A 72,089-nucleotide genomic window follows, 5' to 3' on the forward strand; every position below is an offset into this window, starting at 1 on the left:
ATGACAACACTAGATATTATTAAGGTACTGAAGCAAGAAATGTGTGTTGAAATAAATAGATTAATTCGTTTGTTAAAATGAACAATATTGAATTATATTAAATTTGTGAAGCTCAATACCACTTCGTAATGCAAAAATACAATGAAAACAACAGGAATAAGACCGGGCCAGTAGTAAACAATTCAAATATGAGCCCTGTTTATCGAAACAAGTTAAATACCCACACAAAATAAGTACGAAATACTTGAATAGGAATTTATGGCTTTTAGTACTTTTCATGTCTAGCTCTTTACAGGATTGGATATGATAGGGTGTTTAATTTGCGGAACCAGGACATATGACGTTGCTATGAAAAATATCCTGCTATGTCTTATTCATAATTTTTATTACATACCGTCGGATATTCATATTTAACATTTAAGACTCACTTTGAAATTTATACTAATGATTTATATGTTAAACTGTTCAAGGGATAGTCTTAGTTCTCATGTCGGTTTGGATACCACTGCGGCAACAGGACATGTCATTTAATTTACTTTTTCTAAATACATGGTTGTTATGAAACGACATGCACCTAACTACGTACGTAGTTCTCAAATCAATCAAAAACCATTTGGTATGGATACCACGGGGGTGATTAATTTTCCTGCTGCAACAGGACATGTCACTTAATATACTTTTTCTAAATACATGAAACGATATGTTCTCCACTTTGTGTCTCAAGTAACCATAGATTACGATGCAATCAAATACTGATATATATTTAAGTAAGAAGACATTATTTAGGTATGATGTTCGTGTATTTTGTTTGCGAAAAGTTTTTAGAAGTTTGTCACATTGACCCGCGAATTTCTTACCCCAGCTGTGTTATGCAGAAAAAAACTGTGATTTTCACTCTCCAGTATTTCAATAATTCAAGATAATACAAGATATAAGTTATGTTGGAACAAAACATCAGTTAATATCAAAAAGAGCATTATGCTTCGATAACGGAAGTGAAATAACGCCAAACCAAAGAACCCAGCATTTCAGTGCTGGGTGTTTCTCCTGCTGGATAAAATTAGTTTATTGTCTATATGATAGCTTTCATAAATGGTTTTAACAGTCCATTTCGGAAATACGGAGTGTTACAGACTTTCGTTTAATTGATGGATACCCCCCCCCCCACACACACACACACACACACTCCCCCGCAATTGTCTAGGTTAAAACTTCTGTTAATGACTACAGTACTTCATTTTGGTATAACAAAGTGTTACATAAATCTAATTTAGTGATGGAGGATGAAGTACTACCCCCCCCCCCTCACCTCTCATTTTATACTGATGTAATAGTTATGTAAACTGAACCCTGCCTACCGAATGATGATGTTTATAAGTTGGTACAACCTTACGGATAAGGGCACCAGATATGGGGATCAAACTCATGATAGCCAATACACTAACATTGCCCGCTACTTAGCAAATGCGGCTGATTTTTAACCACACGCGCTTTAAAGGGACTAGACACCAGATGGTCCAATATCGATATCAATATTTTGATTTGGAAAAATGTGAAACAATCGCGTCGTAGACGATATGATACATCAGTACGAAAGATTCAATGCGCTGTACACAACCATATAAATTTTATGTTAGTTTTTGACAATTTTCTCTTTTTCTTGCAATGGTATCATCTGGTGTCTATACCCTTTAATATCAGACCCTGTGAAAAAATTGTTTTCAAACAATTTGAAGAGCTGCATGGTGTATTGAATACTCTAGTTTAATGAATTCCATCCTCTTACTAAATAGTGAATAAAATATGAAATCAAATTACAAAACCAAGCACCAGAATAGTGCATTAAGTTAATTTAAAAGCAAAACGGAGTTTGAAAATACACAAGATATATTTTACATGTTCTTTAAATGATACATGGCGATCAACTTCTTCTTATATAAAACAGATTTAATAACAAAACATTTAACCATTTGTTAACTGTCCATCTTAGATTTGCCAGTAAAAAATAGTTTGATATTAGTATACTACTGTTTCATATGTATTAATCAAATATATAGCAATATTCCCAGCGCTACATTGATAATAACTCAAAAAATGAAGAAACAAATGAAGAAACATAATAAATATAGTCCAGTTCCACTAGGAAATTAATTCATACACGAGTTTTTTTAACTTTTCTGAGAGTGATAAACTATTAAAAACAGATATGCATAAATACTTTTTGATATATGTGGAAATGACAAACATCTAGATGCAATGATAAAAGAAATATGCATCCTTAAACATATTTCGCATATATACATTTAACCTTTTTTTATAACCATCTTTTATGAAGTATTTATAACTGAGTTGTCCCGTCATAATGTTTTAATCTGGAATCTAAAAGTGTTGCCATTTATATTTAAGAGTTGTATATGTTTATCAAACAAACCAGCAAAGTGTCATCAAACATTGTTTCCCTTTTTTGAGACAAACACAGACTAAGAAGCACAAGGCTGACAGAAGATCTAGTTATCTAAGTTACACAGTTAGAAATACAAACAAAATTCCTTAGATGATCTAATATCCCTAAAACACTGTAACTCTCCATCATGAAATAAAATCTGATATAGTTCTCCTGGCCTCAGAATGTTTACCCTTAACATATCCCTCTTCCTCCTCTCTTTTAAATGATCCAAACCATATTTTTGCAATAACTCCTCTGTCCCCCTCTATTGAAGTTAGCCTGCAGTTTTTATAAAAGAAACTTTCAATTCCACACAAAAACTGGTACTTTTTTCATTTCAGCACCTTTAACAAAAGAATGTTACAGTGTTTATTATGTTTATGGCTATATTGTACATACATTTAGTAGACATATTGCTTGAAGAAAATCTTTTTTCTTATTCAAAAGCAGTTGTTGAATACTTCAATAATGTTTCAAACTTAATGGAGTTCACCAAAAGGTACGTTTTTTTTTCAAACAAAAACAAAACAAAAAGTCAAAGAATTAAACAGTTATATATATGACTTGAAAAAACATGATAACAAAATGATTGTTTAGTTCTGTTTATTTAAATAATTTTATCAATGACATTTTAATGAGAATGGTCATATTTATGGAATAAGACAAATATATCATATATATGTCACAACTTTATATTCATATATACTTACCGTTAGTCTTTGATGATGCTGCTGGTGTTCTTAAAGAGTGTGTTGCTGGTGTTCTTGTAGTCGGAGTTGTTTCTTTTGTAGACAGTATTGTTACTCGTGTAGCTGGTGTTGCCATTGTTTTTGTTGTTCTGACGCCGGTGTTGTAGATGTTCCTGTAAAACGTGTTGATATTTTAGAAGATGAGGTTGGTGTTGTTGTTCTTGTAGACAGAGTTGTTCTTGTAGGAAGTGTTGTTGTTCTTATGTATGGGGTTGGTGTTGCTGTTCTAGTATGCAGAGTTGTTCGTGAAGCTTGTGTTGCTGTTGCTGTTCTTGTCGGAAGTGTTGTTTTGCTTGAAGACATAGTTGTACTCGTAGATCAAATTGTTTGGTCAGGGGTTACTTCAGGATCCCACTTATGTATGAAGAAAATAAGACAATTTGAAAATGTGACTCTTGTTTTCTCTATTGGAATCATTTCTCTCATTCTGAAATAAAAAGATGTGGCTGTTTTTATTTTTAATATTAATTCTTTTATATTAAATAGATGTTTTGAAGGCAAAAATTGCTATGCCCTCCACTAAACATGCATATTGGAGGCCCTAAACATGTCTAATCAATCCATTTTTACAAACATTTTGCCTAAGACCCTGTTAATAGCAAGAGACAGGAGAAATTGATAGCCCATACATTCTTGGCATGTTAAAAAACTGCCAAAATATAGCAAGACCTCTCAAAAAAGTAGTAGCTTTCTTTCGGACCAGAAGTGATTTTTTCAACCCTCTGACTTATGTCTTGTACATATTAAACTGACATTGTCAAGAGTTCTTATATTAAGTTATTCGGTTGGTTTTGAAAAGGAGGCCAAATGCATAAATGCAACATGCAAAAATAGTATTAACCATGCAACTGAGACAGATTTGAAGACAAAATCTTATCCACCACCCACATCAGGACACGGCCCACAACGAAATTCCCCTTTTTGTTCTATGTGAAATCACTCCAGTTCACCACTTCATTATGAATTTACAGATTAGATTTCAGCTATTTTTCTACAAATTATGAACACTTTGTCTGTTAATTTAACAGAAAACCATATCAAGATAGTTTCGTTTTTTTCTGATATCATCATTTCTTTACAGTCACTATCTATAACGTCCTTGTGCTACAGTCATGGCCGCATTTCTGAATTCATCCACCCAAGAAAGAAGTCCTGCAAAATATCATTCAAAACCACATCATTATTTACAAATATGATATAAATCATGTGTAAACTTGAAAACACATACAAGAATACAATGTACACATCATCGAATGCTACTTGAATGGGGAGAAACTTTTTTTAAACTAATTGAAGGGGTACTACGACCCGGAAGCATTTCGTTGTGGGTCGTCACCATCATGGTTCCCTCTGGGTTCTGAAAAGTTACCGGTCAAGGGCAGTTCCCTTGTGGGGGTTCAGAGGAATCGAAGCCCCCCTGATGGCCCTGCGGTTTAGGCATTTTAAGAACTTAGGTTGCATTTAAACCTTCCTATATATGTTGATAAAGGACGGACAGAAAGTATGAGTATCATTTAAATTTTAATATAAGAATAACTCATTAAATTAGCAAATGTAGTTAGCACATTGTCATGCAATAAAATTTGAAATATATGAATGTTAAGAAGTGAAGAAATATGCCTTATCTGTTTGAAATAAATCCTTACATAAATGTTATGTGTGCATTTCTTATTGTCTTATTTCAAGTACCTTATTTATTGGGCAGTCTGGGTCATCTACACTACCATCAGAGGAATAATCTTTCATGAACTGCATTTGAAATGAGGATCTCCTCCTGCGGTATTTTGGCCATTGGACTTGTTCGGGTGTCTGTCCACTGCTATTTAATAACTTTATTGATGTTACAGATTATCATTTAGTCATTATTCTATATTGTTTTTTTGAAATTGTTTGCATTGACTACTAAATAACACATTTTTAAAACGCTAGTAACTTAATCTGTTAGCATGTCATATTGAAAATTCCATTCATGTTTACCCATTTAGTGATACATGCTTTACAAACTGCATTAACATAAGGCTAATTAATTAAAGTATGTTATTTATTAGATGTTGTGTCATACAAATACAGTTATAAATTCAATCAATTTGAAACATGATTTACCTCATCATTGACAGTCTGTCCTGCAGAGGCTTTCTTCTTCATAGCCTGAAACATCATGAAGTATTAGGCTTAACTTAACAGTATTTACATTTCATAAAATAAAACATTCTCATTTGCATCTCAGAACGTCAAATTGATTATTTTGAAACGAGACCAAGATCAGCTTTTTCTATAACTAATTTACTTCATTTATATCTGTACTAAACATTCATGAAGATATATATTATATACACGCACGCTCCCACGTGCACACACACGCACGCACGCACGCACGCACGCACACACACACACACACACACACACACACACACACTCAATTGAACTGACCTGCAAGGTGTCATTTGATTTGTTTGCCTCTCATGACAACTTCAAGAGACTGACGGAACTCTACGGATGATTTTGCTTCGCTAAGGAACAGGAAAATTGTCCCATTACAACAGAATAAATTCTGTTTATTCCATAGTTCAACCATAGTAGAGCCTTCCAACTAAAAATATAATATGAGTATCTGCAATTCCACAGTACAATCCACTCATGGCATAATTATTCAGTAAGTTATGTCTCAATTGTGCCATTCTACTTTAACTATAATTATTATATACTTTATTAATGCTTATGAGGACATGTACACACACCATGAAGGCATTTATTCAGGGACGAACATAACATTGACATACTAGTTTACCCTAGTCATAGTTATTCTGACATGTACTTTACATTGACACACACCATGGGGACAGTTATTCAGGGACGAACATACCATTGACATACTAGTTTACCCTAGTCATAGTTATTCTGACATGTACTTTACATTGACACACACCATGGGGACAGTTATTCAGGGACGAACATACCATTGACATACTAGTTTACCCTAGTCATAGTTATTCTGACATGTATTTTACATTGACACACACCATGGGGACTGTTATTCAGGGACGAACATACCATTGACATACTAGTTTACCCTAGTCATAGTTATTCTGATATGTACTTTACAATGACACACACCATGGGGACTGTTATTCAGGGACGAACATACCATTGACATACTAGTCTACCCTAGTCATAGTTATTCTGACATGTTCTTTACAATGACACACACCATGGGGACAGTTATTCAGGGACGAACATACCATTGACATACTAGTTTACCCTAGTCATAGTTATTCTGACATGTACTTTACAATGACACACACCATGGGGACAGTTATTCAGGGACGGACATTATATTGACATATATTATAGTAAAAGTTATAAGGACATGTACAGTGCAAAGACACACACCATGGTGGACAGTTATTCAGGGACGGACAATACATTGACATGTATACAGTATAAATTAAAAGTTATGAGGACATGTACATTGAAATGACACACACCGTGGGAACAGTTTTTCAGAGACCGACATAACATTTACATATACTATAGTAATAGTTATGAGGACATGTAAAGTGAAAAGAAACACACCATGGTGGACAGTTATTCATGGACGGACATTACATTGAGATTTACACGGTGTAAATTAATAGTTATTCTGACATGTACATTGAAATGACACACACCGTAGGAACATTTTTTCAGTAACCTACATTACATTCACATATAATATAGTAGTAGTTATGAGGACATTTACATTGATAAGACACACACCATGGTGGACAGTTTTTCAGGGACCGACATTATATTTAACAAGCACAACAATGTTACCAGAAAGTCAAAAACAGTAACAGAAATCTGTCAAAACATGCACATACAGTCAGATAAATACGCCATTACAATCATACTAATTTTTGACAACTTCATGTGATTGTTTTAAAAGAGAACAAATACTGAAATTGTTGAGAAGTTGCGATGATGCTGTTAAAGTCTTTGTTTAGCTTGCCGAAGAAGGCAGAATATTATCTCGAAAAATTCTTTATTGTTTTTTCTTTTTTTTAATTAGACACCCTCGGCTTTATCACAAAACACAGTATTCAAAATGTGCTGACAATGGCTGAATATTATCTACACAATTTCCATACTGCCTTCGTTCTTTTTTTAACATAAATGTAGTTGTAAAAAAGTAACAAGGGTTCATAGATCCATGTCGATATCAATAATGAATGTTCTCTTAAATTAAATAACCCGTCAGTTGACGAGTGGTCTAGTCCAAATAATTTGATTTTTTCAATATTTTTATATGGCAAATCCTTCACGTACAAATTGTTTTGTCACCATTTTGGGCCATTTCATTTCAATTGTGATTCCTTAAAGAATATTGTGTCTATAACCCTATCCCTTACCCTAAAATAGTATATCATCAAACTAAGTAATCCTTACCAGGGTACATGTTATTTAGTATTATTTGCTAGCACATACAGTCAATATCTTACGAATTAATTATGAGTTTAGGATTGTTTCTTTTATTCCTTACTGTCAAAACATAACGATGTGTACGAAGAGCACCTGCAGATCCCATATCCTTTCCGCTACCATAGCCGCCTAATGCAGACCCTAAATTCGGGTGTCTCCATTACCTCTATCATACACCGGCGAATTACCGCAGCAGTGTAAACCGTACTTAAAATTGGGCCTCCTGATTACCGCTATCGTACGCCGCTTATATTTGTAATCTTGTACATGTTTTGCTAAATGCAGAGTCTAAAATCTCACAATCAAGATGCGTTATCAATAAAGTTTAACGTTTATCAATTTCAAAACAGTACAGTTGTCCTGTAGAATTAAATAAATTAATAACGCACATAATACAGTATATAAAATAACATATTGAAACACCCGGATTAAATCGATCTTGCATTTCATGAATTTGTGACGTAAACATTATTCTTAATAAGGCAATGTTCTAGTACAAATATACATTTTGCTTTTACTCAAATTTTTGCAGCATGCAATATAATGTACTTTATCGGTTTTAATTTTTAACGGCTTTAAAAATGTTAACTTAAAACATATGACATATTAGCATAATTACTCTTAGGTAGTCTTCGCAAAAAAGCATAATTCTCATTAATACACTACGGATATGTTGAGTATTGAAAAAGTGTTGCAATAACCGTAGAGGTATGTTGTAGTAATTAAATTGTTTAACATCCTCAGAAGGTAAACGCACATGCAATACAGCGCAATGGTAGTCCTGTGAAATGTAGATTGTGGTTTTTATCGTCTTCGACAATACTCGCACTATTAGTTTCTTATTAATTTTTATAAAAGTACTATAGGCGAGTTTTGTAGATATTTCAAGCGGTTATAAAAATAGTGATATTATTAAATACAATAATTCACTATGGTAAACCCAGAACATTCATTTCATTTTTAAATATTTCAAAAGTGCCGGAGCTGTGTGTTGTCATTATCAATCTTGAAATTAAACCAAGTGTTAGCGCATAAATACACTATGGCAGATCTGCCTTTTGTTGTAACTCAATGTCAGTGTTTGTTTTGTTCTTCATAAATACGTTAAGGTTAATATTGAATATTTCAAAGGTACAATGCTTTAGAAGTTGTGAAAATCAACGTTGCAGGACGTTTATTATTTTCATCAATTAATGCATTAGTATACTATAGTATCCGAACATAATTGAAGTAATCCACATAAACACTCTCTGGAATGCTATGTATGACAGAACTATGTGTGCACAAATACGCTGTGGTAGCCTTGCATTATTCTAATGCAGTCATCACAAAATCACTCTAGTTTTTAGGCACATCCCATGTAATGTACAAATCGAAAAAAATACAATTAAACAAATCAAACTAATGATTGCAGAAGTTTTATTGTTTTATATTTTATTATTTATGAATAGAACGGTGTCTATTCTAATACTATGAAACATCAAGGACCTAAGATAAAGATCCATTATCAAGGTATTTACATCATAAGGTCATAGCGAAACAGGTGGATAGTATAAAAAATGATGATCATCTATAATATGATTGATTGTTAAGTAGTAAAGATCCTCTGTATTAACAAAGAATACATGTACGTAATAGCAAAAACAGGCAAAGCAAATACCAATACACAAAACAAAGTATCTGACTATAACTATTCTCTTGTAAAAATGTCACAAGATAAGGCACGGTAAACAACACCAGTCGGCAACACAGTCTAGTGGAGATTCTGATGCGATGCAGTAACTTCGGTCTGTAGAACAAAAACACATATGAATGAATATAGAATATTAGGACACATTGTAAGCGACAATTGCAGTATTTATGTGTGTGTTTTTAAGATGTTTTCAGTTAAAGCGTAAAATGTTTAATACCATTACAGTGTTTAAAAATATTATGTGTCCGTTTATTTTTTTTTATTGTAGTTACCTTCTTTGTAAGAAGATTACTTTCTCCTCTTGGTGGCGGCTAATTTTCGTGGAGACCTCCGCAATGGTGTATCAGTAACTAAAATATAAATAAAATAATATATGATTAATAAAATATATATTTCGGCAAGGTTAGTTGACACTTGATCAATATCTTCTTACTATTATTCCATCAATACATTATTGCAAATTTATTTTAATACCTGAGTGATCTAAACGGCGCTTTCTTGAACCAGGGTCTGAAATGAAAATGTGTGTCATTTAAATAAAATAATTAAATGTATGCATTTTGATTAACTTTAGATACAGTCATACTTTTCATTTTTTAATTTAAAATCAGCATTTTAGTGTTAAACTATAAAACTCCATTATACAAATAAAAACATTATTTTCAATGTTTAACATACATACCCCTTGATCATGGAGTGTTTTTTCTTTCTTCGGTGTTTCTGGAGCCGAAGTCTGGTTGGACTTGTCCTCCATTCGGACTTTTCTAGAGTCAATATCATGATACGGAAGAAAACATTCCCTAAAAGGAAAATAATAATGATACGAGTTTTATAATAAGGCATCAAACAATTTCATTTAAGTTTTATTATATTTTATGCAACTTAAATTATTATCAATGTTACCTGTGCAAGCTGACTCTGCACTGCACATAGCCAAATGATGAAGTTCTAGTCCGTTGCCCTCCTGTAGTTTTTTGTTTCGTTATACTGCAGTAACGACATGCTCTGGTTCGACCTGGGATAGTGGTTAGCTCGTGTGAGACAGCAAACTCCCTGTCAAGTTCAACAATGGCGCTTGTTTGTTTGGATTTTCTTACGCGTGAGCTATACCCGCCGATTAATTGTTCCGCAACCTAAAATAGATACAAAATATAAACATCTAACAGCTTTTTCATTTTAAATATGGTATTGATGCTTCATTACATGGAAAAAAAATATTTTATATAATACGATTATGGTTATGTTTTTCATTCTGAAGCAGGTTTGTGTCTACTGTAAAAGAAGGTATAACCATTCTCTGAAACCGTTTATGGGTAGCCCGTGGATTGACTGCCTTGTACATGATGAAACTATTGACCAGCGAGATGTCCACCGCAAACCATAAGAAATAGGTCCACCAATGAACGCTTGAACTTTGCACACTGTAATTGCTTCTGAGGTGGTCATGTCTGTCCACGCCACCCATGTATTTATTAAACTCAACAATAGCTGGCGGACATGAGTACTCTGATTTTTCGCACTTTCCTTCTGTATTAGGAAGCCTAGTGTGCAGAGAATAGTTTGGTTTTACAAGAGATGGCAGCCGCTGTATTCAATCATCCAAAGGACTGTGCTACAGAGAGTGGAATTTGTTCAAGGAATCCCAGCGGACCTGGAATCAACAATTTACTCATTTTGACCTGTTTTCTGAAGCTGGCAAAGATAACCGTATAACCGATCTATTTACGGAGGGGTCCCATCATAGATCGTTATCTGTGATTTCCATCAATCAGAATTTGTTTGGTAACAAGGACCCGACACAGAGAAGATATTGTCATTATTTGGTACTATTTAATAATCTTGTAGACCGCCAATCGGTGATGACTTTGGCTCGTCAAATGTACCCCGGGCAAACGGACAAGTTCATGAAAGCGTTTGCAAAAGCCATAAAATTCCCGTACGGATATCTCTTGGTGGTTTTGAAGCCATTTACGTACGAGGACCATATATTAAAATGTGACATTTTCTTGGCTGAACAGGACAGAACAGTTCAAAACGTGAGTCACGTGACCCTAAAAGAGGGTATAAATGTGGTCAAAAGTGGTTGGTGTCCAGAAAGCAGGGAACTGCCGCAAAAAGACCCAGGACTGAAGAAGATAGCGAAACCGAACAGAAAGAGAATATATAAGAAAACGATGGTTTTATACATATATGGGAAATTGCTCAAAAACAAAATAAAGATAAATTTAAGGTATACGATCAGTATATCGATGACGGACATAATGAAGAAGATTCGTATGGAATGGCTTCGGAACGTACACAGTCGTTTAAAGAAAAACTTTTCTTTGAAATTTATCAGCGTGTTTTAAAAATGTACTGGCTGCCGTTGCTGACAAACGCGTCACATAGAATTATAGTGGAGCAGATCGATAAACTATGACATAGCGGCGTTAGTTTGCCTTCTGCAGTAAAAAGAGTCCTTCGGAAATATAAGCACGAGTTTCAAGACTTATTCGAGCAATCGGATGACAGCGGAGACGAGAGTGACGACGAAAGTAGTGATAGCGATGAACAATAAATATATGAACTGGAAACATATAACTTCATTTGTACATATGCTTTAGACGGATGCAGTCATGGCTCCTTGGGAGGAGGAGTTTAAGACTATCTACTACGATCCGTCACACGCTGCCAATTTTGCCGGACCTCAAAAACTGTTCAAAGTGGTGCAACGAGATGGCAAATACAAACTTGGAATGCACAGAATTCGGAAATTTTTGCATGACCAAGTATCGAACAGTCTTCATAAACCCGTGCGACGGCGCTTTTAGCGAAATCATGTTATTAGCGCGGGAAAAGACGATACATGGATGGCCGACCTCATCGATATGGTCAAGTTTGAAAAATGGAACGAAGCTTACAAGTACATTTTGCTGGTGATAGACACATTCTCCAAGTACGTGTGGTTACGCCCTTTACGACGGAAAACCGTTCGGGAAGTCGCGGATGCGTTTGCAGACATATTTCAACAGTCTGGCCGAGATCCAGCAAAACTAATTACGGATAAAGGTACATTTTAAATCAAATATCTATGTGCATTTAAGTTAATATAACAGTTGTGTACGTTTAAATTTTGTGTAAATAGTTCATTTTTAAATGTGTTTATTCAAATACTCATAATTTGCTTTATCCATTTTCAGGACAAGAGTTTAAAGCAAAACTTGTTCAGTCAGGACCTCATGCGCAAGTTTGACGTGCATTACTTTCCAACACAGAACGAAACAAAGGCCTCTACGTCAGAGCGAGCTGTTTTGACCATCAAACAGAAACTGTACCGCTACTTTATTCAGAAAGACAATAACAGTTATATACCCGAATTGCAAGACATCGCTGATAGTTACAACAATACCTATCATGGAACCATTGCTATGCGACCCGCCGACGTCAAAAACAATAACCAGGAAGAAGTGAGACTAGCTACATACTTTGCACAAAACCCCAAAGGGAAGCAATCATCGCCGAAACTGAAACCGTTTGAATTTAAATTCGGTAACTACGTACGCATCAGTCATCTGAAAACCGCCTTTACTCGACTTACAATCAGACGTATTAAGGAGAGCTATTTCGCGTACATACACGGTACCACAGAGGCGTACTACCAATCTACAGACTACAAGATCTGCAGGGTGATGACATTAAAGGAACGTTTTATGAAAGTGAGTTGCAGAAATAACACGTTGATACTGATCAGACGTGGAAGGTGGAAAAAGTGTTAGAACGCCGGGAAAAAGGACGTTATAAACAATACTTTGTGAAGTGGACGTATTACTCTAAAAAGTTTAATAGCTTGGTAAATGCTAGTGACATTGAATAATATCCGGTTCAGATACTGCAACTGTGTTGTGTCGTTAGCATTTAATATAAACATGTATCATTTTAACAATTATGTTCGTATAACTCCATTTGGGTTGTACTGTACAATTATGAAAGAACTGTAAATGTCATACAAGTGAAAGAAGTGTGTGTACTAACTTTTGTAAATAAGCTGTATGATATCGAAGTTTTTATGTATGTAAAATATCAATATTGTCAAAACGTTACTTAGGATTATTGTGTATACTGCATTAAAAGTTTGTAAATAAAAATATGTAAATCTCATATTTAGTATATTTTTTATTTGTTAACTTTTGAAAACTCAATAAATAAACTTTTGCTCAGACGACTTGCATTTACCAGTATATATTTATTTTATTATCTGAATAGTACCGACTAATACAAATATTCACTGTATTTGAAAGAAACTCTTTTTTCGCTGTTTTTAACGTGCATTTAGCTCTCTTAAAAGAGCCTTTTATAATGCGGAACAGAACAAATAGGTTCAAGTTCAAACCAATGCGCTTTTGAACTAGATAAATATACTTTTTACTGCACGATAGGTGGACAATGACCTTAGTATATAATGACTGAAATACACTTAAACTACACATTTACCAAATTAACGTTTGGATATTTCAAATGAAGTATTCATTAATCAAGGTAGATCACATTTCATTAAATGGTTGGATGGACACATAATTGCACGCTTACAAGATTAATATGCATAATCACATTTTGCTTTTATTTACAAGTTTCAATATCACAAATCCATTCAAATATTGCGCCATTTTTAAAGCCGTAAGGTTACTGGTTAAAGTATAGCATTGACCTAGTTTTATTCAACCAAGCACGTTCAATATATATGACTCAGTTGCACAACTATGCGATTATCATATCGGCTAACAATAACATGGTTTACCTGTATTTTGTAACATGTTAGCAATTGAGGAATATTAGAATAAATCATGGGATATTCTGTGTTAATAATGATAAACTGAATAACAAGTGTAATATACTACAATTATCTATTGATTTGCTTGAAAGATTGAAGTGATTTTTTGGCATTAATAAGACATAAAATGTCGTCCTCTTACAAAACGGATATGTAGGAATAATTGGGAGCGTGTGTTACCAGTAATTAATGTGATTTTTTGCATTAATTGCTTGGTATAAATACAATTTCAGACGAACTAAGAACTGACGTGGTATGTTTAATTCTTATTTACTGACATGTTCCATATACATGTAAACACAGAATAAGTTGAACCTTGTTTTTATCAAGTTAACAAGGCTTTGAAATACTTATTAATGAACTGGTTTTACCTGGTACTGGTAACGATTGCTAAAATACTATAAACGTTAAAAACTGGTGTAACAAAGTATGTTCACATTGCTAATTATTACAAAGGATTTTTACAACCTGTGTTGACAAATGTAGGCCATGGATTATTACATAGTTTCTAAATTTGTCTTAATTCGTGTCATGTTTCAATGATTTTTCGCTATAAAAACCACTGTAGAGTTGGCAAACAACCGAATCAAACATGGTCGTAAATCGTATTAAGCTATCCATTGGAATAATGTTGCTTCTAATACTATAATACTATACACATAACATTAAATCAAAGAAGCGGTTATCCATAGGCGTAAGTTACATTATGTACGACGAATGGCGTACTTTTCTTCAAACGAGAGGGATTTTCAAATGTCATTTCAGTCATTCCATTCAACTAGCGATTGCTTAGACCTCAATATATCTTTGTCTACTAATATGTAATCAATTTATAGTAGAAATGACAGTCAATTAAAAAATAAAAGAGCTTACCTTTGTTCTATCCCAATAGCGGCAATAAAAACACGACCCGATGATTGTCAGAACTCGAAATAAACAATTTGGCGCACATATTACGTCATCGTTATTGATAACCGATTCAGGTTCCCGCATATTGCACCGTGTAAAAGCGGGTTAATACAGGTGTACTATGATACTGTACATTGTATAAGAGTGCTGTTGGAAGTTTGTTGACATTAATGCGGAATCACAAAATTGTTCATATTAGAATGTACATTATTGAAGAAAGAGTACTGAAAAACAACGGGTTAACATACATATCGATCGCTTACATGTAGAAAAAACAGTTAATACGAATTATAAACAATGGTCCCACATCCACAACCATTTCATGTGTCATAAGCGGAGTGATCACGTCGCGCTTGACTGAGCTTGAAAATTGACTTCAAACCGGATTGCATCATTTATATAGAATAAGAAGGGTCACTGCGTGCGTTGTGGCCTGGATAGGCATTATTGACTACTTGAAATAAAAATGTGAAATTATTGAGCTATTACAAAGATAAAGTAGAGGTCCAAATGGGACAACTAATATATGCGGTAATGGAAAGTGATCCATCGATAGTGTTACCGATAGTTGAAGAAGATTGTGAATTAATTCAACAAACTGAGGAAATCTTGATTGATTAAGAGCAGTCCTTGAAATGTTATAAAACAAAACTCCATCGAAAAGTGGAACAGTGGGTGAAATAAGTTTTGAAGAAAAATATGATGAAAGTGAAATATTATTTGAATTGCAACAGCAAACGCAGAGATAATTATTACTCAAATGCAACTACAACGGGAGTTTATTGAGCACCAAGAAAAACGGGAAGGCTATCAAAAGAGCTCAATGAAACTACCAAAACGTTTTACATGCTCATTCAGTGGTGACAAGTTAAAGTGGACTCAATTCTGGGACACGTTTGAGTGTACAGTTTACTTAAACAGAGCCTTATCTACAATTGAAAAAAATTAATTATCTGCAAACAAAGGTAGTTGGCGAGACTAAACACGCTCTTGAAGGCTTAGCTATGTCCAATGAAAATTATGATATAGCATTGACCATTTTGAAAGAGAGATTTGGTAACCAACAGTAAGCGGTTGATTTACATTACAAAGATTTGATAAGCATGCAATCGCCGAATTCAAAAGTGGACAGATTGAAATCGGTCTTAAATACCGTCGAAAAACACCTTCGTAGCTTAGAGGTTTTGAAGGAAAACGTCAATCAACATGTGTTAATTTCGATGATAAGATCATAACTGCCGGGAAAAGTTTTGAAACAATTGGATGTTAGGAATGGATCGAAAACACAAGGGACATTGTATAAGCTTATAGATCAAATTCGCACATATATAGTGGCATGTGATCGTGCAGAGAAAAGAGAATGGATTGAAAGCTTCAGACGGGTTAAATGACAAAATCCACCCCAATTTCAATACTTCAAGGAAATGACACACAACAAACGAATACAACAAAAAGGACTACTTTTCAAAACCCTGGATTTAAACCACACGTTTCAGCCGAAGCTTTAACAGCAAGTCCGAAAACATCACAGCTAAAATATAAAGTGTTCATTTATCAGAAGAAGTAAGTGATACATGCGCTAAGCAAAACGACCTTTTGTAGGTCATGTGTTAATTTCCTCTGACGAAATGGTGTTAATTCAGACAGCTACAACTGAAATACGAAATGAAGCCAGTTTAGAGTGTGAGAAAGCAAAATTGTTGCTAGACTCGAGATCTCAGAGGACTTATATAACAGAAATTTTAGCTAACAAATTAATATTGAAAACAGAATCTGAACAAAGGCTCAAACTGGTTACTTTCGGAAGTTCAAATGCGAAGGTAGTCAAAACAAAGTCAACTCGAATTGGAATTTAATTGAACAATGGAACGTATATGAACATTACGGCAAACATCGTACCTACGATAAGTTGGTCGATTCAAAACAATCCCATTTCACAGTTATTAAGAAAACAATCGGAACATCTAGTGAAACGTGTTGAATTAGCAGATTCAATGCCTTCAGTGAGAGAAAATTCGAGAATTGAAATTATTATACGCAATGACTATTACCTAGATCAAGTGTTACCACAACCGTTAGAAATTGGGCCAGATAAATACCGACTAGGTTCAAAACTAGGTTGGATTTTAACAGGTCAAACTAGTGGCGTGCAAACAGAAATGGAAACAGTAAATATGCTAATTATGACGTATGGAAAGGACATCACAAATCATAGCGTGTTTTCAAACATAGATGCATCTCTTACAACAAAACCAGATTTAGACTTTTTATGCGGAAATGATGAAATTGCCATGCAGCAATTTAAAGACACTGTAAAAATTGAAGACGGTCGGTATCAAGTGACTGATGAAGCACCTAATCTACCGAACAATAAACAAATGCCTTTGGGTCGTTTAAAGTCGACTGTGTCAAGAATGAAAAAAATGTTAAAAAGAAACAATGAAGTGATTGAAGAGCAATTAAAAAAATGGTGTTATCGAAAGAGCAGATTGTAATGTGAAAGACAAAAGGGTACATTATATACCTCGCCACGCTGTCATTACACCACAAAGAACAACAACCAAACTGCGTATAGTCTATGACGCTTCAGCCAAGACTTGAAAGGAGAACAGAAGTCTTAATGAATGCCTTTATAGAAGTTATATTATTCAACAACATTTGTGTTGAGTGTGTTAACGGTTTCGTTTGAATAACATTGCGTTGGTTGCTGATATTAAAAAGGCCTTTTTGCAAATTGGACTGCAGTTGGATCAACGAGATGTTACAATATTCCTATGGATAAAGGATTGTAGATTCATCTAATAGGAATACAGTTATTGTAGAGTTCCATTTGGAGTGAGTTCAAATCAATTTTTGCAAGGGACTACAGTACAATATCATTTGAAAAAGTACGAAACAGAGTCAACTGAAAAAGTGAATGATAACATTTATGTTGACAACCTGATTACTGTAACAAATAACGAGGACGAAGCTATTCAATTCTACGAGGAAACCAAAGCAATATTCAAAACTGCTTGAATAAATTTGAGAGAGTGGATGTTTAATAGTGATCTAGTGAATCAGTGTATTCCTAGTGAGGATAGAGTTAGTTGAGTGCTTTGTTTGTGCTTGGGTTGTGTTGGGATCCAAAGAGCGATTTTGCCAGTAAAACTATCGATTTATTGTGGACCAGAGTCAGGTTGTTCAAAACTACATATCCGAAAAGGGCATAAAGTGGCATTTCATTGTTTAAAGAACTCCATGGTTCGGTGGATTTTATGGAAGGTTTGTTGGGCTAGTTAAGAGATCACTTTGGAAAAGCCTTGGTCGAAAATATATACTCTTATACATATGCTCACACTCTTGAAAGAAGTTGAAACAGTAATAAATAACAGGCCGTTAGTTTACGTAGGTGACGACATCAATTCAAACATTTAATTGTCACCAAATCATTTGTTGTGCTTTAATCCTGTGGTAAGTGTGCCTGACATAATCGACGATAACAACGATCGATCCTACACACATCGGAAAAGTTCCGCAGTTATTAGCTATTTGTGAAAAAGGCCAAAAGCTTTTGGACAAGTACTGGAAACTGTGGAGCGATAACTATTTGCTGAATTTAAGGGAACTAACTCAAACAAAACTAAAATGTGACCGTGTTTTTGCTGCTACACAGCCGTATATAGGAAACGTTATTATTGTTAAAGACGAATTTCCTCGGAGTTGTTTGAAATTGGGTAAAATTAAAGAACTCGCTGTCAGCAAAGATGGAAATATACGATCAGCGGAAGTGAAATTACCATCAGGTTGACCATTGAATATGCTTTTCCCATTTGAAATGTACAATAGATAAAACAGACCCACCGAAATCACCGAAATTGTGTCCCAAACAAAACGCCGCTAAACTAGCGTTACAGGGAATAAAAGGAATGTAAGATGAATGAAATTTTATTTGTAAACTTTAACAACAACCAAATGAAAGGAGCTTTGAACTAAAATAGCCATTTTGGCGGGATTTCGTGGGTGTTTTAACCGTCTTAAAAGTCAAATAGACAAAATCATTCCAATTGAAAAGCCGCCAGATTAACAAGTATTATTTAGCACCTTTATCAACATGCCAGCTAACAATTGTAGACTGTGTGGGAAAATGTACAAACATTAAAGAAGTCAAGAAGTCTAAGTAGACATATGGAGGAACAATATATATTTATTTATATATATATATATGTGTGTGTGTGTGTGTGTGTGTGTGTGTGTGTGTGTGTGTGTGTGTGTGTGTGAACAAAGATTACTATGTGTGCAGTGAAAAGGAATGTAAATCAAATGTCATTAGACGGAATTATTTGTGCCATCATTTGATGGCAAACAAATAATATTTCAAGCATTGAAGCTAGGGAAAAGGCTTTGAGTAAATACTATGATGACATCAGTGGATACGATTCCTCATTTGATATCCTGAGTTAGATGACTTAAAAAAATTGATGATACGAAATTTCAGAGCAATATTCGTAACTTAAATTTATCATTAGTTCAAAACGACAACTTGGATGAAAACAACAATATCGACACATTTTTGAATGAACAAAACGCTGTCGCTGTTCCTGGTGTTGATATAATTGATAGCGTCTGTGGAACGGATGAATTCGAAGATGTCGTTGTTGTTCCTGGTTTTGATATAATGGATAGTGTATGGGGACCGGATAAATTTGAAGCCGTCGTTCCTGTATCCGATGATGATGGTGTTTGTACAAATGATCAAGTCGGAACTCAAAGTTGTGCTTTTACAGATAGTGTAGTTTTCTGTAGGCCAAATAATTATAACATTCCTGATGTCGATACTCCTATCGTCATCAGCGATGATATCGATGGTGATCAATCAAATACGTTTGGAACATTGAAAATCACCAGGTACACTTCATTAACAATAAAACAAGAATTATCATACAGAAGTGGAAATATTGTAAAAAAATAAAATCAACACCAGTATCAACAACTTTGAAACACTCACGTTGAATTAGTGTTTATTTAATAAAAACATATTGTGATCAGTTCAGTTTGTCTATATATTTTGGTAAATGTTTATGAAGTTATGTAAACAGGTTAAACTGTAATAGTACATAATACATACATTTGTTTGTTTACATTAACTTTTTTTTGATGTTGTACCCCCAAGGGGAGTTTTGCGAATATCGCAAAATTATTGTTTATTAAGTTTGCCTTTAATTAAAACACACTAAACTTCTATATACCGGTATGTATTAAAATAATATACACCGGTAAGTGTTATGTAGGTACATAACACCGCCGGTGTCGACTTCGTTTTGCACGGAATTATTTCCGTGCAAATCATGACTTGGCGGGAATTGATAGTCTATAAGGTATTTTTTTCTCTGACCAGGTATTTCTTTCACATTGGATTTACTTCCTTGATGTTAAAATTGGAATTAATTACATTTAAATATTGATATAGTTATAGACGTTTTTTGGAATTACAAATAAAAAGGATATATTTGTGTGTTATAGAAAAATAATAAATTACTTAAACGTTTATTGTCTTATAAGTTTATAAATACCGGTGTGCCAAGTTCAAGTTAAATATAATAAAAAGATCACTTTGCCACACTGTCTACCATGTTTGAGGTCCCTGTGCCCCAGCATTCATCAGTTTTTAACCAAAAACCGAGTTTCAGCTCAATGTCACCCCGACCATAATCTTTGATCCACTGACCTTAAAATCAATAAGATTAATCTACTGGTCAATGCCAGCCGGTCTACCAAGTATGAGGTCCCTTGGCCCAAGCGCTCACAAGTTATTAATAGAAAACTGTGGGGACGGGCGGGCGGACGGACGGATAGCCGATTACTGTATGCTGTCCATTTGGACATACAAATGTTTCATACTACACCAATAAATTAATTTAGAAACTAAAAAATTGCATAAAAATCTGGTCAATGGAGTAATAATGTTAACTTCTTCATTTACATGGTAAAGAAGAGTTGAAAATGGATGTTTTAGTTGATAATGATATTAACTCAAAAACAGTATGTGTCTTATTGGACAATGGCAATTTTTTCAAATATGATAAAAATAACGCATTCAAACTGAATATGTATCAGACTATGTATGAAAGAAATAATACTGTTTCTATTTTTCACAAAGGTTTTGAAATACAACAATGCACATATAAGCATAAATAGGCCAAATATGCAAAAAAAAAATTAGTAAACAATGTGTGAAAGTGATACTGAACACTTAAAATAATTTCTTTGTGCATTAAATGAATATATACCAGAAAAGCAATACTAAATCAAGTCCAAAATGTATAATAACATGAAGAACACCCCTTTATGAATATCTTCATAACAAATTAGAGTACATGTAAACAATAATCATTTATATCATAAGTATCCAATGTGTCTAGTTTAAAGTGTGTTTTCGTTTGCAATAAATTACATTGTAATATATACCAGAAAAGCAATTATAAAAATCCTTAAATGTATAAGAAACTGAAGACAACAAAGAATAACACCCATTTATGAATATCTCCAAAACAAATCAGAGGTCACCTACACAATAATCATTCATATAATTATTATCAAATGTGTCTAGTTTTTGTGTACCTGTTCGTTATCTTTAAATGAGCATCTTTAAAGTGAAACTCTTATTTGAAATCAATACATATCATTGTATTTATAACACACATCAAATTGACTGATAAAACAATAACTACTTACTAAATAATGCATTTACTGAAATATTGTTTACTGATAACAAGCTTTTGACCCTGTTTATAATAGCAGAAAGCATGACAAATATTAAATGATTGGTGATTGCTAAAAGATTTACTGTGATCTACTATAGTATCACAAGGCAGAAATACCATGTTTTATGTTCATTCTTATTAGCAAATTGAACTCAAGATCCTTCATTAGAAACATTGTTGTTGACATCTATCAACCCATTTTAAAAAAATCAAAACAATAATATTAATTGTGATAAGTCTTATTTGGGAGTAAGAGTGCATCTTTAAAAATAGTGTGTGTTTTTTTTTCACTTAAATATGTAACAATTCAATTCGACAAATGAGACAAAAAAAAAATAAGTTAGAAAAAAGAAGTAGTAATTGTACATAATACAAAACAACAACAAAAATTGACGAAGCTCAATATAACAGGAAATCTATATGAAAACAAAAATCCTTAAAGGCCATAATCATTTAAACTGAATTAACTTCAGGTATAAGTAATACACACTTTTATAAAGCTTTTACCCACAACATAGTTATTATCATGGTACACTATGGGACTTTTATCCAAATGTTGAAGATTTTTTACCGTGAATTAAAAATATTTTGTCTATATTTGATTTTTTTTTTACATTATCAGAGATCATGAAATAAACACAACAGTTTCTGGTAAGATAAACTTCAGTTAACAGAAAAATTAAGTTCAACCGAACATATTATTGATACACATGGAAAACAATCATTTTGATTGATCTTGTGAGTCTTCGGAACAGAACAGTATTTCGATGTTTGAAAATATATAGCAGTTTTATAAATTCATAAAAAATAGTTAATAATAAGACAACCTGCTGAAATCATTTTAAATATTTTCTATGATGTCTAATGAACAATTTAAAAGACAATTTATGATAGTTTACCATCAGTTTTGAAGAAAAATACATAATGTCATGTAACTATACATTTTTATAACTAATAAAATGCTTAAAAATCAATCTTTTTCTTGTAAAAATTGATAAAGCTTAATTGGACTTATTCATAAAATGTAATCATTCAAATAAATGAATTTTACTTATGATACTAACTCAGAATTCAGATTTAAAAACAATGACTGTACTTTTAAATTAAAATATGTAAAGAAACAAGAACACTAAGTAGGCGGTAATGCCCCTCCAAAAATGTCAGAGTGAAAGTTCTCAACTATTGTCTTTTTAATATTATAACATGTAAACAGTCTCTGTGGGTAATCGATGTCTATTTGTTTTATTTAGTCAATGGTATTCTAACATTTAGAATTTTTCACAATAATTCTTCACTCTTCAACATTTGATGTTTGGTTTGTTCCCATGGGTTTGTACTTGTAGTGTGTGCACAGATGATAATTACTCAATGCTGAGTGAATGCTGATTTGGTTTTCATGCCCCTTCAGGTTCTTTACCCATCTAGAATGTTTAGTGCTGTAAAAGAAAAAAAAAGTACTTTCTAACTAATAAGTATAGATAATAATACTGCCATACATATACAAAATAAAATAAAACAGTTTAATATTTCTCGACATTATTTAAAAAACAAAACAACAAGCTGATACATACATGTATATAATATAAAGAAAATTACTAAATTTATCAATAAAATTCATCATCATCACCATCACCACCACCACCACCACCACCACTGGATTTAATATTGAATACAGTGAGTTTATAAAACAACAAACAACAACTCAAATATGTTTTATATGAAATACTCACATAATCTCTATCAGATGTGACTGCCTTGTGGAAAGACATATGGATGTCAAATCTGTCTCAATGATCCAACAAAGTATTTACTGCAGGCTGGAATTCTTCATATAACCCCGATTTGTTGACTTAGTAATATTCAGTCATTTTCCTGCCTGAAAGAAATTAGACTTCTGATTATCAACCAACAGAAACTACAACCGTAAAATACAAAATTTAATGCACATGTATTAATTATACATTCTGCACTAATATCCATTTTAGCCAAGAGTAAGGGTTGGTAGGCACAAATGTGTAGTTGTTGTGCATATGGTTGATAATGATTCACAACAGTATGGCGTTCAACAAGACCTACACCAAGCAAATGAATGTCGCTTGTGTCCAAGCTGTCGTGGCTTCCAGCCCGAAACCATGTACATCTTTTCTTCCAGGTTTATTTCGAAAATATGCAGTTTGTAAACAAATAATGGGTATGTTCATGTATTATGGTACATGTATGTTAGAAATAGTTAACATACCAAAACACATCATTTTTAAACAAAATTTTAAGTCTAATATTTTTCTAAGATAAAACATTTTTATATCGTATACATAAATGATGTACATAAGTACATTTAAAAATATGTAACATGTACATAATGCACCAGTCAATTGTAACCACGGCCCCCAGGCCTGGGGATATGCCGGGGATAGCCGGGAAATGGGCTGTGTTTTTACCTTTCAGGTGGCCTGCCGGGTGAATGCGGTGGTTTTGTCTTTGAGCAAAATATAGCAGGTCATATGCCTTACCTAGGCTCCCTGGGGTACAGGGGCATATGGCGGGGATTTGACCATCAGTTCATCCACGCAGCGCAGGACCAGGATTTTACCCGGGGTTGGCTGAACTGAAAGTCAAAGTCCCAGCTATTCCTCGACCTGGGGGGGCGTGGTTACACATTGACTGATTGACTGGTGCATTATAAGTAGATGTAAAGTATGTAACATGTATATTTATAGTACATGTAAAAATATTAACACGCTGTCTTAACATTTGGCAAATAAAAATGATTTAAGATTTAAGATAAATTAAGAAACAAACATTTTTAAACACATAAACGTACACAACTACTCAAGGATACTTACATGAATAGTCTTTTGATACGAATATCCCAGTTCCATGCTGATTGTTGACATTCGTTTTTTCGACAGAAAATCTTCTCTTACCCGTATAATTCACTTATAATCCATGTTTTACTGTAATGACTCAAATTGTTAGATATATCGTAATCAACTGTCAGTGTGCAATTTAGTGTTTACTTATTTAAAACGTAAACTCATGAGAAAACATCACCTAGTTTCCAACTATTAAACGACAATGTAGAAATTCCATTATTGACCTATGAATAGCGGGGAAATACCTTCTGGTTCTAAAAATAGCAATATCCGGATATGTGTAGTGTTCTAAAAATAAAACAACTCGGGGGCAATCGTAATAAAATTTTACTAATGTCACCTTCAACACATTAACAAATAAAGTTACGTGAACATTTAATTCCAATATCGATTAAATTAAAGAAAACAGCTTACCTCATGGTTTATCAATGCAGTAAACATAACAAAACAACATAAAACATAATTATTCCCATTCACATAAATACCGGTCCACACATTTTACATTTCATTCGGAACTCCTCCGAATGTTTATATTTCCGGCACATGATATTACAGGTAACCAATCGGAAAACGTAAACGAATCGGGAACAGTTATTAAACTTATTTGTCGTTCTTCCGATATAATGTTTTGAAGATAAATTGAAGACAATCTATAACCATAAATAGCATTGTTAACAACCATGCAATCGCCACCCATTTGCATTTTTTAATCTTAATAAAATAACAGTAAAACCCAACTGTCAATCAACTTAAAAACCGCTCCTACCACTAACTAAAATTAATTCCCATTCCATAATAGGCGCGCACTTCAGTGCGGCGCTAATAAGGCTTACTAAATATCGATATCGCGTTATTTATAAAACATTGCATAATGCATTTTGGTCACGTGATTAAGAAGAGGAAAAATGGCTACGAGCTTTTTGAGGGAAAAGAAACGCCAGAACTTCTTTTCTTCATTATTCGCACTATGTTATGCTTCTACAATATTGAAAGATTACACAATACAGGGTTTAAGTAATATTCGAGACGATCTTAGGTTAAAACTGAAAGGAATACCGGAATGTAAAACAAAATGCAGTGATAAAGCAGCTTTCGGGGCAAAATGGAAAAGGTAGTTTCGTTTTCACTAGATTTTAGAATGATTTTGTTTCATCGTATTTTAAACGAGAGGCAAATACAGTATTCATCTAACGAATCGTCAAATGAGGGAAATATTTGAAGTAAAAATTATGTTAATCGCCCATTAATCTTTGGTAATTTGATAAACTCACGTTAAGTTTATATTTGATATACTGTGCAGCCGAATAATGAACGTAACTCAATCGATAGACCCAGTTGTGTTTAAGTAATTGTTACAGTACGAGTCTATTTCAAAAGTGTCCTCATACAGACATAAGAAGCCGTTTCGCTAGGACGAATACCAATTTTGTGTTCGTCCTAGCGAAACTGTTTCTTCCGTCTGTAAGAGGACACTTTTGAAGAAAAAACGAGTAACTGTATCTGACTTATACGACGATAAGTGTATTGCATATATAAGTGAGCAAATAAATGCATTAATAAATAAATAAATACATATTTATAAATAGATAAGTAAAAATATTTTTTCCGAAAGGTAAACATTTGGTAACTATCATGGCCTTTCTAAATACAATGTTTCGGCTAGTGGGATTACTCGAAATTCTCGTGCACGATCCGCTTACAACCGTAAGAACACATTTTCAATAGCTTTGCCGGTGGAAGAGTCGTAAAACATGGGTATTAAGCTAAGGTGTGTCATTTAGTTTCCGTTCTGTTCCCTTTTTGCCGTGTTGGTTGTATTAAGGTCCTTTTTGCAAAAAAACTATCGGGGGAGCGCTTTCTTAGCCAACGTTGATAACCATGAAAGAGCCCAATACAGATTGATAAGTTTATTTCTAAAGCACATTATTAATTTTGTAATGATATTCTTTAATTTAATATTTTACAGTTGGTGCTGTGGCTGTTTAATGTGGAAGAAATGTTTGGAACAACATATGGATAAATTGAACTTGAATCATGCAAGATCTTGGGAGCGGAATCCGAAAAATGAAGATATTGCTTATTTATCCATACCAAGGACTTGGTCGAATTCTAGCAAACCAGATATCAGCGACATATCATTTTGTACAACTATTTGGTCGAACTGTGATGTTTATAAGATAGACAGCCGTGTAATAAAAGAACTAAAACGTGTAAGAAATCAATATATTGGACACAATTCTATTTGTGAACTTTCAAGTGAACAAAAACTAGATTTTTATTCTATTATTGCTGACGTGTTTCGCGACAGTGATGTGTCCTTACACATAGAAAAAAACAACTGTTTAAAGGCACTTGAAGATTTTAAAATAAACAACCAGTTTTACAGCATCATGCCGTTTGATCTCAGCAAACAGATGAACAATATGCAAGTCATTATATTTTTCGGGGTAGTTCTGGTGTTGGGTTACACAATGAGTGTTATGTAAGTACTTCTTTCAACTCGTTTTCTTATTATGTTATTTATTTGTCTGCTAAATTCGTATGCGTTATAATGCGTTTACCACAAAACATATTATTGTTTGTTCTTTTGTTTGGTACAAGCCCTATTTTCTTGAAAGTTCTTAAGCAAAACGCCCTTAAGTAGCTTATCTCATTTAGCCAAATTTCTTACTTAATATTATTTCTACTGAACAAAACAATAACAAGTATCGTGCTTATTATAAAGATAATTTCCTTTTAAAGTCCAAAAACTCTTTAGAATGTAAATATTGTACAAATTATAACAAAAACAAAAATAGTGCGCTCATCTTTATCCTTTTATAAGGGACTTCAGATGTTTTGAGAAATTTGAGTGAGATATATTTATCTTTTAAAGACTAACCTACCGTTTTATTCTGGTGACCCCAACCTGTAGTTATTAAGATATTTTGATGCATGTCTGTGTTGTTTGTAAGTTGAGTGTTTTTCGATTAGTGTATGTAAGGCCCTAGCATTGTGCCGATGGATGGATAGTCCTCAACAGAGGTTCTAAAAAGCCACTTTTGCCTTTTGGCAGGGTGCTTCCCCCTAAAAAAAGCCCAAAACTACTTTCTGAAATTGTTTCAGCCATTCAACTGCCTGGTCAATCACATCCTTCACTTTTGATTCATTCAAGGTGCTTGTTAGCTGTCTTATATTAACATCTTAAGGTATGTTTATATGCAATCTAAGGCTCTTGAAGTGCTTAACCCCCGGCAAAAAAAGATCAAAACACAGAGGGAACCCTGCTGCAAACAGTATCTTTGTTACATTTGTGTCCACTGGGCAGCACAAAAGGCGCGCATTCTGCTATGATAAGAAGTGCTTGAGCTGTGTTAATCATAAAAGGCTTAAAACATGTTAAATATGCTAACTATCCTTATTTATGTTTAACACGCCTTATCTTCCTTTTTCAGGTCGATAGCTTGAAAATAGACCACTTAGACATTCCAACATTATTTCTTGAATATGCTTACTATCCAAGGGGTTTTGTGGTTGGTAAATTATTGGAGCTACATCGATGAACAATACTTCCTTCAGCCGTTTGAATGTTGTTTCTGCCCGATTCAGTATGTACGCTGAAGTTTATTTTGTTGAAAAACATCTGTCAGCTGTGGTTTCAATTGTAGATGTTCATCTGGACACAGGTTGAATTTGTTGATATACTGTCATATTGTTGATATACCTTTGTACGATGTGGTTTAACTTGTTGATAAACCTTTGCACGATGTGGTTTAACTTGTTGATAAACCTTTGTACGATGAGGTTTAATTTGTTGATATACCTTTGTACGATGAGGTTTAATTTGTTGATATACCTTTGTACGATGTGGTTTAACTTGTTGATAAACCTTTGTACGATGAGGTTTAACTTGTTGATATACCTTTGTACGATGAGGTTTAACTTGTTGATAAACCTTTGTACGATGTGGTTTAACTTGTTGATATACCTTTGTACGATGTGGTTTAACTTGTTGATAAACCTTTGTACGATGAGGTTTAACTTGTTTATAAACCTTACTACGCTGGGGTTTCAATTGTTAATATACATCTGTATGCTGATGTTGAAATTGTTGATAAACTGACATATTGTTGATTTTGTTAATATACCTTTGTACGATGAGGTTTAACTTCTTGATAAACCTTTATACGTTAGGTATAAATTGTTGATGTACATTTTTACCCTGAGGTTAAAATGGTTGAGGTACATCTGTATGCCGAGGTTGAAATCGTAGATAAACTGGCAAATTGTTGATTTTGTTAATATACCTTTGTACGATGAGGTTTAACTTCTTGATAAACCTTTTACGTTAGGTATAAATTGTTGATGTACATTTTAACCCTGAGGTTAAAATGGTTGAGGTACATCTGTATGCTGAAGTTGATATTGTTATTAAACCTTTCTTCGCTAAGGTTGATATTGTTGAAATATTATAAGATTTTCATTGCCGTTGTACTTTTGTTCCCTTATGCATATGCATATGTACGCTCAGGTTTTAATTTTCGGTATGCAATTGTATACTGAGGATGAAACTCTTGAGGTACATCTGTACGCTGAGGTTCAAATTATTGATATACTGATATATTGTTGATATACCTTTGTACGATGAGGTTTAACTTGTTGATAAACTTCTCTACGCTGGGAATCCAATTGTTGACGTTCATATGTACGCCGATGTTGAAAATTCTTGATAAACTTGCATATTGTTGATTTTGTTAATATGCCTTTGTACGATGAGGTTTAACTTAGTGATAAACCTTTTTACATTGGGTATAAATCGTTGATGTACAAAAAAAGGTTGAGATACATCTGCTTGCTGAGGTTGTAATCTTCGGATTATTGACATATTGTTGATCTTGATGATATATTTATGTACGATGTGATTTATCTTGTTTCTAAACCTTACTACGTTGGGGTTTAAATTGTTACTATACATCTGTACGCTGAGGTTGAAATTGTTGATAGTGGCATATTGTTGATTTTGTTAATATACCTTTGTACGATTAGGTTTAACTTCTTGATAAACCTTTATACGTTAGGTATAAATTGTTGATGTACATTTCTACCCTGAGGTTAAAATGGTTGAGGTACATCTGTACGCTGAGGTTGAAATTGTTGTTTAACAGGCAAATTGATGATTTTGTTAATATACCTTTGTACGATGGGGTTTAACTTATCGATAAAACTTTGTACGATGAGGTTTAATTGCTGATAAACCTTTGTACGATGTGGTTTAACTTGTTGATAAACCTTTCCAAGCTAGGGTTTCAATTGTATATATTGTTGTTATTGTTGATATATCTTTTTACACTAAGTTTTAAATTGTTGATAAACTGATATAGTGTTGATATTGATGTTTTATCTTTTTACGCTAAGCTTTAAATTGATGATATACCTTTGTACGCTGAGGTTAAAATTAATAATACACCTTTGTACGCTGAGGTGTATTTGTTGTTAGAACCTATGAACGTTAAGATTTAAAATGTTGTATATACAGCGCAAAGCGCTTTTGTATGTCAAACTTGTTTTTCGCTTTCGAGCTAGCAGAACTGTATATAATGAGCTTGCATTTTTTTGCTTTTGATAAGTGTTAAGCGTTATCTCAAATAAGTACTAAAATAATTCAAAATAATGACACAAGGTACATTAAATAGTTTGCACATTGTCTCTTTAAATGTCCAATGATTAAGAGATATAAATAAACGCCATAGATTTATTGAATGGCTCAATAATCAACGAGCCAACATAGTATTGTTCTAAGAGAATCATTTTATTGAAAATACCATTTATCCCATTGACAACGAGGTAAATAGTTGGAATACTTGGCATAGCTTTTGAAATCATTTAAGCAGAGGTTGTTTAAATCTTATTAATAAGAAACTTATACATATAAGTATATATTAGTTTTGTGATAGGGATGAGCGATACATTACACTGAACATGGAAATAAACAAAAATATATATACACTTCACTTAATATATATGAACCAAAAAACACTGTAGCTCATTCTATAATAAAATACTAAATATGATAACCGGCCTAAGAGGCCTAGGAATAAAGTTGATTGGTGTCCGGTAAAAAAAGCTTTAAAAAACTGCATTTTTCTTTTTTCGTGGTAACAATTAAAGTAAGGGATGCTTTTAAGAAAGCATGGAGGAATGGCCTTTTATGTTTGACATTCTTGCTAAGTTTGGTTTCAAAAATACTTTTTTGCAACGGGTGAAAACATTATACATAATATTTCTTTTAGGAGTTCTAATAATGATTGGATATTTGATGGCTTAAACATTTTGCGAGGATATTATCAAGGATGTCTGTATCCCCTGTTTGCTCTATTATTTATAACACTTGTAGAAGTCCTTGCACTTAAAAGAAGAACATGTAAAGCGATCGAATGAGTAAATGTGAAAAACACCCATTTAAAATCAAACAACTTGCAGACGATACAACCCCTTTTTGATAATTCACACTGAAATCCATGCAGCTCTGGAGATATTTGATACATTCGGTAACTTTTCCGGTCTGAAGATTAACATACTTAAACACTGAGTCTATGGATATAACTATTTCAAAAGACAATGACATAAATCAAGTGTATTATATAAAGTGAATGCATTAATTAACCTGGGAGCAAAGAAATTAACAATGTCAAAAGCTTAACAATTAGAGAAAAGAAACTTAACATTTTTTGGCAAAATCACTATGATAAAAGCATTAATGCTGCCAAACTAACATATCTGGCGCAAACTATTTATCTCCCAATCATGTTACAAAACCGGTTAACTCTTTAATTTAACATTCCATTTTGAATGACAAAAGAGATAGCATTAGGCGAACAACTATAAACGGAAATAAACTCGAAGGTTGTCTGGAAGTTCCCTACTTTAACTACTATTCCGAATGTATGAAAATTAAATAAGATGCAGTTATATGTAGCTCAAACATATGCAATGTTTTACAATGATATGTCCTGTTTTGTCTTCTATTTTTCATGTATATACTTAGTTTGTGATTTCCGAAAATAAACGGATCGCCATTAAGTGATTCCAAAACGAAAAAAAGGTTTTAATTGTTGATAAACCTTTACACGCTGTATTTTTTGGGTTTAGTTGTTGGTTGGGTTGAAAGGTTAAAACTAGAAGAAATAAAAAAAAGTACAAAACTCTAGCTAAATTAAACAAGATTATTAATTTAAACTGTATACCGATAGTAAGAGACCGATAAGAAAAACACCACCTTGGAAATGAATAATATTGCTAAACATTTTGTGTTGCAAGTTTTAACTTCAATACAATTAAATACATTTAAGATGTTATTTTTTATGGCCTCTAACTAAACATAAACGTTAAAATTTACGCAGTATCTTTACTATTATGCAGTCGAGGGTCGATGTACATTATATTTGTTATGGTGTCGTCTTCATCGTCGGTCTTGACAAAAGCTAATATATAATAACCTTACCGGCAACATGTTTACAATAAAAAACGCAAATGCATCAATCGTATACTCTCTTGTCTATTTCAAATGAATTAAGACCTAATGTATTGCCCGTAAGGGACCCACGTTAGGCCTTTATTATTTTAAAAGGCCGTTATGAGCCCATGACAGCCCCGTGTGAATCATAGGACCAAAATGACCTGCGATCCCGTAAGAGACACTTACGTTTATTTGTTATCTTCCCTATTTCACTGCTACAAACATGTTTAAGATTCCTAAGGCCGACACACTGCTACAAACATGTCACAAACTGTATCTACTTCAGGGACGTAGCTACATGTAGGCCTTGTAGGCCAGGGCCTACAACATTTTTGAAAAATTGCAAAATCTACATGGCCCAAAAGGGCAATAAAACAGGTAGTTATGTAACGCCGCATAACAGCATTGCCTCATAAACGAAATCGACCACGTTTATGCGGTGATTTGCAACTCATAAACAGGACTTTCTTATGAGGCAAAAAGGCACACTTTCGCCGCATAAAAACAATTAAAACACATACTAGTACAATAGTGGTTGATAAAGTTTCATCAAGATTGGACTTTTTTGAGTTTTTTTTGTGTCCACTTAACCAAGCTTTGAACTAGACTTTTAGAGACGTAAATTATGACAAAGATTTAGTAAGATCGGTTTAAATGGGAACCAAACCAATTGATCTTTCTGCGAAAACGTTTGAAATGACGTTTGGCCCGACAGAAGGCTGGTATATCTGTTTAGACAACGCAAAACACCGTCATTTGGGACAGTCAGAAAATGGAATTGTCATATAACCTTACATCTATTCTCGCCTTTTTGTCAGACTGACATGTACCCTTGACCATGCGTACTTTCAACGTCATTTCAAACGTTTCTAGAAAAGTCAATTGTTAACGACGGACAAAGAACAGAAAGTCAACAATCCTCACAGCCCCACATGTGCTCTTGGTGCTCAGATGAGCTTAGAATTATTTCCTTGTCAAGAACCAATGGTAATTGTGCGATTGTGACATTTAATCACGTCTAGGTCATCAACGTATATTTCTGGTTACCAGGGCAACCAAAGGAAAACTTTTGGATATTATATAATTTCCAAAAATTTCAACATAACATAAGTTTGGGCACTTGAACAAGAGGACTAAGATGACTGATATAGGGTCATCATGGACGTCTCTCTGTCATTAATTGTGTTTTTATGTGTGTTTACTAGTCATTTGTTACCAAGAAAATGTTGATGTGAACACTCCAAGGAGAATATTGAAAAAATTCAACCAACAGTTTTGGCGAGACGTCATCACCATCGTTTTTGTTGAAAGATTAGAACTTTATTTTTTAGCAAAAAGGCACAGTTGTGCCCCATATAAGCAAATTTTGCTTTATGCATTTAGCGTCGCAGCAGAACCGTGGTCGCCCTGTTTATGCGTTGAAAATCACCGCATAAACGAAAAAAAAACACGTATATGCGGCGATGCTGCTATGCGGCGTTACATAGCTACTCAAACACATTCAACACCTCAACAGTTTTTTATTAACGTTTGAAAAAAATCTCATATTGTGTTTACCGTAGAACAAAGAAAGAATTGAATTTAGTAAAATGTAAACTTATCAAATAATCGTTTTGTTTTTTTGCAATCGTTTGCAAAATCAAACACCCGCGCACGTTTTGAAAAATGTGTGAAAAAGATATCGACCCAGTCTATCCTGACCCCGGGGAAATTGAAGTCTGGGGTGACAGTTTGAAATCAAAGCTTTTGGAATCGTAATGGACTGGCTTATGGTATTCGTTTCCAAGAAGATAAATAAGTAAATAAAATATATTTAATACTAGGCACACATGTCCCTTAACCTTATCGTACAAAGAACGTGTGTATCTGATTGATAACATTAAAGTGTAAGTATCTGTTTTTGCTTTTGCTAGTTTCAAAGGCAATTGACAGAAAGATGTTACTGTTGTATTTTAGGCAGACATGGTCTTGGTGGAAGGTGTACGCGGAGCGCAAGTGGCAGCAACCATCCTCCAGAGCGAGCGAGACAACACATATGTGTACCAGGCACTAAACAACACATCTGTCGACATGGCAGCAATGTTTGAGGTAAACATTTGTTTCAATCATTATTTACACGACAATTAATACGTTACTTTATAGTAGCATATTTTATTAAACAGTAAACGAACAACATTCACTACGATCGCAAATACTAGTATCTACATACTTATGTACTATATTTTTGCAAAATATGTTTGCCTTTTAATCAAGTTCTGTATGGTATCATGTAGTCATCTCGAAATAAGAATTAATCTTTAATTGGTATTTAGTCACTACATTATTGTTCTCATATATACAGATTGAACCATCGGTACCTCAATAGGCCCCAAGAGAAGAGCACAATGACAACTACGGCATCCGGGTACCCGAGAATTACTGGCGGGTGCAGTATTGTATGACTTTTTTGGCCATCTGCTTACAAAATTGAGTAGAAATATATGTCTCTTCGGTTAAGACGCGGAAATGCCACAAACAACCAATTTACACAGTTATTTACAATAGAAACTATCATTTTTTTGCAATACAGTGTCGATCAATTTCTTAATGTCATCATAAGTAAAGACCCCATTCAAAGAAACTGTAAGATTATTGGTCAGTTTTGGAAATCGATGAAGGTTAATGATTCCTCAATCATCCTTGTGTTGTTTGGTTCATTATCAATAAGTGATGTTTTGCTATCAATATTATCATTAATGGTATAGGTTTTGCTATCACGAACGTTCATATTACGATATGTTTATGCATTAAACATATTGAACTAAAGAGCATTGCTGTTACAATGAGTTATGGCATACGTGCCAATTTATTCTTCAGTACTGACTTGGTCGACCAGTCAGACCACAAGTTCTCTTCCATCTGCATAAGTAGATTTATTTTGAAAACTGTTTAGAGACGTGCGCAGTGAAGAACATAGTTTAAAGACAGCACACAATTTATCATTTTGAGACCTTAAGGTATAATAACTAATCATGAAAGAATGATAAAAAGTTATAATCAAATAATTAAAGAACAGGAGTGTTGATATAAACCCACGTATAAGTATTATTTTTAAATTATTATTGCCTTATAATGGTAGTGCAAAATGATGACAAAACATTGAGATAATCAATGATCAATGCAAGTAAAGAACAATTTCAACCCTATAGAACAACTTCATTTTTTTTTTTAATGATTAGCCTTTATTTTCACTTGTATTATATAATAAACAAGACGTTAAATCTGATACATTTTAAATGCAAATGCGGTATTAATTAATATAATTATAAAATATGATCCCACTACAACGTTCGTTTAGTTATATGGTAAAGTTAAATAAAATAGACGTTTGAATACTTATAAACTTAGTAAACACCCTAACACAAAAATAGTATTTCACCTTGTCAAATCAAGCATCCCCATAATGTTTGTGAAACACTAGAGATTCAAAAACATACAATTTTAATGATAAGTATCATACATGTTCTAGTATTTAACCCCAGCTTGACCCATAAGATAAACAATTAGCCAGAAAAGTTCATGGGAAAAGGAGATTGTAGAACCTTTGTTCTTGAATGAATAAAACCTAATTTTATTGGTAAAAGGTTCTAAGTAAAGTTAGAACCTTTTTCCACTGTTAACAGTTCACATGTTGTTTGCATGAAGGTACCAACTGCACTTGGAACTTTTTACCTTAACGAATTTTCCCTGAAAGTAGTTAGCTCAATATAATTTTATCAATTCTGCCCATATAAGGAATGAACTTAAACTAGAAAATCTACCCACATATAAAAGGTACCTTGTATGCTTGAAAAAAATATTCATTCACGATTTCGTCCTGTTGTTTTTCTAAGTGAAATGTCATATGACACGTACTCATCAGGCAGTAAGTCCAATCGGTTAAGACCAAGCCTGGTCTGTCGCTTACCCTCCCATTGAAATCCCCAGAAATAAAGAAATAGAGTTTTTTAAATCTTTTCCAGTATGATGTATGTCATTCCTGATTAAATAATATATATTTAAATTATTAAATACTTCCAGTAGGCACATAATATGCTTGACATAGGAAATCTTCCCCATCGGACTAAAATAAATTCTTGCTTGATTTTAGCCACAAAATACAGTCACCAATTGTCTAGAAAAGTTCAACTTTATTTTTAATCGATTGTGTAAATTAATTATTACAAGACAACTATCGCGTTTGGCACATTTCAGTTTACTTTTTATGAAAGATGGAATTGTTTGAAAGTTCTTTACTAAACAGTGGTAAATATCACTTAATCAGATTTTGTTTCCTCTCAATCTTAATAGTTCAACCCCTAACCAGTATGCTTTGCAACTTAAGTTAACAAAAATTCAATCCCACTACTGGCCTATATAGCTTTTTGGGAAACCAAATCAGGCGACCTTGGCCTGCTATTTTTAAACGTCGTGTATGGTTTCACATTCGCCTACGTTGTATATTTATGGGATCCCACGTCCTTTACGGGTTGTTTTCTACTTCCCGCTTTGATATTTTTAAACGTCCGGGAAACATTCATCTTCGCTCCTTCATGACGATTTCACATGCCGTTCCGAATAATTTGTACTGCCTGTTTCTCCGAAATACTGGACTGTTTGTGTTTATTTTGAGTGTTTGTGGTGGACTGTCAGTCCGGCCAAATTCAGGTTAGAACTCGTATTTTGATTCGTGTACATGTCCATTATTGAGGTCATAGTGTCATCATTGTTCCCTTACCGATGACCGTCTTCATCTTTACTCTTTGAATCGCTAGAAGGCATTTCTTCCTCAAACACGTCCTCTGCTATTCAAATTTTAGCTTCGTCATTTTATCCCGTGTTTCATTAGAAACTCTGGGCTACAGACATCATTATTTTACTATTTTCATGATTGCGCTCTCTCTCTCTCTTCAAAGCTTTCATCTGAGCATAACTCTTTTTTCTCTAACTTCTCTAATGGACTTGTCTATCAAGATCTCCGTATGCCCTCGTGATAGCTTGTATTTGCTGTGTACGAGGTAGATTGCGGCAGTTAAACTGTTTGATTATTCGTATATGCAGATAATTTATCGTCTATTGTTATTCCTCCAAAACCATCTATGACCCCTTGGATTTCTCATTCTCTTTCGTGAAACATTATCAAACCACCTTGACCACTTTGGTCTCCTTCGCCGCTAGTGTGACTTTGTTCGAAATGATTTCGCGCGACCACTAAATATTTATCTGCTCAATTCCCCGAATTGTGCAATTTACAATCCTGCATCACATCACATTTCCTCGGCGGCAGAAATCTTACTAGCCATATTATCAAATTATCCAAACAGTTCATTAAGAATATTTATTACTTAAAAAGTATCCTCCACACACAAAACTGACCGTTTGACCGAAATGCTAGGGATGTTTTACTAAAACGCCTTAATAACGTACTTATGATTGGTAAATGCTTGTTATTTGAAAGTAAGGTTATTCGAATATGTCCAAATGTGCATACATATATAGCTGTTCGTTTTTCATGCAGTTAATTTGATAAAAGAATGACTTAATTCTACCAAGTAACGATTCGAAAATGGTTTCAAATACGAAATCGGTGAAAAAGTGTCTTTTACATAAATATAGAACATGTATTGTACACTTTCAATTGAATTAAGGAGGTCAAGAAGCAAGCCCTTGTTCACGGAAACAGGTCCAAGCAAGATGAACTTTGCAGATATTCAAAGAGACCGACATAGCTATCAGGCTATTATAAACGTCAATGCTTTACTTCACATCGATATGTGAACAAGGAACATACACAAAAGCGAAAAACAGTCAACACAGTTATTTTCATTACTGATCTTATCCATATCGTGTTAAGTTATCGTAAGATGACATGAAGTAATTCGCTACGCTCTCTACGCCCATTGTCAGTTATTAAAATGAGTTTGTGTTAGGTAATCTAACTGACTCACAATAATACCTCATTGGCTGACGCATTGTCAAGACTCAGTGAATATGTATCGGATGACTGCCAATAGGCAGACCTTTAAACACCCGCGAAAGTTGAAATTATTATTTTATATAAATGATGACGCATCGATACATGGAGCAGTTTGTATTAGAAGTATATGACGTCGGTAATAGTTGTAAAAGTTGTATCGTTTCTAGGTAATGAGCGTAGCACTTCAATTTATGAAGGTAAATATAAATGCTTCGTAGGCGACTGAATAAAAAATGAGAGACCAAGTGATTTTATATCATTTTGCCTGTATGGATAATTGTAAGAATTTCCAGGATTCCAGAAGATATTATATAAATGTTGACTGCCTTGAAGGTAAAGATGACAGTGCATATTGTCAACCTGAGGTAAATACTGTCGACCGAGACGAACAAGAAGAAGAAGAAGAAGACTTTATTATGCAAACAAATCTGACAAGATCCATAGCATAGCAGAATTAACAACAACGTATAATAATAATATACTGGTACAGATGTCATCTGGCATAGTAAGTTTACATAATATATTCAAAATAGCAATATGAAACTTATATACTTGAAGGAAAAAAAATTCATGTCGGGAGAGACAACATGTATTCGATTCAATTTGTATTAGGTAAAAGCACGTCAGTCATATACTAAATGGCGTCTTATTTCAAAGGCCTTAAAAGTAAATGTGGCAAGATTTTTTAATTTGACTGAACTTTCACTATTTATCAATTGCATAAACTTGAAGAAACTTGGATTACGCCAAAAGTAGTTGTTTATATATGTTTTCTGATATCTTTATAACTATCGCATTGCAGAACAAAATGAAATTCATCTTCCAATACCCCGCATTTCATACATTTGCGTTCGTGATATGGTAAACTTTCTGGTCTACGCCACCTTCCAGTTTCCACAGCTAACCTGTGTGACGACAAACGTAATCTAGATAAAGCTTTTCTGTAGTTTGGTATGTTTACAAGGTTGAGGTACTCGCTAAACTTAAAATTGAAAATGTTTCTGTAAAACATTGACCTAGATGATTCATGTATAGTTGCATTTAGATTTTGGACGAAATTGTCTTGCAATCTTTGTTTAACTAGCAGTAAAAATAGTTTAGTACTCCCTACTCCTTGATTTAACCAAGCTTCGTAAAACCCTAACTGGGAAAGTAATACTTGCACTTTCGAAGCCCAATTTATTTGGTTAGGATTTACATCAAGTGAATTTTTTAACATATTATACGCGTGTTTAATGTATTTGTTATCTCCGCACATGCACAGTTTTAACCAATACTTAATAATAGTATAATATCTTCCATTTATTACATTTAATCTTCCTGTTTCATCATAAATAAAGTCATTTTGCGTTGATATTTTAACGCCAAGCAACCTTTTGCAAAATGCTAAATGAGTGCGCTCAACCTGAGATCCAGTATTGAATCCCCATACTTCACCTGAATAGTTGAGAATTGGAGTTATAAGTTTATCAAAAAGATCAAGAATGTGTTTTGGTGAAATATCGGTGAACTTATATAAGTATTTATTCATTTTAAAAATAGCCTTTAGTGCTTGGCCTCCTAGCATTTTATCAGTTTCATTGAATGAACCTCCTGTGGTGAATAAAATCCCAAGGTATTTGAATTTACTTACAATTTCTATTTCTTCATTCTTATATTTGAAAGACAAATTTTGTGGTAGTCTACCGCCTTTTTGAAAAACCATAACTTTAGTTTTTTTAATATTTACTGACATCTTCCATCTATCACAATAATCAGCAAAAACTGTATTGATATAATTTTCCGGTGGTTGACAATATAAACTGTCACCTTCCAGGCAGTCAATATCTATTTTATTATATCGAACAGTGCGGCAGAGGGTAGCAGTGCGGCAGGGGGTAGCAGTGCGGCAGGTGGTGATTGTGCGGTTTGATAGTCGAAAATATTGCCCTAGCGTTTTTAATATTATGTTCTATAGAAGTGTAGAATAACATCAATAAATGTAAGGGTCTCCAGGATACCAAAGGCACATACTGTATTGTCTGCCGCAAGGAAATAATATCTTAAGAAATGTTGATTTATGTACATAAAAATGGTAAATATTGTACTTTACTAATGCTATTTTGCAATTATATATATTGCTGTTGGTATCCGATTGTATATGCTTACATTACATATGTTTAACATTGTTAGCAATTTATTTCACTGATTTAAAAGAACACTGATTTGTTGAAAAATACTTGTGTAAAAAGTTATTTTCGCTCCCATTGGTACCAAATGCAATAAATACGATTTCATGATAACTCAATTACGGTGCCATTTGATCATTGCACGGTTTGCTACAAAATGCTCAATGTTGGCAACAGGGGAGAAAAACAGAAATCATGGTGTTATTTTCATTTCATTTTATTGTTCTATTTATAACACAGAAATATCCGATAATTTAAAATCAACATTTTGAAGCAATGAGCGTACAATAATGTAATAGAAATTCAATAAAAGCAGTGCTGTGTACAAAAAAGATATGCCGTGAGATATGTCGTGAAAAGGATAGATGAAATCTTTATTTTATTAACTAAAAGAGCATTTGATTACACTGTTGATTCATTGCTTCCACTATAGCGTCTATATGTCCTCGTTTATTCGCTATTTATTTGCCTAGTATGTATAGGTACGGAACTATAGACACGTCGGCACACCCGCGGAACTCGTCCTGAGGACCACACCCGATGTTGCTGGGGTCACAGCATCCAGCTGTTCGACCACAGTTGTTGCCACCTGTATCAAATGTACGGTAATTTAATAAGAAATAGTAAAGTATCGTTTAAGACAAACTGGTTGTTAAATTGAATTTGTGAACAAGAACAAAATGGTGCTATTAATTTAATGGTTTTTGATTTTCGAACAACCTTTTCTGAAAGAAATGTTGTAAAGATTCTTTATCATCATCAAAAGGAATTACCATGCACAGATATTTTTTTTCAAAAAAGAAAATACGCGTTTTTAAGTGGACTTTATAACTGTAAAACACGTGTTTTTTACATTAGAATGTAAGCACAGAATAAGTTATAAGAGAATTTACATTGATACTTATTCAGTCAATTTTCCCATTTGTTCTTGATAGACTTAAGAGTGTTTTCAAACAGTGAGGACTTAAACATCAAAAGTGACAGAATGTAGAGCACAAGCGAATTTGATATTTAGAAACTATCTATGACTTACTGTTAGTTTTCCATTTCCATTGAAAGACACACTGGGTACAAGTTAAACCGTATGGCAGGATTAAATCAACATGCTTTATTCCTTTTCCAGCATTTCCATTCTCGTGTAAATATCGTGATTCTCCTGAGGGGGTCTTCAGCAGGTGTTCATTTAAACATTCCTGCGTCACACGTTTTGAGACGTCATTGTTGGCACATATTCGGAATTCAGAATAACCACCGTGGTTTGCCGTTATATCTATAACGGTATCATTCGTTATAGTAGTATAAATTGAAGCAAATATAGGCTTATACTTAATGTAAATTAAAATCGTTCGAGTGAGACAAAGCAGGGATATGAGAACATTATATCTCAAATATGTCATTCTGGTATTATCTAGTAGGAATTATATCTTAGTATGATTATAATTTGTACATATAAGTAATACATGTTTAAAGAGCATATCTTATAATTTACGGTATTTATATAGAAATGTAAACTTTGATTAAAAGATATATTTTTAAAAGCAAGTAAGTATAAGTGTTTTAATCCAAGTAACCAGATGAGCGAGACATACCTAAAGTGACTCGAATGGTTTGCCCCTCAGTGTAGTTTCTCACGAGAACCCCTTGAGCATACCGTCCCCCAGCCTCATTATTGAATGGACCGAAATACGGATCCCCACATGCCCCACAGCGACCGTTTACTTCAGGAGAATATTGATACTGTGGAAAGACGTTTTACATTTGAAACCATTCAAAAAGTGTCACATTTGAGCTTTGAGTTTTAAGCTTTATAAAAAAAATCATTCAGTTTAATAGAAAACTTATTTATCATTTGTATTTCGATTTTAATAGAAATTATAAAGTGTGTTAAGAAAATTAAATTTAGATCAACTAACATTCAAACATATCTTTGGATAGTCTGAATTACTTTTCAAATGAAAAAGTATTAGAAAGTATCCTTATTTGCAACTGAAAATCTTTTGAAGAGAAATATGTTTATGTTTTTCATGTATTATTTCAAGATAAACTTTACCGGAAATCCACCGCATTCTAGGCTATTGTCGTTGTAGTTAATTGGAGTTTTAAATCCGAATCTCCATGCTGACGACCTTCCTGGAGGGTCAGTCAGTCGACCGTGACCGCTCACGTGACCTAGTGTTACTATACATAGTAACACAATAGTTACCAGATATTTCATATCCATGTTGCTGAAAACATAAAAAGTAAATTGTAATAGTTCTGCCTGATGGCTTGCTACAGGATATGTCTAAATAAAATAATACTGGATATTGACTTAAGCATTTATATCAATCCTATCCGGCTGTCACGTTTTCTGATAACCGGAAATCATGTCGGATAAACTTGTTGGTACTTTTTTACTAAATCTCAAAACCAAACTCCAATATCCAGTGACTCTACAACAATAAAATTTTATGAAAAGGATCAAGATTTCAAACTAGTAAAGTAACAAAATAGGTAAAATCGAGTTATTTGAAAGATGCGACATTGTCTGACAAATTTCTGTATAATTATTAACATTTGAATAAACCGTTTGTTATGTTTCTAGTTTTTAAATTGTGTGTTACTTATTTCTCATCAAATTTATGTAAAAAAATATCAAATGTATTCCCAAGTCACCGTCAAAGTGCATTGACTGTCATAAAAAGGTAAAGCTGGAAAAAAACATCAATACAGAAAGCACAGAAAACTAGTAAAGCGTTCATTGCTGTCTATTAGAAAGAAATCAGATGTAAATTTAGATTTAAAGAATGATGTTTATAGCATATAAATTGAACCATATTGTGCTTAAAACCATTTGTAACCAATCAGATGGCAAAGAAGCCGAGATGCAAATTGTTATATATTTATGAAATAACTAGCCCCTGCACGTCAGAGTCTCTAAAATGTGTTAAGATCCGCTTACCCAATTGAGTCCTTTCACTTCAGTGTTCTCAATGCAAAGTGATGAGGCCAAACGCTGGCACAATATATAGCAACACAGTATATCCCCTCTTTGATGAACTAGGACTTTAATGTGCCATTCAAACGCTATCTTCCTTGTTTGGAAATCCAGAACACCGATATGCTTTAAGCCATTTATGTATCCGTATTGATACTATCTGTTTCAATATTTAAGAAATTTAACCGCAACAGCATTATTTTCCTTATTTAAAAGTTCACTGCTCTTTTGACCCTCTAACGTTGCTGGCGCTTCGTAGCTCGGATGAAACAAACAGATGGTCTGATTCATAGTTGCATACACATGTTCCCAAGTTAACAGACTGTTTTTGCCATGTTAAGTACAATGATGGGTCTTCAGTTTTTGACGGGTCCTCTTACTGCAGCTGCAATACCATAAACGTTTAGGAGACAAGTGCGGTCATATGGCCTAATTAATATTGACACATCAACTAATTCAGAGTATGTAGTTGCTGTAGTATAAACAGTGTTTAGTTCATTAACGTACATTGAAACACATTATTTTACACGTATTATCGTAAGGTTTGAGAATGAAGTTTATCGCCTCATTTCATTACCTCTCTGCTTTATATTATTATATCTCTCCTTAACATTATGATTCTCTCCATTCTAAATGCTGCTTTGATAGCTTAGTCCCTAGAAGCGCAGGGACAGCGTCGTTTTTTCCTTCCCGGAACGACTCATGCACCAAATGTACCCAAGACCTGATTCAAACATTGACCTACATTATTTGACTGGGTTGATTAAGGAAAACTACATTGTGAGTCAGTTTCCTGGTAGAGCTTAAATTGCTTATTCAGTTATTCCTTTATTCACAGAGTGTTATATAAACGTCTTGTTATGGGGACCAGTTCATGAACCCAAAACATCAGTTGCATATGAGACAGATTCCTTGGTAACCAGAATACAAATACGTTTTAAGTGTACTGTAACATTGAATGATGGCTTTGATATGTACCTAAACCACAATTGTAAACTCTTCCTTCTCATGAAAGATATTGATTCTGGGTTTTTATGGACAAACTAATCTGATTCAGCCGCACTACATAGTTTAAGTCTAATTAGGTTTGATAAGTAGGGATTTAAATGGATACCTAAACCGCAAGGGAATTACAAGTATCCGTTTTGTCCTGCCAGCGTAACAGACAACATTTTCCTGTGTATTAATCATTTTATTTGTGTTTGTTTAAGATGCACTCTTACTCCCAAATAAGAATTAACACAATTGTAACAATTGTTTTAATAAACCAAAAAGGATGAATAAATGTCAAAACTAACGGTTCTTATTAAGGATTATAAATTTTAATTTGAAAGAAAGGTGCAGAAAACACGGTATTTCTACCTAACGACACGATAGTAGATCACAATAAATCTTTTAGCACTCACCAACCATTTAATATTTTTGCGTTTCAGCTATTAAATATTCGGTTACAATCTTGTTATCAGTATATGTTTTTCACTTAAATGCATTATTTAGTAAGTAGTTAAAGGTTTATTCATCAAAATTTATGTTTGTTACACATGTGTATGTATTGATTTTGAATACAACTAAATACCATTTAAGGATTAAAATTCGACATGTTGCATTTTATTGGGGTATGGTATGCAATGGGGCTGTTCAAAATGGGTGGAGTCCGAAGGACTCCACCAATATTTTGAACTGCGCCATTGCATACCATACCCCAATAAAATGCAACATGTCGAATTTTAATACTTATATTTACATTCATTTAAATCTACATTTCTGCTAAAATAAATTGATTATTCAAGAGCATTTTCTCTTTTTTCTTTCTCTCGTTGTTCTCAACGGTGGGTAAATTAGAACAGCTATCGCAACCTAATTTTATACCACAATGAATGCACAGATAAAATAGTTCCTTATTTATATGATTACTTTCTATCTTTTCAAGGTCAAGAATATTATAAATACGTATTATTGCTTAAAATGTGTGTCTTCGGTCCGTTATCGTGGTGTATTAAAACGCAAAAACCCGGGCGTTATCGGTAGAAAACGTGCATTATTCAGTAAATTCACGTGCCGTTAATGCCCGGTTTTTTGCTTTACATATGCGCTATCAGGGCCCGCATCATAACAATGAAGGCTGAGCGACCAGGTTTTTGACCGAAAGTTGGTCAACGATGCTAACTTTTGCACAAAAACATATTTTAGCATATATAACGTAGCTGCATACAAATACCAAAACATGAAATAAACCACATATAACTTACATATTTTCTACTGAGTTGTCTTTTCCTGGCAAGCTGATGTGTTTACTTAATAGTTTTTTTCTGCAATTGTTTTGACTATTAAAAGCACTAAATTATGTCTAAAACGACTAACTCCTCCGAACTGTAGTTATTTCTGTCGATTTTATTCAGAACATACGACTTATATGGACATGATTCCATTACGTCGTATGCAATGAACAAAGAAATTTCAAATATGTTTTCTCTGATGCTGAAGATGCTGTTCATTTTATCAAGAACATGTTTACCAAATTTTCAGGCTTAAATTAGTTATCAAAACAAACAATGGTTAAAGTATGACTGAATAGGTAATTAATTGATTACCCAATAGGTATTGTGTGTAAATAATCCCAGTAATCCAGTCAATTTTCGAAAAAAACAACACTTTCAAAACGAATGAACACTGCAAAATGGCCTCGAAACAAAATGCAGCTGCCGAGTTATGTTGCGGCCCGAATCGAGCTTAATGTAAAACTTTTTCAATGACATCACTCATGACGTCATACAAGCACCCGTCATAGAGGTTATTTTGAACTAACTGTTTTTGCATTTTCGTGACATTTAACAGCCTTTTTAAACACCAACGTTTCTTCAACTGTTCCATCCATCATGAAACCATCTACATTAAAATCAATCGTTGCTTATCTTTTTTTAACTGCTTTACTGCAGATTACAGTTTTGCATGTTGCCAATATTGGCAAAAATTTTACTACGCGATTTCATTGAAAAAAATAGTTCCGTAGTAAATATGCCCCGCCCTTGGTATTATTGCGCCCAATGACAGGACAGAAGTATCGAACAAACGCACGCGATATCGATGGGAAATGCCATTGCACTTTATACAGAAATAAAGTGCAATTGATAAACAACAACCATCGTTTAGGAATGAAGTGTGAATGTAAATATTTAAAATATAGTTGTTGCTGTTCTTTGCTATTTTGCCTATGTGACTCTTACGTTAAATTGCAAATTGAAGATCAAACGACGATTGGTGACGCATTAATGTCAGTTTTAGCATACTTTAAGATTAAAATACAAATAAATGAAATCTTCCTCGGATAACCAAGGTTGACCCATTCCATTGTTTTCTATCACCCGTGGGCACATTTATTCCATTTCATCGTTTCAAGGTGTGTCAAATGAACTATTTTATTACGGATTGTTTGGCAACCGATATCGTTCATTTTAAAATGCTTCGAAATGTTCGTCAAAATGGTCAATAAGTTTAGATCGTTCATGTGAAGTGAAAAACATTGTAATAAATCAGACTTACACCGCATCGAGTTTACTTTTGACAACGAAATAAAACCGTCTTGATGAGATTTAATCTTTCTGCCTTTTCTGGGTACTTGCTTAGTTGAAGTATTCTCATCATAAACCAGAAGTGCACGTGCACTATTCAAATAAGCCCTTGTGAACTTAATTACAAAGATCTTTAACTTCATTTCGATAATCAAAAGAGTTTCAAAATGACAATATATATACCTAGCAAGATGTATCGGACCCATCCTTCCGCAATATAATTGTCAATGGTAATGTATTTGGCGCTGAAAAATCATCAAATTGGTATTTTATGATATTAATTATATATTACATTCGTGACCATTCAATACGAAAGTAATTAACGTAGTCTACTTAAATTGTTAAATACTTACTATTTGCATGCTTTAACCGATTTTAGAAAAACTAATCATTTATTTGCTTCCATATTGGATGTTATATATGTTATATACTTTTTATCTAAATGGAATCTACGTTTAAATAACAGTTAATTTAGTTTTTGTATTTTATAGTACATAATATACTGTGTCCCTATGGGGGGCAGGGGCAGGGGTAAGCTTATTTAAACTCGCCATCGGGTAATACCCAAGCGGCGACCAAATAATGACTCTGCACTACTCAATTCTTACAAATCAGATGCACACACCATAAATAAATTAGAGCTTTGATTTGTCCTTAAACCGCAGAGTGTGGTATCTTCCTTCTTTTAAAGTCAAGCGAACGAATATTGCTTTTTAGTTAGAGGAGCATTTCGGCTGTGAACATAACCTGTGTTTATAAATGAAAAAGAAAATGATAAATTAGTTAAGTGCCCTTTTGCGTTTAACTATCATTCATCTAATCCCCTTTGATAAATAAGCAGTTAGAGTAAGCCAGTCATCTTTAACATAAACAATTGCGTAAAGTGGTAAAGTTTTGTTTTAAAGCTACACTCAGTTAAAGGTTAACATTTTTAAGGTTTTCATCTAGAGCTGTTTTTGATGGCCATAATGTTATTTAAGAAATTAAAAAACTTGCTAAAAAATCATGGTAAAATTTAGTTGCATTACTTCCATTAATATATCATAAACATTGCATCATTATGGTGGTATTCAAAATTGTAATACAACAATATAATGGTTAATCAAAACATCAAAATAATCTCAACGTTAATATCTGAAATGCACTTTAACACATCTTTATGTTCTAATTATGGATAGCTTACATTAAACCGCTAGTGCTGCATTTTCCTATTATTTAGATTTGAAGATCACTTGGAAGGGTTGTATCGTTATCGGCTGGGTGCATCACAACCTCATAGCCATATTCCTATTTTGGAAGACATTTTCCTGATTTAGTTAAATAAAAGGTACATAGCGAGTATTTTGTCATTTATAATTAAATTGATAATTTGCTGTGAAGGATCGGCAGTTTCTTCCGTGTTGGAAACCAGTACGATCACATTTTTAACCCATAATTGGAAAGACATTTTCCTGAAATACACTGAGAGTGGGTTGTTTTCATGTACATTTAACTTGACAACTTACTTTACTGGGTCGTCAAACTGATGGGGTAGTATTTTCCTTGTTAGGAAGACCAGTACGGCCACATGGTTTGATCCGTACTATGGAATACATTTTCCTGGATAAGGAGTAGTTAAAACAAATTATATTCGGCAACCCGTACTTAATAATGTCATATGTCATTAATACCATGGGACAATTGACTGACAATATCTCTTATAAATGAATATCAATGTCGCAGGGGAGATAACTCTTCTTGCAATGAATTCGCATAGTACAATAACATATTCTTCAATAGCAATACACGTAGCCTCCATGGCCGAGTGGTTTAAACTGCCATTCAAGTTTAACTATTTTAAATAGATTACAATGTCAAGGTCTTTAGCAAAAGTTTTATATATAAATGTAAACTTTATTGAACAATTACAATATTAATGTGTATTAGACAGTTCGTTGAATATAAATGAAAAACACATTTTAGCAGTTCCATTGTACAATGACATGACCTTGCTTGATTTAAATGGATAAGTATATTAATTCAAATAGTTTGTCGGTTAGATAACATGACATGCGTTAAGTGCATGGCTATTATAAATAGATATATCAATGAACATATGCGCATGATATCTATATTTGACTGATATTTTTTTTCACTTTCTTATTGAATTTATTGTTTGATAAAACGGACACGTAAAATTTAAACGACTCTGTTTTGTTTAAAAATTAATTTCAAACAGGCAAAAATGTTTCATTTTACCATACTTCTGAAATTATGGATTATCTTTATCACTATGGTATACAGTTCAGGTAAAATTAATTATTCAGACTGAATCCAACTCAACAGCATTTTATGTTAGCTTCAGAAAAAAGTTATGTCCATTTCGAAACTTGACAGTGTTCGTTCGTTCGTTCGTTCGTTAGCTCGTTCGTTCGTTCGTTCGTTCGATTGATCGTTCGCTCCCACCCTCACTCACTCACTCACTCACTCACTCACTCACTCACTCACTCACTCACTCACTCACTCACTCACTCACTCACTCACTCACTCACTCACTCACTCACTCACTTATTTATTCATTCATTTAATCATTAATTCGTTCGTTCTTTCTTTCGTTCGTTCTTTCTTTCGTTCATTCATTCATTCATTCATTCATTCATTCATTCATTCATTCATTCATTCATTCATTCATTCATTCATTCATTCATTCATTCATTCATTCATTCATTCATTCATTCATTCATTCATTCATTCATTCATTCATTCATACATTCATTCATTCATTCATTCATTCATTCATTCATTCATTCATTCATTCATTCATTCATTCATTCATTCATTCATTCATTCATTCATTCATTCATTCATTCATTCATTCATTCATTCATTCATTCATTCATTCATTCATTCATGCATTCATTCATTCATTTACACATTGCTAATGCACTATCAAAATATAACTAGTTAACCCGTCTACGTGACGGGTACAGGGACAGCAACGAATAATATAAACATGCGATATAACAACAAGTGATAAAGCATTTAAAATAAATTAATCACTAATGCTTAAATCAACGTATTGAAATATACCTCACATTGTATGTGATGTATTATAATGTGTGTTTTAAGAGTGTTTCATACCTCAGTATGTTTGTCTGCAGTATATATTGCATCTGAACCATGCTATGTTTACAGCGGTCCTGGCAAACCCAGATGTACACGAGGGTACCTGTATGGGAAGCAGAATGCTTGACTTGGAACCCGATTCAATTGTGTACCAAGACAATGGATAAGTATTTAAAGGTATTGGTAGTGTTACCTCACATTGTATGTAATGTATAATAATGTGTGTTTTAAGAGTGTTTCATACCTCAGTATGTTTTTCTGCAGTATATATTGCATCTGAACCATGCTATCTGAACGTTGCATTCGGAACGGTTCAACCGATTTATTTTGAGAACCTTGCGTTTCGAAACTCCCTTCACTGTGACCAAAATCTGTACACTCACATGCACAAAACTTCACTTCAGGGCTCGAATTTAGCAAAATGCGAGTGAAAATTGGAAATGCGAGTTGAGTTTGTGATTAATGTCGTATAGTAATTTAACTTATCTGAGTACATAAGCTGATTTTTTAATAATTCTGTACTTTAAAGCATTTAATGGGAACACTAATACCTAAGACATGGACCCCGTTAGAAGTCAGCTTTTGTACTTGCACAAAGCTTTACAGGTTATCATTTCATGTGAAAATGTCATAAAATTTGTTAAAAATGAATTTGGTACTAAATTAAATAGCTTTATCATTGGTTTCTGAAGTAATATACTAAATAAAATAGCTTTAAAATTGGTTTCTGAAGTAATATATATTCTAGTTGATTGAATTAATTTATGTTGATCTTTCTGTGATATAATTTATAATGATTCTAAGTATTATGCAAGAGCAATCTGTTATATTTGTTGTATTGATGTAGCCATCGTCAGATACCCCCAATACCCAACTGCGCTTTGCTTTGTTGTGTACTGTGGGTGATTTGGCTAAAGAAATGAGGCAGTTTCATTGGTTCTGCAAGGAAATCTCAACAGAAATCTAGCCAATAAATTTTGTTTTATATCTCCATCTTTAAAACAAAAGAAACATGTACGATGGTATCTATATTTAGTAATAAAACCCCAATATGACATCATTTAAGAGTTTTTAAATGTAATCAGAGTTACAGATAAGTTTTCCAATGTATTTGGGTATTACTCCACACATTTTAAATGAATTGGGTATCTCGCATTATTAATGAGCGTTTCAAGTTTCTATTACTCCATTATTTTTTATAAATTGAGTAACAACAATGAACAGTTGTCTTATATTGGTTTGATTGGAAATAATAACTGGTAACAACTTGACTATGCAAAATTAAAGTTTGAAATTGCTGTATTGTTCACATTCCAAAAAAAAAATTCAAATAAAAAACACTAAGTATAAACTAAGTATCAAGACTTTTGATTAAATTTGTGCTACTTGACATTTTTGCGGGAAAGCTTTAATAAAAACATGTGATTTTCAGCCTGCATCTGTCTATACTCCTAAAACATCGTTAATCAATGGAAAGATTCTTCAGTCAAACCCAGAGTTAAAAAAAAATCCGGATTTTCTGGAAGCATTATGCTACTCGCCGATTTTTAAAATAATTATGTTTTCTATCATTTTAATTTGTTGTTACACAAATATGCACCTAATCTGTAACTCTGTAGTAATACGCGATTTCATTGGTTAAAAAGTTGTCCCCCCTGCCGAATGCTAATTCATGAAAACAAGATTTTGTCACTCAATTTTCCCACACTGGCAGTATTTGTGATGTATAAACAGAATAAAGTAATGTGGTTGCCGATCATGTGATGTAGCTTGTACTTTTGTATTTATGATGTATTGACATTGCATGAATAGAACGACTACTACTACTACAACCAACAGAAAATTTGCATATTAGATGCTTTCAATTTTTCTTTCAATTTGCCATATTGGCTCTCATAAGCTTGATGAATAGTATGAACTATTTTATGTCCACATGAACACCTTATCATACTTTTGCGTAGAGATTATTTTCTCAGAGGTTTCTATGGCTATGGAATTTTGCACAGATGCAAAAATATACTCTTAATTAATTAGGCTCAGAATCATGGTGCTTTAAGGGATCCAACCCACAATTTAGCAAGCTTTCTGATAACTCCATAGATCATTATGTAAAAGTTTGATGACTGGTGACCTAATATAACTTTGATATTATTTAAAAGAATTGTTAAGTAAAAACGTTAATGTATATTTTTAGTTTGACTATTCGAAGAATAGGTGGGCTATACTACTCGCCCCAGCGTCGGCGTCAGCGTCCGGTTAAAGTTTTAGGGCAAGTTGGGATTTTCACTTATAAGTCCAATACCCTACATTCAATTGACTAAATACTTCACGCAGTTGTTCAGGGCCATCGCATGATGAGGTTAGATAACTCCATATCATTCTTTACACAGATTATGCCCCCTGATTGACCATGGAACTCAGGTTAAAGTTTTAGGGCAAAATGGAATATTTATTAATAACTTCTATATCCTTTGTTCAATTGACTTAATACTTCACACAGTTGTTCAGGACCATCACACAATGGGGTTACATAACTCCATATTATCCTTAATACAAGTTATGGCCCCTGATTGACTTAGGTTAAAGTTTTAGGGCAGTTTATAGTTTTAGGGCAAGTTGGGATTTTCACTTAAAACTCCAATACCATCCATTCAATTGACTTAATACTTCACACAGATGTTCAGAGCCATCACATAATGAGGTTAGATAACTCCATATTATCTTTTATACAAATTATGGCCCCTGATTGATTATGGAACTTAGGTTAAAGTTTTAGGGCAGGTTGGGATATTGTTTAATAACTTCTATACCCTTCATTCAATTGACTTAATATGTCACACAATTGTTCAGGACCATCACCCAATGAGGTTACATAACTCCATATCCTTAATACAAGTTATGGCCCCTGATTGACTTAGGTTAAAGTTTTAGGCAAGCAAAAGTTCCTTTGAAAGGCATATTTGTATATTCTTAACCACATTTTCATAATGGTAAATCAAGTTATTTGAATGACTTGCGTCATTGTTTGGGCGGGCTGGTGGGAGGGCAGCATCAAAGTCACCTTATGTATCGAATAATTTTAGTTAGGTTTGACATAAAGAGACCAAACTTGGTATTATTACATCGTTATTGTATTCTAAGACAAAGCGGCGTAGTCGAGCGCGCTGTCTTACGACGGCTCTAGTTGACAAAGTTATTGCAGTTTGTATTTTTGATCTTTATTTTAACTACAATTTGGCAGAAAATGATGTTGGTGCAGTACTTTAAGGCCAAAAATGAATGTTTGCAATATTTTATTCATCATTATTTATACATATATTTCTACACATGAAACTCTTTCCAAAGATACCATATCCCATAGGGTCACCAGGCATAAAAAATCACTTCATTATGGGTCGGATACCTTAATTACTTAAGTTTTCATAAAAATCTCATTTTTATATATAACTCCTAGACAGATAGGCCAAAACAAAATAAAATGTTCGTTGTATTCTAGACAAAGGATTTAACTTTTATTCTTGAAGTTTAAAAATCACTCAATGATTCATTGCTTCGTAACTGTTACATTAAGACTCAGGTTAGACTGATGAGGGGTATGGCAGTATTTTATGTCCAAAAAAGAATTAAGCCAACATTTAATGCCCAGTTTTAAATTTCCTTTATCTTGTTCATTTTCATGCATCATTATGTATGTTTCTATAGATGAGCTGAGTGATGACGAAGATGACCGAAGTGAAGTTGAATATGTCTATGATTTTGCAGAACCAAATGATGATGACTCTATCCAGCCATCTACTTCAAATCATGCTAAAGCAAGTACTAACACAGGTATGTTGAACAGATTACTGTACATGAAAGCCTTCCTATTACTAATATATCAATATACCCTCTGATTGGAGCTACATAACATAGGAGCTGTGTCTGTCACGGTGCATCCGAAAGTATTTATAGAATGTAGCTCATATTGCATTTACACACATGGAGCCTCAAAGGTATGTTTGTCATCTCCCATTTTTAGCTCGACTATTCGGCGTCCCACCTTGTTTAAGGTTTTGCTTGTAAGCACCTTTAAGTCATTATCGCAGTAAATACATCAGTTATTGCATTGCATTGGATATGTATCCTAACTATCTAACATACTAAATTAATGAAGTTAGGAAACAATTATTTGAATATAATGCAAATAATAGGCCTTTATATATTTCTCGACTTCGAAATTCTGGTTAAGGTTTTGCGTGGAGGCACACATAGGTTATATCTCAGCAACTACTTGAGGTATCGCATTGAGACTTAATACAATGGTACTCAACCATCCAACCTACTAAATTAATCAAGTTAAATACCTCTAGTTTGAATCTAATGCAAAAAATTGCCCTTTATTATTCAACTTAGAAATTCTGGTTAAAGTTTTGCCTGTCAGCACACATAGGTTTATATCTCAGCAACTACTTGAGATATTGCATTGAGACTTGATACAATGGTAGTCAACCATCCAACCTACTTAATTAACCAAGTTAGATAACTTTTGTTTGCATTTAATGCAAACTAATTGCCCTTTATTATTCGACTTAGAAATTCTGGTTAAGGTTTTGCATGTAATCACATTTAAATCAATATCTCAGCATATATATCATGTATTGAATTGAAACATTAGGTATGTATTCCTAGATAACACTTGTTTGAATATAATGCAAATAATGGGCCTTTATTATTTGACTTAGAAATTCTAAAGCTGCGGAATAATCGAGCGCGCCGTCTCTGTGACAGTTCTTGTTCACATTTCACCTAGGCTAAGAAGACATGTGGCCCTAAAATGGCTCTAAAACTATTGTCCCATGTTGCACCAACAGTATTATGTTACACCATGTTACATGTTACTTGATGATGCATAAATACACTAAGAAGTATAATAAGACCCATCTTTCATACCATAAACCAGTATGGCTGTCATTAAATTGGATGTTGTGTCAGATAAGATTATTTGTTTGGAAAGTGTCCCATCTAGATCTAAATAAAAACTCACTTTTCTATATTTTCTTTTATGTTTTTGTCAACTACTGCCAACACGTTGTCTACATAATTTACATTGTAATTATCTGCCAATGTACTGCTTTTAATGACAAAAATGTAAATCAATGCTCTTGCTCACTGAGTAATTGTCCTAATTTCTATTTTCTATAGTATGATTCAGGAACTTAAATTCCATTGCTCCTCCACTAAAGACAATGGGCATTCAGGGAGCTTACATCACTCCCAGTGATATTATCTATTTTTAAAAAAATGTGGTGTGCTGTTATTAATCACATCCAGTGATAGCTCATATTTTGAATTGCTGATATTTAGTGTTGCAGATAGGTTTTAGTTTCTCGCGATCCAGTATTTTATCGTCTAAATGAGACAGAAATATTTAGGGTTATATTTGAAAAAAAGTTCAATGCCTACAGACCCTTAAAATGTTTAATAAACAATAATTGCTCATGTTTACTTTTCACAATTTCCACTTTTTGACTTAAAAGTATCGATTTATTAAAGGATTATAATTTTCTCATGAACTTATTTATTATTCTTTATCAGGCAAAGGCAAGAGACAATTGGGGTGTTCTACAAAGATACAGGGACTTTCAGCAGAGCAAAGTGAGCTTCTTAGGGGTCTGTTTAAGACGAACGTTCACTTGCAGAGAGAACTAAAAAGGGAAGAATGCGAGAAACTGAAAAAGAAATATCCAATTTTAGATACATTGCCATGGAAAAAGATAAAAAATACAGTCCATAACTGGATTACAATAGAGAAAAGAAAACACGGCATTAGTTTTGGAATAAGTAGATATAGATAGCAACCTGCAGGTATATGGGCTGTTTCAAAACAAAATTGCACCAGAGGCTATAAAAATACTCATTTTTTAAAGTGTTTACATCATTTCATTTAACATATCCATATGATGTGCAATTATCAAAGTTTACAAAAATGCAAATGGTTTATTGAAAACAACCAATATCAATTGTTGGCGAAACTTTTAATGAACTTGATCAAGGAAAAACATATGAATTACTTGATCAGCTAACATATCAACAATTTTGAAAAATTCTTTACCAGTAAACAAAGACGGCTTTGAGTTTCATTGGCAAAGAAGTTTTACACAATTTAACACCTTCAAAACAACTGTATATCCAATTTTGAACTAGAAATATGATTTTTTATTACAAAATTGTGTTATTTTCGCAACATGTATAAACAAAAGTTTATGCCTTGGTTAAAATAATAGGCAGATTAAAACATTATTATCCAAAATGTTTATTTGAATGACAACCAAGTACTATCTGAAAGTTTCAAAACAGTTAATCACTGTTTAAATTGTTGATGCCACAATTTATTAACATATCTAAATTGCTAGAAACGTTGCACTCCTGACAAAAAATATGATATGTAAGAAACTGCACTATAAGATATTTTTCATTAAAACTATGTGCATCAGCTTATAATGATCTTCATTATAAATCAATCATATTTGTTAAAATAGTGTTGAAACCATACATATTATTGTTTTAGCTTTTTATTCTGAAAGGGAATAAATTCTATTGGAATTACATGAAAATAATATTCATTCATCATTCACTAAGTATAAGTTTTGAATAAAACAAACAAAGTGCCATCATATCATTCTATAATGATGGTATGCATAAAGAAAAATGTTCTTTTTTTCTTTTCATGTAACTGTTTAGCTCTTATTTATCAAGTTGTAAATCTATGGTGAAAAATGCCAGCTTATACTTAACATCCGACACTTCTTTTCTTGGTCTTCCAACTTCAAGTTCAATACTGACTCACAGTTCTCTTTTCCTTTATCACTGCTTTCTCCTAGCAGCTTCGACCTTCTTCTTGGGGTGACTTTTTTGATCAGGTGTCCAAAAGTTTTTGCCCAGGCTCTTGGACTTGGGTGTTTGCCTACACGCTCAGCTCTCTTTCTAATACTAAATCTATCTGCTGCTTTATAAACTAGAATTTTGGTTTTCATTGGAAGTCTTACAGGTGTGTATTGGTGTCAGCTTTTTAGTCTTCTCTTCTGTTTTAGCTTTCCTTTTGCGTCTTACCTTTTGCCATTATCTGATATCTGACTTCAGTTTTTGCATCATAAGTAGGATTCAATAGTCGTTTTTATTTACTTCTTCTTAATACTTTGGTTTTTCTCCTCCTTTCTGTCTTTCATTTTCTTAACGTTTTCACTGTCGCTCTCAGTTTATCTCGGAATCTGGGGGATCTCCCTGTTGAGGCATTTGTTTGTATTTTGGTATGTGTCTTTAGTTTTATTTGTGATCTCCTTATGGCAGGAAAGTCAATAATAAGTCTCTTCATTATTTACAGTCAAATAGTTCTTCAAATAACACTAGAGTCACTGCAAAAAATTAGCTGCATATTTTTAATCAAACTTTCGCTCTCATTTTATGAAAGTTTGTCAGGAGTGCAACAAGTTAAGCTGTGTTAATTTAAAAAAAAAATGGGAGTTAATCTTTCTTAAAAATTAAACTTAAATGTATGTTTTAAATCTATTACATTTACTATCATGTTATTCATTAGTAAGGTTTTATTTTTAAATGTCCATATTTATATTTTTCATGTTTCAGTTTCAATAAAATTATGGCCGGAATTCAAAGATAACATGTATTGCTTCACATTTCACATTTTAAATCTCAAGAAAAATACTTGCACTAGAAGTTTTAGTCTTTCTTTTAAAAAGTTTCCTTAATTGTTTGTGCGATTTTCTTATGGTATGTTTGTTCATTGCCATGGTTTTACAAGATAAATACAATTACTATCATTCTGATGATAAACAGCTTAAGTTAAGGTATTGGACTAATGAACAAAGTTGGATTTTAACTGATGAACAAAGTATTTTCTTGATGGGAGCCATTCAAATTATCCATGTTATTGTAAATGTCCCAAATATCTGTTGCACTCCTGACATTTTTGCTATGTTATTTTTCAAATAACTTTTTTTTTGGTCTGACATTTTCTAATCAAACTTTGCAAAGTAGTGCAAAAAGTAGGTACATAAATAAATAACAGTGAATTGTGCATTTTGCTTATCAAGAAATGATTATACAATAGAAAAAACTTAATGGGTTTTTTAAACAACCCATACAAGTTTAAAGCATAAAGACTTTCAGTGCTTTGTAAATACTACTAATGTTAATGGATGTAAAAGTATGTTAAAGTTTAATATGCACTTGGCAGCATTTGTGTACAATACAAATGTGAGAGCCACCCAGTTTCGTCCTATTTAGTTTACTCATAGTTTTATTATTAATGACAAATTGTTGGATTGAAATAGATATTTAGTTACTTTGCATCTTTGGACATTTTTTTTCCCTAAAGGAAGAGCATATGGTTGCCGCTTTGTCCTTCCGTCAATTCATCCCACTCTTGTCTGGAGCATAACTCAAAAACTCTGAGCTATTCACTTCCAACTTCATATACGTATTTCAATTAGATGCAATGCACAAAAACCATAACTTGTTGCAGTACTTTTGGTGTTATTTGTTAATTTTCGTACCTTAATTTTTGTCCACAGCATAACTTGTAAAGTCTTTGAGGTATTCATCTACAGATGTATCTAATTGAGGCAAATGTGCAGTGCACAGAAACGATTACTCTGCCATTAGTATATTTTTCCGTTCATTGAAGTCTCTTGTTAACCTTTTATTGCACATATCTTTCCATACTAAGTTAAGGGCAATCAATTTTGTTAGACTGAGTTAAATTCAACTGAAACTGATGAAAGCAAGGTTTCATGTCTGGCAAGAAGTCAGAAATCTTGATGCTCCTCCATCTATTCACTTCTGACAGTTTTGGTGGCTGAAGTTAAAAAACTTATTTTATTTAAAGTAAGAAGTTCCCCATGCTGGGCCCCATTTAGATTTGCTAAGAGTTACATTATTGATAACAAAAAGTAAGTTTAGAGTGACTTTGTATCATGTGTTTCCTAGTTTCTATATAAAAAGTTTCTTATATTAAGCTTGGTCTTGTTTTGACCAGGGTATGATAGTAGGCTTAGAGTTTTTGAATTTTCAACTATATGTTTATATATTGCTATCGCTCAATATCAGGCTTTGATTTACTACTTTGAGGTTCAAATTAGTATAATTTTTCTGAATATTTTGCTTCTGATGCTTTATTTAACACTTAGTTTTAGAATCGTATGCACCATAGCCTGAATGAAGAGAATAAGTTATTTTCAGCTCACCTGGGCACAAAGATATATTTTTATGCCCCCCTTCGAAGAAGAGGGGTATATTGCTTTGCACATGTTGGTTGGTAGGTCAGTCCATCCGTCGGTAGACCAAAGCTTGTCCGAGTGATAACTCAACAATTCATGGATGTATGGTCATCAAACTTTACATGAAGGTTGGGCCTGACCAGTAGATGACCCCTATAGATATAAGGGCTCATAGGGTTAAAGGTAAAGGTCACAGTGACCTTTAATGATAAAATAATTCTAAAGCTTGTCCGAGTGATAACTCTACAATGTCTAGACCTATGGTCATCAAACTTGATCAAAAGGTCAAAGTCACAGTGACCTTTATTGGTTAAAGGGTGTCGGAGTTATAACTGGACAATTCCTGCACCAATGGCCCTCAAACTTGACTTGATGCTTGGGCATGACCAGTAAATGACCCCTTTTGATTTTAGGGCTCATCGGGTCAAAGGTCAAGGTCACGGTGACCTTGAATGATAAAAGTTGTCCGAGTGATAACTATACAATGCCTGCACCCATTGTCGTCAAACCTGACTTGGAGGTTGGGTCTGACCAGTAGATGACCCCTATTGATTTTTTGGGTCATCGGGCCAAAGTCAAGGTCACAGTGACCTTAAATGATAGGGGGTTTTCCGAGTGATAACTCGACAATGCATGCACCCATGGCCCTCAAACTTGACTTGGAGGCTGGGCCTGACCAGTTGATGACCCCTATTGATTTAAGGGCTCATCGGGTCAAAGATCAATGTCACAGTGACCTTAAAGATAAAAGTTGTCAGAGTGATAACTCTACAATGCCTGCACCCATTGCGTTCAAATCTGACTTGGGACCAGATTACCCCTTTTGATTTATGGGGTCATCGAGTCAAGGTCACAGTGACCTTAAATGATAAAGGGTTGTCTGAGTGATAACTCAACAATGCCTGCACCCATGGCCCTCATGCTTGACTTGGAGCTTGGGCCTGACCAGTAGATGACCACTATTGATTGGGGGGAGATAATGTTTGACAAACATCTCTTGTCTCTTGTTGTTGTTGTAGGTCAACAATTTGTTCATTTGTTATTCAGAGACACATTTTTCACTCAATATTTATTGGTTTACACAGAACATTATTCTCCTTGATATTAAGGTCAAGTTATAGACTATAACACAAAAAACTTAACACAAGACAACATTTTTAGCTCGACTATATGAAGAATAAGGAGGGCTTTAGTACTTATCCTGGCGTTGGCGTCACACTTTGGTTTAGGTTTTGCGTGCAAGTATCAATTACATTTTATCTCAGTTTATCTCGGAATCTGCTTAATGAATTGCATTGAAACTTTATACAGGCTTCCCAACCATCATACCAACTGAAACAAGCAAGTTAGCATTTAATGCAAATTATGGCCCTTTTTTCATAGAAATTCTGGTTAAAGTATTGTGTGCAACTACATTAAAGTCCGTAACTAAATAAACACTTGATTTATGATTTTGAAACTTCATACAAGGCTTTTTAACAATAGCACCAGCTGAACTAGCCAAGTAAAAAAACTATCTTGCATTGTTTGCAAATTATGGCCCTTTATTTTTCTAGGTAAAGTTTTATCCTGACTTTTGGCGGGGACATATTACATCATTAATGCATTCATTTCTAAGATAAATCAGTGTGTGCAGTCCATTGACAGATCTTGTTATCTGATCTTCATACAACTTGGTTAGTATGTTTGTCACTGTGAAATCTTTTTTAACTTAGATCACCTGAGATCAAAAACTTTGTGAAAGATAAATTCTTTAATCTAGAACATGATTCAAATCAACACTCGAGAACAGCTGTGAACCACTTGATTTGTACTTATCTGCTAGATATATTTAGTACTATATGTTGATATTTAGTACTATATGTTGCTATACATTTTTAGCTTGACAGTATTTCTCAAATTATTCCTGGATGCGATTTAAACTTTGTAAAAATTATTGTTTTTAGGATTTTATTGTGTAATTATTGTCAAAACTTTGGTGTACAATATAAACATATTTGAATATGGTTGATTTCTTGTTACTTTCTCAGTTGTATTACTCATTGTATTAATAAATGAGTGTAGAAAATTTCAAAATAAAATTTCATACAAAGTGTATTTGTCTTTATTGTAATTCTGTCTTAATTGTGTATTTGTCTTAAACGATTGATACCTTATGAAAAAATATTTTACTAACTGGCGCATATTGCCCTTAACGGCAATGTTTTCCCATTTCATGAGCAACCAAATGAGGGTTTGTAGGTTCGTTAAACTACTTATATATATATTTTGGTTAGATATTTTTTGTTGATAAACCCCCTCCCCCTGAGGGAACCCAAGAGTACCCGAAGGAAACCCGCCGTTCCTGATAATTAGCCTCCAACCGAACTCACAGGCTGGGATCAAACCTTGGTCAACTTGGTGAGAAGTATGTGTGCTTACGACTATGAAAGATGGACAAGATGAATAATTTAAAACTACTTATTAATCTGACTTCAATGTGATTTAAAACATAAAGGGCAGGGCGAAAGAACCATAACCCTATCTTCATTCATTGATAAATTGTCACCTTTCACTTGAATACTGCACTCTCACAGATTGACAGTTTTTAATGTTAGTCTCATAATTAGTCTTCAATTCTTCGGTCATGTAAGATAACTAACAATAAAACAAATCTCATTTCGAAAACTGCCGAAAAGTTTGTTTTTCTTTCCAGTCAGTAAGACAAAGAATATAGGTGTAAAAACGGTTGTCTGTGACTGCAACTTTAACAGTATATACTATATATTGATATCAAAGTGTCATTAAGATATCGTATCACTTGTGTGTATACCTCAGTAGGCTATCGTATCACTTGTGTGTATACCTCAGTAGGCTATCGTATCACTTGATGTGTGTGTACCTCAGTAAGCTATCGTATTACTTTATGTGTGTGTACCTCGATAGGCTATAGTGTTACTTTATGTGTGTGTACCTCGGTAGGCTATATTATAACTTCGTGTGTAAATACCTCGTAAGGCTTTCGAATTATTTCATGTGTTTGAGTACCTCAGTAGGCTATCGTATCACTGTATGTGTGTGTACCTCATTAGGCAAAGTATTACTTCACTTCACCATTACGTCATATATACTTCCGTTGTGTGGAAAATTCTCAATAAAATAACAATGTTCTTTCACATGCTCAATACACTGTAAATCAAAACTATCATTATTCCTGAAACTTTTATACCTTAAGTATCTATTCTTGCTTGATTTATCATTTAGAGTAGAGATTGTTGCAAGTACTCGTTTCTTTGCAGATTTGTACACTGGTCTTTCATTTCCATTTTTGGCGGCGGTATTTAGCGATAATCGTATCAAGACAATGATGACAAGCGAAAAATAAGTCTTTTACGCTTGTTGATTTAAAATAGCTGATGGCGATGATCGGTAGGCTATCGTATTACTTCATGTGTGTGTTTATCGGTAGGCTATTGATTACTTCATGTGTGTGTACCTCGGTAGGCTATCGGATTACTTCATGTGTGTGTACCTCGGTAGGCTATCGGATTACTTCATGTGTGTGTACCTCGTTAGGCTATCGTATTACCTCATGTGTGTGTACCTCGTTAAGCAGTCGAATAAAGGTTTGGGACCGTATGCAAGAATAATTATTTATAAGTTGTTAAAAGTAGACTTCCGGTAATGTTTTTTAAGAGGGTGACAGTAGACTTACAGTTAAGGTTATCTAAGAAGAAGGTGACCGTAGACTTACGGTTAAGGTAATCTAAGTAATTGACCGTGGACTTACGGTTAAAGTTATCCAAGAAGTTGACAGTAGACTTGCAGTAAGGTTATCTAAGAAGGTTTTACCGTAGACTTATGGTTAAGGTTATCTAAGTAATTGACTGTGACCTTACGGCTAAGGTTATCTAAGAAGTTGACAGTAGACTTGCAGTAAGGTTATCTAAGAAGGTGACCGTAGACTTATGGTTAAGGTTATCTAAGTAATTGACTGTGAACTTACGGCTAAGGTTATCTAAGAAGTTGACAGTAGACTTGCAGTTAAGGTTATCTAAGAAGAAGGTGACCGTAGACTTATGGTTAAGGTTATCTAAGTAATTGACTGTGAACTTACTGTTAAGTTTATCTAAGAAATTGAAAGTAGACTTCCAGTTAAAGTTATTTAAGAAGAAAGTTACCGTAGACTTATGGTCAAGTTTATTTAAGATGCTGGTCGTAGACTTACGGTAAAGGTCATCAAAGAGGATTACAGAATACGGAATACGGTTAAGATAATCTTAGAGGGTGAAGGTAGACTTACCGTACGGTAAAGGTTATAAAGAGGGTGACAGTAGATTTGCGGTTAAGGTCATCTAGAAGGGTGACTAGACTTGCGGTTAAGGTCATCTAAGAGGGTGTACGTGGATTTGCAATAAAGGTCATTTTAGAGGGTGAACGTGTATTTGCGGTTAAGGTCATCTAAGAGGATGACTATATTTGCGGTAAAGGTCATCTAAGCAGGCGACTAGACTTGCGGTTAAGGTCATCTAAGCGGGTGACTAGACTTGCGGTTAAGGTCATCTAAGCGGGTGATTAGACTTGCGGTTAAGGTCATCTAAGAGGGTTAATGTAATGGCGGTTAAGGTCATCTAAGCGGTTGACAAGAATTGCGGTTAAGGTCATCTAAGAGGGTGACTAGAATTGCGGTTAAGGTCATCTAAGAGGGTGACTATTTATGCGGTTAAGGTCATCTAAGAGGGTGACTATTCATATGGTTAAGGTCATCTATGAGGGTGACTAGAATTGCGGTTATTGTCATCTAAGAGGGTTAATAGAATTGCGGTTAAGGTCATCTAAGCGGTTGACTGGAATTGCGGATAAGGTCATCTAAGAGAGATAATGGAATTGCGGTTAAGGTCATCTAAGAGGGTGACTATTCATGCGGTTAAGGTCATCTATGAGGTTGACTAGAATTGCGGTTAAGGTCATCTAAGAGGGTTAATAGAATTGCGGTTAAGGTCATCTAAGCGGTTGACTAGAATTGCGGTCAATGTCATCTAAGAGGGTGACTAGAATTGCGGTTCAGGTCATCTAAGAGGGTGACTAGAATTGCGGTTTAAGTCATCTTCTAAGAGGGTGAACGTAGATTTACGGTTATAGACGTCATCTTAGAGGGTGACCGTAGACTTGTATAATAGGGAGCAATTGCCAAAATGAAAGTACTCATACAGTTTTTGTCTACCCCATATTCGTTTCTGTTATTTGAAATAAATATGTTTAACTAAATTGAACTGGTATATTCAGAATTAACTTTCTGCACATATGAGTTTGGTTGTATGTCTATTGGTTATGCCTTTCTGACAAAAGTCAATTATACCACCCCGTTATCTAATTGATGCAAATTTACCCTTATGGTCGTATGCATACCAATGCAATCTCAGAAAGCAAATGAACAACATGTTAAATACCATTTAACATTATTTTTCTTGATTTGTTGTACAAGTAATCAAATAAAAAACGATTTATGCAGTAGGTTAACATTTAAAGGTTAAAAACTGATACTAAGTTTTGTATACATTGTCAGTTATCACAGTCAGACAGACGTCTTCCTTTGGGTTGCTTTGTCCTTTGACTCTAGCTTAACAGCCTAAAGAAAATCGCGAACGCATTACCCTCTTTATGTATGTGTCTAGCTGATCGGGTGTGACTATACCTCGCGGATATAATACAAAGTCAGGTGTGTAAGTACCTCACCTGACATTACTCGTACCTTATATGTGTGTACGATGTGTGGTACCGACTTAGGTATGCACCTCAGTATGTATACACAATACGTATTTCTTAAATAATAAGATACAGTAGAAATAAAGTCATAATATTATTAAGGTCATTACCCTTGTCAGTTGTATGCAATCGAAAATCAAAAATCTCTTCAAATAACCATAGACCTCGGTACGTAGGTACAGAAACGGGTACCTCGCCATGTTGGGTAGACCAGTATGTGTGTGTGGGGGGGGGGGGGGTATCCATCAATTAAACGAAAGTCTGTAACACTCCGTATTTCCGAAATGGACTGTTAAAACCATTTATGAAAGTTATCATATAGACAACAAACTAATTTTATCCCGCAGGAGAAACACCCAGCACTGAAATGCTGGGTTCTTTGGTTTGGCGTTATTTCACTTCCGTTATCGAAGCATAATGCTCTTTTTGATATTAACTGATGTTTTGTGCCACTATAACTTATATCTTGTATTATCTTGAATTATTGAAATACTGGAGAGTGAAAATCCCAGTTTTTTTCTGCAAAAACACAGCTGGGGTCCGAAATTCGCGGGTCAATATGACAAACTTCTAAAAACTTTTCGCAAACAGAATACACGAACATCATACCTAAATAATGTCTTCTAACTTAAATATAAATCAGTATTTGATTGCATCGTAATCTATGGTTACTTGAGACACAAAGTGGAGAACATATCGTTTCATAACAACCATGTATTTAGAAAAAGTATATTAAGTGACATGTCCTGTTGCCGCAGGAAAATTAATCACCACCGTGGTATCCAAACCAAATGGTTTTTGATTGATTCGAGAACTACGTACGTAGTTAGGTTCATATCGTTTCATAACACCCATGTATTTAGAAAAAGTATATTATATAACTTGTCCTGTTGCCGCAGGAAAATTAATCACCACCGTGGTATCCATACCAAATGGTTTTTGATTGATTCGAGATCTACGTACGTAGTTAGGTTCATATCGTTTCATAACAACCATGTATTTAGAAAAAGTATATTATATAACATGTCCTGTTGCCGCAGGAAAATTAATCACCACCGTGGTATCCATACCAAATGGTTTTTGATTGATTCGAGATCTACGTACGTAGTTAGGTTCATATCGTTTCATAACACCCATGTATTTAGAAAAAGTATATTATATAACATGTCCTGTTGCCGCAGGAAAATTAATCACCACCGTGGTATCCATACCAAATGGTTTTTGATTGATTTGAGAACTACGTACGTAGTTAGGTTCATATCGTTTCATAACAACCATGTATTAAGAAAAAGTATATTATATATCATGTCCTGTTGCCGCAGGAAAATTAATCACCACCGTGGTATCCATACCAAATGGTTTTTGATTGATTTGAGAACTACATACGTAGTTAGGTTCATATCCTTTCATAACAACCATGTATTTAGAAAAAGTAAATTAAATGACATGTCCTGTTGCCGCAGTGGTATCCAAACCGACATGAGAACTAAGACTATCCCTTGAACAGTTTAACATATAAATCATTAGTATAAATTTCAAAGTGAGTCTTAAATGTTAAAGATGAATATCCGACGGTATGTAATTAAAATTATGAATAAGACATAGCAGGATATATGGAAATTATTTTTTTTCATAGCAACGTCATATGTCCTGGTTCCGCAAATTAAACACCCTATCATATCCAATCCTGTAAAGCGCTAGACATGAAAAGTACAAAAACCCATAAATTCCTATTCAAGTATTTCGTACCTATATTGTGTGGGTATTTAACTTGTTTCGATAAACAGGGCTCATATTTGAATTGTTTACTACTGGCCCGGTCTTATTCCTGTTGTTTTCATTGTATTTTTGCGTTACGAAGTGGTATTGAGCTTCACAAATTCAATATAATTCAATATAGTTCATTTTAACAAACGAATTTATCTATTTATTTCAACACACATTTCTTGTTTCAGTACCTTAATAATATCTAGTGTTGTCATTATAATTTGGAAAATTTATACTGTTTATTTCCATTTTACGTCTTTTGCTATTGAATTGTCAATTTAACTGTTGGCAAGAATCAACTACAGGTATATTTGTTCACGGTCAAAGCAGGCTCTTGTACTTCCATTAGAAAATGTTGGCCGGAGGAAACTGCCGTCATATTTTGGTCATGGTCACAGCAGTCTCTTGGACTTTCAATAGAAGTGTTGTCCGGAGTAAACTACCGTCACATTGAGGTCTAGGTCGGAGCAGTCTCATGTACTTTCATTAGAAGTGTTGGCCGCAGTCAACTGCCGTCACATTTAGGTCATGGTCAAAGCATCCTCTTGGACTTTCATTAGAAGTGTTGGCCGCAGTCAAATTGCCGTCACATTTAGGCCATAGTCAGAGCAGCCTCTTTGACTTTCATTAGAATTGTTGGCCGGAGCAAACTGCCGTCACTTTTAGGCCATGGTCAGAGCAGCATCTTGGACACTCATTAGAAGTGGAAACTGCCGTCACATTTGAGACATGGTAATAGCAGTCTCTTGGACTTTCATTAGAAGTGTTGGCCGGAACAAACTGTCGTCACTTTTAGGCCATGGTCAGAGCAGCCTCTTTGACTTTCATTAGAAATGTTGGCCGGAGCAAACTGCCGTCACTTTTAGGCCATGGTCAGAGCAGCATCTTGGACACTCATTAGAAGTGGAAACTGCCGTCACATTTGAGACATGGTAATAGCAGTCTCTTGGAATTTCATTAGAAACTGTTGGCCGGAGTAAACTGTCACATTTAGGTCAAGATTGGTTCAGTCTCTTGGACTTTTATTAGAAGTGTTGCCGTCACTTTTAGGTCATGGTCTGAGCCGTCTAAGGCTCTTTCACAAGAAGTGTTGGCCGGAGAAAACTGCCGTCATATTTTGGTCATGGCCAGAGCAGAGCAGTCTCTGAGACATTCAATAGAAGTGTCGTCCGGAGTAAACTACGGTCACATTGAGGTCATGGTACGACCAGTCGTTTGGGCTTTCATTTGACGTGTTGGCCGGAGTTACCTGCCGTCACTTTAAGGTCTAGGTCAGAGCAGTCTCATGTACTTTCATTAGAAGTGTTGGCCGGAGTAAACTGCCGTCACATTTAGGCCATGGTCAGAGCAGCCTCTTGGACTTTCATTAGAAGTGTGGGCCGGAGTAATTTGCCGTCACATTTAGGTTAAGGTCAGAGCAGTCTCATGGACTTTCATAAGAAGTGTTGGCCGCAGTAAACTGCCGTCACTTTTAGGTCATGGTCAGAGCAACCTCTTGGACTTTCATTAGAAGTGTTGGCCGGAGTAAACTGCCGTTACTTTTTGGACATGGTCAGAGCTGTCTCTAGGACATTTATTAAAATTCTTGGCCGGAGTAAACTGTCATTTTTAGGTCATGGTAAGAACAGTCTCTTGGACTTTAATTTGTTGGCCAGAGCTGGAGTAAACTGCGGTCACTTGTTGGTCATGGTCAAATTTAGACCATAGAAAGAGCATTATATTGGACTTTCATTACAAATGTTGGAAGGAGTAAACTACGGTCACATTTTGGTCATGTTCATAGCAGTTTCTTGGACTTTCATTAGACGTGTCGGGAGGAGGTTACTGCCGTCACATTAAGGTCATTGTCAGAGAAGTCTCTTGGACTTTCATTGGAAGTGTTGGCTGGAGTAAATTGCCGTCATAAATAGGTCATGGTCAGAGCAGTCTCTTGGACTTTCAGTTCAAAATGTTGGCCGGAGTAAACTGCCGTCTTATTCTGGTCAAAGTCATAGCAGTCTCTTGGACTTTCCTTAAAAGTGTTGGCCGGAGTTAACTGCCGTCACATTTAGACCATAGAAAGAGCATTATATTGGACTTTCATTACAAATGTAGGAAGGAGTACACTACAGTCACATTTTGGCCATGGTCATAGCAGTTTCTTGGACTTTCATTAAACTTGTTGGGAGGAGTAAACTGCCGTCACATTTAGGTCATTGTCAGAGCAGTCTCTTGGACTTTCATTCGAAGTGTTGGCTGGAGTAAATTGCCGTCATAAATAGGTCATGGTCAGAGCTGTCTCTTGGACTTTCATTACAAATTGTTGGCCGGAGTAAACTGCTGTCTTATTCTGGTCAAAGTCTGAGCAATCATTTGGACTTGCATTAGAAAAGTTGGCCGAAATAAACTTCCGTCACATTTAGGTCATGGTCAGAGAAGTCTCTTGGACTTTGATTAGCAGTGTTGGCCGTAGTTAACTGCCGTCACATTTAGGCCATGATCTGAGCATGCCCTTGGACTTTTATTAGAAGTGTTGAACGGAGTAAACTGCTGTCTCATTTAGGTCATGTTTAGAGCATAGTCTTGGAATTTCATTAGAAAATGTAGTCTGGAGTAAACTGCCGTCAAATTTAGGTCATGGTCTGAGCAGTCTCTTGGACTTTCATTTGCATTGTTAACCGGAGTAAACTGCCGTCACATTTAGGTCATGGTCAGAGCAGTATCTTGGACTTTCATTAGAAGTGTTGGCCGAAGTAAACTGCAGTCACATTTTGGTCATTGTCAAAGCAGTCTCTTGGATTTTCGTTAGAAAATTTTGGCCGAAGTAAACAGCAGTTACATTTTTAGTGATGGTCAGAGCTGTGTCTTGGACTTACATTAGAAGTGTTGGTCGGAGTAAACCGCTGTCATATTTAACATGCTAAGAGCAGCCTCTTGGACTTTCATTAGGAGTGTTGGTCGTAGTAAACTGCCGTCACATTTAGGTCATGGTCATTGCCGTCTCTTGGACATTCTTTAGAAATGTTGGCTGGAGTAAACTGCCGTCACATTTAGGTCATGGTCATTTCAGTCTCTTGGACTTTCATTAGAAATGTTGGCAGGAGTAAATTGCAGACACATTGGACATTCATTAGAAAAAGTTGCCCGAAGTAAACTTCCGTCACTTTTGGTCATGGTCAGCGCAGTGTCTTGGACTTTCAGTGTCGGTCGTAGTAAACTGCCGTCACATTTAAGTCATGGTCTGAGCAGTCTCTTGGTCTTTCATTAGAAAGTGTTGACCGGATTAAACTGCCGTAAAATGTTGTTGATGGTCAGAGCATATTCTTGGATCTTTTTTAGAAGTGTTGGCCGTAGTAAACTGCCGTCGCATTTAGGTCAATGTAATAGCAGTCTCCTGGACTTTCATTAGAAGCGTTGGCCGAAGTAATCGGCCGTTACATTTTGTTGATGGCCAGAGCAGTCTGTTGGACTTTTATAATAAGTGTTGGCCGGAGTAAACTGCTGTCACATTTAGGTTATTGATAGAGCAGTCTCTTGGACATTCATTAGAAATGTTTGCCGTGGTAAACTGCCGTCATATTTAGGTCATGGTTAGAGCAGTTTCTTGGACATTGATTAGAAGTGTTGGCCGGAGTAATCTTCCGTCACATTAAGGTCACAGTCAGAGCAGTCACTTAGACTTTCATTAGAAGTGTTGACCGGAGTTAACTGCCGTCACATTTATGTCATGGTCGGAGCAGTCTCTTGGACATTCATTAGAAGTGTTGGCCGAAGTAATTTGCCGTCACATTAAGGTCACGGTCATAGCAGTCTCTTAGACTTTAATTAGAAGTGTTGGCCGGAGTAACTGCCGTCACTGTTAGGTTATGGTCTGAGAAGTCTCTTGGACTTTCATTAGAAGTGTTGGCCGGAGTAAACTGCCGTCAGTGTTAGGTTATGATCTGAGCGGTCTCTGGGACTTCCATTAGAAATGTTTGCCGTGAAAAACTGCCGTCATTTTTAGGTCATTGTCATTGCAGTCTCTTACACTTTCATTAGAAGTGTTGGTCGTAGTTAACTGTCGTCACATTTTGGGCATAGGTGGAGTAGGCTGTTGGACTTTCATTAGAAGTGTTGGGAGGAGTGAATTGTCGTCACATTTTGGTCATTGTCTGAGCAGTTTCTTGGACTTTTATAAGAAAATGTTGGCCGGAGTAAACTGTCTCATTTCGGAGTAAACCACCGACTCATTTTGGTCATGGTCAGAGCAGTCTCTTGGACTTTCATTAGAAAACATTGGCCGGAGTAAACTGTCGTCACAATTAGGATATGGTCAGTACAGGCTTTTGACTTGATGGAAGGTCATCAGATATGACGCTTTGAACCCTGTTGGCAGTTTAAATACATGTTTACATACATGTACCCGTTTAGTAGCGTACATTTAAACGTTCCTGCAGCATTAGCAGACGACTCTTTTACAGCTGCGCAAGCAGGTCCATGCAATAATACTTATATCAACCGAAACATTTACTTGCAAATATTAACCTCATTTTTAATAATCCAGGATTTTGTAATGCTTTTAATAGGTAGAATTTGGTCGTCGGTATTGCTATATGTTATTGGTTGTATATAATTGTTGTACGAATAAAACAAGCTTTACATAGCTATATATTAGCTAAATATACATGTTAAACTGCTCTTTACAATCACCATTATTTGATGAAACTACTCATCACCAACGAAGCTACTTGGGGGAAATGAACCCATTTCTGATCTAGATTGGAATACGACTACCACTCGACCATCGGCATTGTACCAGCTTATGTATACAACTTTTAAATTCCATGTCGCACCGTCATTTTCAATGAACTTATAAAATCGTATGAACCTCTAATTATTTAAACATTGAATATGAATTACCCTCTATAAACTGTGAAAGTCATATTTATTTATAAACATAATCATGCTACCCTTAAGCCACTTGGCTGAAACCACATTCTATCAACACACAGTCTACGTACGTTTATGATAAATCACTGTTTTAGTAATGCGTGTCACTCGACTAAAAAAGAAAAAAAACAACACAAATTTAACATGACCCCCCGCCCCCGGAATCTTAATCGCCCATTTTTTATTTGATAGTTTTCACATCTTGGATGTCTCGGGAAGACAACTCAATGTGACTCAAATATGACCCTCATGATTTGTATCCGGAACTCAGAAATGTTCAATGTTTGAACTCTCTGGATGAGAGACATGAGTTGTTTCCTGTAACGCCTATTGATTATTTGACAACTCAATGTGACTCAAATATGACCCTCATGATTTGTATCCGGAACTCAGAAATGTTCAATGTTTGA

At 34.3% G+C, this 72,089-nt stretch overlaps 2 protein-coding genes and 1 long non-coding RNA gene across 5 annotated transcripts; 1 reads left to right on the forward strand and 2 right to left on the reverse strand.

The window, feature by feature from the left end:
* Nucleotides 1-9,075: 9,075 nt before the first annotated feature.
* Nucleotides 9,076-15,117, reverse strand: LOC128239284 (uncharacterized). 3 transcript variants are annotated; one of them, XM_052955864.1, is made up of 7 exons: nucleotides 15,027-15,091; nucleotides 10,638-10,997; nucleotides 10,250-10,479; nucleotides 10,029-10,146; nucleotides 9,821-9,856; nucleotides 9,619-9,696; nucleotides 9,076-9,442 (listed from the first exon to the last, which is right to left on the reverse strand). In XM_052955864.1, the coding sequence occupies exons 2-5, from the start codon at nucleotides 10,809-10,811 to the stop codon at nucleotides 9,830-9,832; spliced, it is 549 nt and encodes a 182-aa protein (XP_052811824.1). In that variant the 5' UTR covers nucleotides 10,812-10,997; nucleotides 15,027-15,091; the 3' UTR covers nucleotides 9,076-9,442; nucleotides 9,619-9,696; nucleotides 9,821-9,829. The 3 variants fall into 3 exon arrangements, 2 of the variants coding, with proteins under 2 accessions (XP_052811824.1, XP_052811823.1); XM_052955863.1 differs by lacking the exon at nucleotides 15,027-15,091 and adding an exon at nucleotides 14,525-14,616; XR_008261857.1 differs by lacking the exon at nucleotides 10,638-10,997 and having other exon boundaries at nucleotides 15,027-15,117.
* A 10,470-nt stretch (nucleotides 15,118-25,587) lies between these two features.
* On the forward strand, nucleotides 25,588-31,842 carry LOC128237035 (uncharacterized). Its single transcript, XR_008261485.1, has 3 exons — nucleotides 25,588-25,789; nucleotides 26,645-27,160; nucleotides 28,113-31,842. It is a non-coding gene; the product is annotated as an uncharacterized LOC128237035 (long non-coding RNA).
* An 8,747-nt stretch (nucleotides 31,843-40,589) lies between these two features.
* Nucleotides 40,590-43,682, reverse strand: LOC128236392 (uncharacterized). The gene is made up of 5 exons (XM_052951242.1): nucleotides 43,278-43,682; nucleotides 42,387-42,561; nucleotides 41,926-42,073; nucleotides 41,370-41,606; nucleotides 40,590-40,925 (listed from the first exon to the last, which is right to left on the reverse strand). Exons 2-5 carry the CDS (start codon nucleotides 42,555-42,557, stop codon nucleotides 40,798-40,800), a joined length of 684 nt encoding a protein of 227 aa, XP_052807202.1. The 5' UTR covers nucleotides 42,558-42,561; nucleotides 43,278-43,682; the 3' UTR covers nucleotides 40,590-40,797.
* Nucleotides 43,683-72,089: the final 28,407 nt, after the last annotated feature.

The sequence above is a fragment of the Mya arenaria genome, chromosome 6, assembly GCF_026914265.1.
Source record: "Mya arenaria isolate MELC-2E11 chromosome 6, ASM2691426v1".
In the NCBI taxonomy this organism is placed as follows: Eukaryota; Metazoa; Mollusca; class Bivalvia; order Myida; family Myidae; genus Mya; species Mya arenaria.

Bases quoted from the DNA above. Each gene is read 5' to 3' on its own strand.
- LOC128239284 (XM_052955864.1), bottom strand. From the start codon at position 10,811: ATGGGTGGCGTGGACAGACATGACCACCTCAGAAGCAATTACAGTGTG. The intron at 10,480-10,637 runs GTTATACCTTCT...TATCTATTTTAG, and splicing joins ATAAACGGTTTCAGAGAATG to GTTGCGGAACAATTAATCGG. The intron at 10,147-10,249 runs GTAACATTGATA...TTTTCCTTTTAG, and splicing joins TGCAGAGTCAGCTTGCACAG to GGAATGTTTTCTTCCGTATC.
- LOC128236392 (XM_052951242.1), bottom strand. From the start codon at position 42,557: ATGGATATGAAATATCTGGTAACTATTGTGTTACTATGTATAGTAACA. The intron at 41,607-41,925 runs GTATGTCTCGCT...ATACCGTTATAG, and splicing joins AACCATTCGAGTCACTTTAG to ATATAACGGCAAACCACGGT. The intron at 40,926-41,369 runs GTAAGTCATAGA...CATTTGATACAG, and splicing joins ATGGAAATGGAAAACTAACA to GTGGCAACAACTGTGGTCGA.